This window comes from Nicotiana tabacum, chromosome 3, assembly GCF_000715075.1.
Source record: "Nicotiana tabacum cultivar K326 chromosome 3, ASM71507v2, whole genome shotgun sequence".
Classification (NCBI taxonomy): domain Eukaryota; kingdom Viridiplantae; phylum Streptophyta; class Magnoliopsida; order Solanales; family Solanaceae; genus Nicotiana; species Nicotiana tabacum.
In genome coordinates, this window is record NC_134082.1 from 34841875 (window position 1) to 34913963 (window position 72089).

Below are 72089 nucleotides of genomic sequence, written 5' to 3' on the forward strand. Positions count from 1 at the left end.
TTCTAAACATGTTTCGATTCAATTGCTTTCCCTCTCATCTTTGCTTTGTGATTTGCCCTAGCTAGGGTTTTTATTTCAAAAGATCCCTAATTCTTTCAGACTGACTTTGAGTCTCTGAACTGAGTTTGGACTTCCTTGTTTGCATATGATTCTGACTCTTTTGCTAAACTCTTCTACACTAAATTTTCTACTGATTTTACAATGGCATGACAATTTTCTTTCATGCTCACATGCTCCTTATATATGATGAACCTCCCTCTAAAGTGACTTTCAAATTTTGTGATTAGTTCATACTTCCCTATGATTTTGGTGTGATTGATTTCCTTCCATTGTTTGCTGATTTCCCTTGAGTTAAAACCTTCCCCATCTTTCTGACCCGGTTCATTCATAACAAAGTCTCAGACCCTCTGATTTACTGGTTGTTAATTGATCTTCTTACCTTATTTGCACAAACTGTTTATTATCAAAACCCTGTCCTTAAATGACTTTTATGTATTCACCCCTAATTGCCTACTTTGTACAAAGTGTTTGATTAATTCCTTTCCTTAAATGGTTTTACCCGTTTGAATCTGAATCCCTTAATTAAGGGAAGCCTTGTGTAATTGATTGACAATCAGTTCTTTAACTATTTTCTTACCTTATTTCTACCTGATTTCTACACTATAAAAGGCACAGCCCTCTTTCACACACTAGACATTGGAATCCTTCTGAAATCATACTCTCTCATAATAACATTCTCTTCTTGTCTGCATTGTGGCCTGTCTGCAAGACTTACTTCTTTTCTTTGTTTGTTTTCGTTGAAACTGGTATGTCCTAATTTAAGTTTCAGCATCATCACAATGTGTTTATTTATAGCTTTTCTATATCCATGTCTACTTTACTACTTCTGCAAAGTTGAATATTTAACTAGCATGTTAATTTCTTTTGCCTGTTTTTGCTGTGAATCCCTGCCCCTGTTTCCCTTTATATGCTTTAAGTTATAGTTTAAAACATGGCAATATGCAAGTTATTGTTCATGGTTTGAGCTTGATACCTTAGGGGATCCTAACCTCTAAAACAATGTGTTCTAACATGCTTGTAGGGTGTGCCAGTTTTCCCATTGCTGGGTATGCCCACTAGCCTGTCCTTGCCTCTTTGGCACTTCCCATTTCCCCTCTCTCAGAACTCTGCACTTGCACTCACTCTTAGCTTCTAAGTTCTGCCCCCTCCTGTGAGCCTTGCCTTGGGACCTTGAGTTCCCTCTGAACTTGGACACTTGAGGGCTGGCCCTTCCACACTGCACTATGACTTAATCCTGCAAGATTGGATCCTATCAGCGGGGTCGGTCAGGAGAGAGACCCCAGCAGCAACAGAGGTCCCCATGCCCCAAGTGCGGGAAGATGCATTCAGGGGTTTGCTACTTGGAGTTACCCGTGTGCTATGGATGCGGGATGAGGGGCCACATTCAAAGGTATTGTCATGCATCTCGCCAGGGAACAGTAGGGGCACAACACATTCATCCGGTTCAGCAGTTGCTACATCTTCAGCCCCCTCTCCAGCTCAAGGTACCCCAGCACCCACAGGGCGAGGTGCAGTTAGGGGTGGTACACAGAGTTCAGGAGGGTCCAGCCGGTTCTATGCTATGAGTGGATGCCAGACTATAGAGGCTTCCCCAGATGTTGTTACAGGTATTCTGACTGTCCAATCTCATGATGTGTATGCACTTATTGACCCCGGTTCCACCCTGTCATATGTTACCCCTTTTGTTGCTATGGAATTTGGGATAGAACCAGAGCAACTTCATGAACCTTTCTCAGTATCTACTCCGGTTGGTGAGTCAATTTTGGCTACTCGAGTTTATAGAAGTTGTTTGTCACGGTGCGTGGTAGGAATACCATGGCCGATCTTATTGAACTAGGGATGGTGGATTACGATGTAATAATGGGAATGGATTGGTTCTATTCATGTTTTGCCAAGCTTGATTGTCGAACTAGAGCTATGAGGCTTGAGTTTCCTAATGAGCTCGTGGTTGAATGGAAGGGAGATAATGTAGTGCCTAAAGGCCGGTTTATTTCTTACCTTAAGGCCGCGAAGATGATCAAGAAGGGGTGTATCTATCATTTAGTCCAGGTTACGAACACCGATGCCGAGGCACCTAGCCTCGAGTCCATACCTGTTGTGAATAAATTTTCGGATGTCTTTCTAGATGAGCTCCCTGGGGTTCCACTAGACAGGGAGATTGACTTTGGGATCGATGTGATGCCAGGCACGCAGCCTATATCAATTCCACCTTACAGAATGGCACCGGCAGAATTGAAAGAGCTAAAGGAACAATTGAAAGATTTGCTAGAAAAGGGTTTCATCCGGCCGAGTGTGTCACCGTGGGGTGCACCACTCTTGTTTGTAAAGAAGAAAGATGGTTCGCTACGGATGTGTATTGACTACCGGCAACTCAACAAAGTCACAATCAAAAATAAATATCCCCTTCCTAGAATAGATGAATTGTTTGATCAATTGCAGGGTGCTGTGTGTTTTTCAAAGGTTGACTTGCGGTCCGGGTATCATCAATTGAAGATAAGGGAGCAGGATATCCCAAAGACAGCTTTCAGGACTCGGTATGGGCACTTTGAATTTCTGGTAATGTCTTTTGGTCTAACAAATGCCCCGACAGCTTTCATGGATCTTATGAATCGAGTCTTCAAGTCATTTCTAGACTCCTTTGTGATAGTATTCATTGACGATATTCTCGTATATTCCCGAAGTCAAGAGGATCATGCTAACTATCTCAGGGCAGTTCTGCAGACCCTTTAGCAACATCAACTCTCTGCTAAGTTTTCGAAGTGTGAATTTTGGCTTGAATCCGTCACGTTCTTGGGTCATGTCGTCTCCAGGGAAGGAATTATGGTTGATCCTCAAAAGATTGCGGCAGTGAATAATTGGCCTAGGCCTACCACTCCAACAGAGATTCGCAGTTTCTTAGGTTTGGCTGGGTAGTACCGAAGATTTGTGGAGGGGTTTTCTACTCTTGCCTCTCTATTGACTAAATTTACCCAGAAAGCAGTTAAGTTCTAGTGGTCCGATGCTTGTGAAAGGAGATTCCAGGAATTGAAATCAAGACTGACTACAGCGCCGGTGTTAACCTTATCAGAGGGTACAAAGGGATTTGTGGTATATTGCGATGCTTCCAAGATCAGGCTTGGGTGTGTGTTAATGCAACACGGCAAGATTATAGCCTACGCTTCTAGGCAACTCAAGAATCATGAAAAGAACTATCCAACTCATGACTTAGAGCTTGCGGCAGTGGTGTTTGCGCTAAAGATTTGGCGACATTATTTGTATGGGGTCCATGTGGATATATTTACGTATCACAAGAGCCTCCAATATATTTTCAAACAGAAGGAGTTGAATCTGAGACAGAGAAGATGGCTAGAGTTACTCAAGGACTATGACATGGATATCCTCAATCACCCGGGAAAGGCTAATGTTGTAGCGGATGCTCTTAGTCAAAAATCCATGGGGCGTTTAGCTCATTTGGAGGCCTATCAGAGGCCGTTGGCTAGGGAGGTTCACCAGTTGGTTAGTTTGGGAGTTCGCCTTGCGGACTCAAATGAAGGAGGGGTAATCGTGCAGAATAGGGCCGAATCATTGCTTGTGGAAGAGGTGAAAGAGAAACAATTCGTGGATCCGTTGTTAGCACAACTGAGAAAGGGGATTCTCAAACACAAAACTACAGCTTTTTCCTTTGGCATGAATGATGGTACCCTACGGTACCAAGACCGCCTATATGTTCCTAATACCGACAGTCTTCGGGAAAGGATCATGGCAGAAGCTCACACTTCCAGGTATTCCGTGCACCCAAGTTCCACGAAAATGTATCATGATCTCAAAGAAATTTATTGGTGGAATAACATGAAGAAAGATATGGCGGACTTTGTGGCAAAATGTCCGAATTGTCAGTAAGTAAAGGCCGAACACCAAAGGCCCAGTAGATTGGCTCAAAGCATAGAAATTCCAATGTGGAAATGAGAGATGATCAACATAGATTTTGTTGTAGGGTTACCATGCACTCCGCGCAAGTTCGACTCAATTTGGGTGATTGTTGATTGACTTACAAAGTCAGCACACTTCCTTCCAGTCAAATCTACCAACACAGCGGAACGGTATGCTCAGTTGTATATCAAAGAAATAGTCAGGTTACATGGCACTCCAGTCTCAATCATTTCAGACCGAGGGGCTCAGTTCACAGCCAACTTTTGGAAGACGTTTCAGCAAGATTTGGGTACACAGGTAAATATTAGCACAACTTTTCATCCACAAACCGATGGTCAAGTAGAGCGGACTATTCAGACGCTTGAAAACATGTTGCGCGCTTGCACTCTTGATTTCAAGGGTAGTTGGGATGACCATTTGCCACTCATAGAATTTGCTGACAACAACAACTTCTACGCTAGTATCTAGATGGCACCATTCGAAGCACTGTATGGTAGGAGATGTAGGTCTCCCATTGGGTGGTTCGAAGTTAGAGAAGCGGAATTGATAGGGCCAGACCTCGTGCATCAGGCCATAGAGAAAGTCAAGATTATTAAGGGGAGATTGAAAACTGCTCAGAGTTGCCAAAAATCATATTCGGATGTGCATCGCAGAGATTTAGAATTCAAAGAAGATGATTGGGTATTTCTGAAGGTTTCCCCTATGAAGGGCATCATGCGGTTCAAAAAGAAGGGAAAATTGAGTCCGAGGTATGTCGGACCGTACAGAATCATTCAGAGGATTGGTCAGGTGGCATACGAGCTCGAGATGCCACCCGAGATGTCAATGGTACACCCGGCCTTTCATGTGTCCATGTTGAGAAAGGTAGTAGGAGATCCGTCCTCTATTGTGCCAGATGAAGACCATTGAGGTTAATGAAGAGCTGTCATATGAAGAAGTTCCAATTGCCATTCTTGATAGGCAAGTTCAGAGATTGAGGAATAAGGAAATTGCATCCATGAAAGTGCTATGACGAAACCAGCAAGTTGAGGAAGCCACTTGGGAAACCGAGGATGAGATGAAAAAGAAGTACCCACATTTGTTCGAATAGTCATGTAATAGCTTTTATGCACTTAACTCCTATGAACTCTTATCTTCTAATTTGATCTATGTAAAACTATCCTGCTTTGGATATATATATATACGTGTTGCCAATGTGGCCATGGTTAGTATTGTACGAGTTATGTCATGTATTATATCCATGGAATGTGTACCCGCTGCTAGGATATGTTTCTGGGGCTCTCTGACAGGTGGATAGGCCTAAATACAAAGGAAACTCTGGCGAAATTTTCGGAAATATAGGGAGTTAGCTAAATTTGGGGACTGGCAACATGTTTCAGGTTATAAAGAACAGAATATTGCACTAAGACTGTTAATAAGTGAACCTTGATCCTCATTCGAGGACGAATGATCTTAAGTGGGGGAGGATGTAAGGCCCCATGAATTTCCTACTCAGAACCCCGAATCCCGTGGTGCCAAGTTAGGAGCATGTGTTATGGTTCACAAAAAAATTCTTCAAGCTCACCGCGGTTCGGACCCCTTTGGATTGAAAAGTGCATTAAAAAGTCAAAGAATAATATTTTCCAGAGAAGTGCGATTTTGCGGTCGAGAATGAGGTCGCATATCAAGTATGCGGACCACATAGGGGGCATAGTCACCGCAAAGTGAGTTAGTGTGTTAGTCAAATTTAAGGATAAATATGCGGTTCATTATGCGATCACATAACCTATATGCGGACCGCATAGTCATCGCATAATTTCCTTGGAATTTTGTAAGGAGTAGTTCTGCGGTGCATTATGCGACCGTATAACGAGTATGCAGACCGCATTTTTGCTGCATACCCAGATAGAATGTTCAGATTTTGGGAGCACTTTTGCAGTCCATTCTGTGGGCCGCATTTCCACTTTGCGATCGCAAACCTGACTCGGGCTCCAATTTTCTAAATTTTTATAACCCGACCCCATTTTAATATATAGTCTTTGGGGCTTCATTTGGGTCATTTTTCTACTGATTTTAAAGAGAGTTGAGAGCATTTTAGAGAGAGAAGGAGGAACCCAATATTCAATCATCCAATCTTGCATCAATTTTCAAGAATCAAAGAACCCAATCACAAGTTCTTCATCTAAGAGGTAAGATTCTATACATTAGACTTTAATTTCGAGTTTGGGGTATAAGATGGGGTATTGAGGTATGATTCTTGGGTGTAATACTATTATGTATACATGCATGTACAAACTAATTTGTGTTCAATTTTGTTATGTCTCAAAGTAGATTGGGGTTGCTAGAATTTCCGGAATGCCGTAGTAACTTAAGGAAAGCTTAAACAAGGTATGTATGGCTAAAACCCCTTGCTCTTAGAAATTGAGCTCCCATGGTGCCCGTGTAAGTGCTGTAAGTTCGAAACGTGACTGACGCAATGCTTGTTATGTTAAGTGAATTGATGTTGTGAAAATTTATGTGGTAAGTACTTCTTTATGTGTTTAATGTGCTATTCTTGTAAATGGAAGATGTGTGGAGAACATGATTTATGTGCTAAATGCCTAACTGTCATGCCAAAGTTACTTTGGAACTAACATGCCAAACTTGATGAATTTCCTTCTATGCTTATGACTTAAATTGCTTTTGTATATGCCTATGACTTTAAGTGGCAAGGTGAATGTTGGAAATGGGAATAGTGTGAAACGTGAGTTATGAAACGTGGAAATTGTAGCCCCAAGCACTGGTAAACTAATACATGTGTAGCCGAAGATTGGTATGAGATGAATAATGGAAAATGGTAACGTCTCGGGGAGACGGTTTAGCCGATCGGGCCATGATCGGACGCCATGATATATATATATATATATACACATGGTGGTAATGTATTGATGATTAAAACTGGAAAGTGTGAATGAAATAATGGTAACGTCTCGGGGAGACGGTTTAGCCGATCGGGCCGTGATCGGACTCCGCTCACAGAAGCGGTGGTAATATGGATAATGATGCAACAGTGTGGGGTGCTCTAATCTAAAATTGCAAGAACCATGCAGAAATCATGTGAACCTCCTTATATTGTTGGCATGGTGCTTATTTGAAACTTTGTTGCCTTTACTATTTCCTCTTTACTCTTGAATGGTTGTTCTTTCTAACAGGATGGTGTTTAGTTATACATACTAGTACTATTCCATGGTACTAACGTCCCTTTTGCCGGGGCGCTACATTTTTTTAAATGAATGTAGGTGGCTCCATAGCAGATAGTGCCGATCGTGTGTAGCGAAGCATCCCTCTTCTCAAGATCTTGGTGAGCCCTTCCTCCTTCAAGGGGTTGTGTGGTACACCTTTTGTTATAGACATCCATTTTGAGGTATAGCCGGGGCCTTGTTGCTGACGTTGTTATCACTGTCTTTTGTATCCTTAAAGGCTCTGTAGACGTTTGTGTAGGTTATGTACGAGTATTGGATAGGACAATGAACTATGTTGTAACCTTGTAGTCGTACTTTCCTTTAAACTATAACTGTATGGAATCTTGGACACTTAACTACGATTTAATGTTATGATATAAAATGAACTAAAATGATTGATGTACTATCTTTCCTTGTCTAGATAAATGAAAGCATGGTTTCCCTATTCATATTGAGATGGATGGGTAGTGTTTTATGAGGCTTGCTCAGTTGGGTTCACTCGGCCGGTCACGCCTTCCGAGGTTGGGGCGTGACATCTGCGCTTCTGCATTTATACAGATACCCTGCCTATAGTTTCTGCACTTCTGCATTCATGTAGATGTTCTGCTCATAGGGTTTTCTGCACTTCTGCATTTATATGGATACCTTGCTTATAGTTTCTACACTTATGCATTCATGTAGATATCCTGCTCATAAATTTCTGATTTCTGCATTCACATAGATAACTTGCCTACAGGCTTATTAATTTCTACATTCACATAGATAACTTGTCTATAGGAATTTCTGCATTTCTGCATTCATGAAGATAACCTGTCTTTATGAATTTCTGTATTCATGTAGATAACTTGACTATAAGAACTTCTACATTCCCATTTAGATACCATGACTATAAGAATCTCTGAATTCGTATATAGATACCATATCTATAGGATGCACACGCATATAGATAATATGCCTATAAGTCTTTTCTGATTTTTGCATACTTGCCTCTCATTAGGCAAAACATGTTATAAATTTTAACAACCAGTGAAATCAAATATCACATTCGTAATAAAATGCAGCACCTAGATAACGTGTTTTAAGTTAACAAACACATAGAAAGCATGCCTATAAGGGTTCTAATCAAATCTGAATCGCTTCACTCGCTTGTAAGTTTAAACTGTCAGTAGTAATGCATTATCGATTGCAGAACTTGTTTTATTCTAACCTATCTATTATCCGTTTACCTCTTCATTTCTGAAATCAGTAGATAGCATGCCTACAAGTCTTCGTCTAACACTTAGGCAAACCATAAGATAAACTTGTCAGATTCTTATTAACTACAGCCAGCAGGTAGGCCTGATTCGGATTTATTATCTGAAATATGTAATAAATCAGTCTGCCTCAACCTTTTAAGTTTTAATCAGACCCTAAGCAGTATGAGCAAGACATGCTAAACTATGTGTTTTTCTTTGGTTTTAAGGAGGTCTGTTGAGCCTTATTTATTTATTTATGTTCTTTCTCCCCAAACTTGCCACATGTGTATTTTGTTTGTCGCGTTATAATTTTGCATTTGTAACAACAAAGACTAATACCCCTTCCCTTTAGGATTAGTAGTCCTAAGTACCTCCGGGACTGATAGGAATGGGACGGGTAATAGCATGCAATAAGTAACCGAGACCAATCCGCACTTTAATACCTTAATGGGGTGGGAATGGTAGATATGGATATGATGACCATGTGATAACATCTCGTGTAGCCCCTCATTGAGGAGTGATTACCGGATGTTGTGTGGGGTGATCCATATTATTTATAAACCTAGGACCCCCTTTTCCTTTATTTGTTTATTTCATTATTTACTTTCAAACTATTTTCTCAAAATTCAACTTTTCTTTTGTTTTCTTTTAATTTCACCTATTTGTAACCCTTATGTGCAAATCCCCTCTTATTTGAAGTCTTACTCGCCTTCATGTTATTTGTACTTAAAGTCACAACCGTAGCCTGGCCGGGAACGACATTAGTGGATCCTGAGGGGTGCCTAACACCTTCCCCTCGGGATAATTTCAAGACCTTACCCAATCTCTGGTTTCCTAAATCAAATTCTTCCTAGTGTCCTAATGCACTCAAATCATTATGTAGCGACTCTCCAATCCAAACCCAATTCCTGAAAGGGAACGAGTTGTCCTCCCAAATGTCATGAACCCGCTTCCACAAGGAAAAAATGGGCGCGACACTACCATTTGATGGGGGGTCCTCGAGGTCGGGTACCACCTCGGGACTGGAGAAGGTGTTACTGGCTTCTTGGAGCCTAACCTTGTTCTGATGGAGGTCCTCGAGGTCGGGTACCACCTCGGGACTGGAGAAGGTGTTATTGGCTTTTTGGAGCCTAACCTTGTTCTGATGGAGGTCCTTGAGGTTAGGTACCACCTTGGGACTTGATAAGGTGTTATTGGTCAGTGTTCTTAACCGGCTTTGCGGTAGGCGAATCGTCACTGTTTTCCCATATATAAATAGGGTTGTTTCTGCTTTTTCGAGGGTTCCACCATTTTAAGCAGTTGCCCTTCCTTTTTTGTGCCAGCCTTTCGGCACTTCAACACTAACGCGTCTGCATATATTCCTGCTTTTTAGTTCTCTAATTTCATCATCGCCACAGCTGCTATGTCGGGGTCTGCCTGACAGGGAGGGGAGAGCTCCGCCTCCGGCTTTCAGGACCAACGAGAGTATGCCTTGAAGACCACTTCATTGATAGGAGAAGAGCATCTTAAGTTAGTAAGAAAAGACTGTAGATGGGGGGAGAAAGTGATGTTACATGCATTTTCCCCAGTGAGGGCATCACGGATCATGCCGATGGGCTCTTGAATGTGTACACGTACCCTTTCACACTGGCCCCCCTTGATAGGGTTGTGCTCGACTTCTGCTTAGAGTATCGGGTTACCTTGGCGCAGGTCCATCCATTGTTTTGGCGAACAGTGTTGATGGTGAGTTTTTTCGCAGAGAAGGCGAGGCTTGAATTTTCGCTCAGTCATCTTATTAGGCTGTACCGGCCCTTTCACCATCGAGGTCTTCTAACCTTGCGATGTCGATCGACCATGCCCTTCGTTGTTGATGACGAGGAAGATGGAGATCGGGGATGGATGAGTCATTTCGTCCGGGTGCGGACCGCTGACATTATCCCCGTAGAGCTTATGCCATTCCCTAAGGAATGGAATTATACACGTAAGTGGTGCATTTCGCGCTTTCTGAGTTTTGCCTATAGCGAGAACTGGTTTCGTGACCGTGCCTTCCTTTCTTACTCTAGAGCGGTTTCATGGGCGCCGGGTGACATTCCTGATCTACCGAATTAGGTCCGAGAATTGGCGACCCACTCGACCTTTGAGGAGCGTAAGTGTCGAGCTTTATCCTGGGGTAGATGGGAAGCAAAATACCATGGTGAGTGATGTGTTATTCTTTCCTTTCCCTTCTTTCATGTGGAGAAGCATATCCCCTTTATGTGTATTAATCTTACTGTCGTAGGCATTGGAGAGCCTTTCGAGGCGAGGCCGAGTTCCCTCGGTGAGGGGGAAGGGTTGCCAACTTCCGGGCTGAAGAACGGTATCAATGAACGAGGGGTGCTTTCACATGGCGATAATGCTCAAAGTAAGGTGGAGCGGGACCGGGGCTTCGGAGTGGAAGCATCATCCAAGCTTGTCGTGTCCGCAGCTCCCGATTATGGAAAGAGGGTTTCTCTGTCGCTGTCGCCTTCATTTTCCATCGATAATACTTCGGGAGATACTAAAAATCCGGGATCGCATACACCGAGAGATCGTGCTTTGACCGGAGTCAACTCTTTTAGGGCTGAAGGAACTAGATTGGCAGGTGTTCGCTCGGCCTTCAAGGAAGCCTAGCGGCTTCACTTTATAGTGAGTTTCTGCATAGGTCTTTCGAGCTTCGCGCCTTTCCTTTCTTATTGGGGTTTCTTTTGCAGGCGTTTGACAAGCTTAAGTCCGGGTTGCTTCGTTGTGAAGCTATGCTACGGAAAGCTCTGGATGAGGAGAGATCCCTTAGGCTCCATTGTGAGGAAAAGGAAGTCGAGCTAGCACACTTGCAGTATGAGGTGGGTCGGAGCTTGAACTACGAAAACCACCTGAAAGAGTAGGTGATTTTCTGTCTTGGGTGAGCGTGCACCCCGCCTCCTGGTTCCTGAGGCTAATACTTAGTTTATTTTAGTTGCAGAAAAAGACGAAGGCCCTGGAGCGCCTTCGAGATGAAGTTGGTCGGGCCAGGCGTGAATATGATGAGCTGAGAGCTCGGGCGGAGGCTCAGGCTTTAGAGGGGAAGGACGCTTTGGCTAAAGTTCCTGATTTTGAAGCTCAACTCCGCTTAGCCAGTGATAATGCTTCGGTTCAGACAAACATGATTGTGAAGCTTGAGTTCGAGCTTTCAAAGGTCAGGCCTAAGATCGTCGATGCTCGGGTAGAAACTGCGATGAGCCGGACTAAGGCTAACAGGGAGATGGCGATCTATTCAAAGGACGTTGCCGATGCTCAAGCTGAGCTAAGAAGGATCCGCGACCGTGAAGGGAGGGTTAAAGAATATGCTCTCTACAAATCTCGAAGAAAGACCCTCGAAGAGATCTGTGCTAGGGGCTTCGCCCTCTCGGAGGATTTGGTGCTAGCAAGGGCGGACGAGCGTGATGCTCGATTGCCTTTGCCCGATGCCGAAGAAAGCAAAGATAAGGCCGGTAGGCCGTAGCCCTCGGGGGGGGGGGGGTATAGATTTTTCCATCTGTATGTAGCATTTTCGAAGCATGTTTATAGACGAAGATTGCTCTTTTTCGCACATGTGTATGAAAGAAAACTTTGTAGCTTTATTTCTTTTGTATCTTTTACTATCTTGAATTTGGCCATTGGACTGGTCTTCAAGTTAGTAGGAATCCTTAGAGTCATGATATGGCCCTAGGGCTCGTTGGACTGGCTCGGGGGACTCTTACGCGCTTGGTCGATGCGACCTTTAGAGTAAGCTGGCGCTTGAGCTCTTATTCTTTTGTTCAACCATTTTGGGTCTAGTCTCCGAGTCGGGTTTCGACTCGAGCTCATTTGACCCTCAGGCTTTTACGTTCACATGTGCTAGCGACAATGGCTCTTACGCCTTGGACCGAAGTGGCCATTTAATGTAAGCTAGCGATAATGGCTCTTACTCTTTAGGTCGAAACGACCTTTTAATGTAAGCTAGCAACAATGGCTCTTATGCTTTGCCTTTAGGAATATATAGTTAACTATTTTGGGTCTGGTCTCCAAATCGGGTTACAATTCGAGCTCATTTTGACCCTCAAGTTTTCAGATTTCAAGCTGGCGACAGTGGCTCTTATGCTTTATGTCGATGCGACCTTTTGTGTGTATGTCCCTGAGGGTCATTAGGCTTTATTTTCCTCTCGTTAAGGACTTTTGAAGTAATTTTTGCCTGACTCGTCGTCGGTTCGGGAAGAGCCTCGATTTCGAGTAACTTGCGACGATGTCCGAGCACCTCGACAGGTTTGGCTCGGAGGCTGAGTAGCTCGAAGCTTGTGATTTGGAGCTGACATGGTCGAAGCTCTTTTGCCTATGCCGAGAGTAGCCTATTTAACCAGTTCTTTACGAAGTAGATTCGGAGTAATTGAAGGCCTATGTGGGCTAGCGACAATGGCTCTTACGCCTTGTAGCGATGGTCGGGCGTCCCCGAGTCGTGTTAGTTCGGCTGGTACAGCCGTGTGACCGGAGTCACTTGTGTTTGGCCGAAGCCTTTGAGTCCCGAGTGAAGTAGTTTCGGCATCTATATTGAGGGTATGCCTTTTTTGGGGTCTTACAAGTTTGATATACAACCGAAACTTTGGGATCGGGTCTATGCCTTTAGTGAGGTCTTACAATTTTTGCATGCCATTGAGGTATTACAGGTTTTACATGCCGTTGAGTTCTTACAGGTTTTACATGCTGTTGAGATCTTACGGTTTTACATGCCGTTGAGGTCATACAGGTTTTACATACCATTGAGGTCTTACAGTTATGATTGCTACCTTATGTAGGTCTTACGAGACCGAGTCTGCCCGTTCGGGGTCTTATGGTGTCAGGTTTTGATAAGTCGATGGAGGTGGCACTTGACGGCAGTCCCCGAGTCGTCATGAGATTTTTTGACTCGGGAGCCATTTTTTGCAAACTTTGTATTGCCTCGTTGAGGGCAGTCCCCGACCCTGAGGTCGTACATTTTTTTTTTGAGATTTTGATGCCAGTCCCCGAGTATTTGGGGTACTTTCAACGTTGGAGATGTTTTGCGATTTCCGCATTGCCTTATCTGAGGGATTATGATTTTGGAGTCCCCACCCGGAGGTCATTTAGGTGTTGAATTGTTGACGCCAGTCCCCGAGTGTTTGAGACGTTTTCGGTGGAGGAGCTGTTTTTGCGAATGTGTTGAGCCTCTTTTGGAGAGTGAGATGCTTTGATAACAAATATTCTTCAATTATTTGGTATAAGCGTAAACATTTTCACCGTCGGGGGCCCGACTATACGGACACAGTTCGTTCGACCGTAGGGACCCGGTTCGGTGTCTCTTGGCTTTCCCGAGCGGATGACCTCCGGGGGAGGGGGGGGATGCCCCTCAATGTTCGAGGTTGATTGCAAAATAAGCCTCAGACACTTGTTGAGTCTCCCTCAAGCAGCATGCAGATGTTGCCTCGTTAAAAACCTTGTTGGTAAAACCCTTTTCGGGATAAAAACTCGGTCGAAGGAAAAGAGTGCAACAGATGCTTTAAAACCTTAAGGTCTTCGAGCTGGGTTAGCGCTCTAACAGCTTCGATCGGGCGCCTGCATAAGGGTCAGTCTGAAATATGAAACAAAAAGGGAGATGGTTATACCTTAGTATGGGATGTGCCGATGATGTTTCGAGGACCGATATGTCCTAATTACTCGAGATGAGGACGCGGTACGGTCCTTTACTTTGTTCGATCGGGTTTAATTGAAGGTGTGGTTTGATTACCCTTTAGCTCTTTTTGAGTAGAGGTATTGATGCCGGTGCCACATCGTGCACTGCGAACATTTCCCTTGCAGCATGTTGTTCCCCGTAGACGGTTTTAATTCCATTCTTTGTTGGGAATTTCATCATTTGGTGGAGAGTGGATGGTACTACTCTCATGCAGTGTATCCCTGGCTATCCGAGCAAGGCGTTGTTCCTTATGTCTCCTTCGATGACATGGAATTTAGCATTTTGGGTTGTGCCGGCCACGATGACTGGGAGGGTGATTTCTCCTTTCGTCGTTTCACTTGCCATGTTGAATCCATTGAGGACTCGAGTGGCGGGCACGATTTGGTCAAGCAGTCCAAGCTGCTCTATCACCCTCCACCCGATGATGTTGGCCAAGCTACCTGGATCCACAAGTACATGTTTTATTTGAAAACAATTTACAAGGAAAGAGATTACCAATGCGTCATTATGAGGCTGAGACAAGGTCTCGGTGTCCTCTTCGCTGAAGGTGAGGGTGTCCTCGGGAATATATCCCCGGGTTCGCTTTTTTTCTGGTGATGGATATTTTCGTCCTTCTTATTACGGGTTCCTGTTGGGCATCGATGCCTCCCAAGATCATGTGGATGACATGTTGTGGCTCATTTGCTTCATTCTTCTTGGCCGCCTCTCTTTCCCAGAACTGATATTTGGCTCGGTCGCTAAGGAATTCTCGGAGGTGGCCTTTGTTAAGTAGTCAAGCTACTTCTTCTCGGAGTTGGTGGCAATCCTCGGTCTTGTGGCCGTGCGTGTTGTGAAACTCGCACACTAAGTTATGATTCCTTTGTGAAGGGTCCGATTGTACGGGCCTGGGCCACCTGGCATCTCTGATTTTACTGATGGCGAACACAATGTCTGATACATCAACGTTGAAGTTATATTCTGATAAGTGAGGTGCCCCCGTTGGCCCCGCGTTTTTATCGAATCCGGCTCTGTTGATGAGTCCCCGAGGATTCTGTCCTCGGTATATCCTTCGATCATTGCGAGGTGGGTTGTGCCTCAGAGCGTTCCTTCTGTCTTCGGTGTATGGTTGGTATCTTTCTTTGTTTGGCTTTGGCTCCTTCGCCAAGAGCCTGCTTGGATATACTGAGCCCGAGGGGGATCCCAACTGGTCGTCTTCGACCCTGATCTTCGACTGGTATCGGTTATGGACGTCCGACCAGGTCACAACGGGATATTCGATCAAATTCTGTTTCAACTATTTTGAAGCCACTGATCTTCATTCGTTCATACCTTGAGTGAAAGCATGCACTGCCCAGTCGTCGAAGACTGGCGGTAGCTCAATCCGTTCCATTTAGAAACGAGATACGAACTCTCGTAGCATTTCGTTCTCTCTCTGCTTGATTTTAAACACGTCGGATTTCCTCGTTGCTACTTTGATGGCACCAGCATGTGCTTTTATGAAGGAGTCTACCAGCATGGCAAATGAATCTATGGAGTTAGGAGCTAGGTTGTGATACCACATCATGGCCCCCTTCGAGAGTGTCTCCCCGAACTTCTTTAGTAATACGGACTCTATATTGTTGTCCTTTATGTCGTTGCCCTTCACTGCGCAAGTGTAAGCAATAACATGCTCATTGGGGTTTGAGGTCCCGTTGTATTTTGGGAGGTCTGGCATTCTGAACTTCTTTGGAATGAGTTTCAGGGCCACTTCCTCGGGGAACGGCCTTTGTCGTTGACTTCTATCATTTTCTCGCCCGATTCAATCCTTTTGATGAGGTCCTTGAGCATTTTTGCGATGGCGGGATCGGTCATCGACCCGTTATTGCTTGATCTCTCCGATACCTGTTCAGCTAGGGGAGCTGCCCCCGGTGCTACCGTGCTGGGAGTTTTCTGGTGACTTTGCAGCTAAGCAATAGCTAGCTGTTGTGCCTACAACATTTCAAAAATAACGTGAAGGCTAACCTTACGTTCTTCCCTGGTTGGGATTTTCTGGGCTTCCTGCGGATCTTCCTAACGCACGCTCTTATCGGTATGCGAGCTTATATCGATGCGTTGGGCGTCGCATGAGACCGCGTCCATGGGGATTGTTCTCACGCATTCCCAGGGTTTTGTGGTGGCACACCAACACCCAGAACATCCACACCGTTCTCTCCGTGGTCCTCGAGATTGTTGTTTTCGCCTCCATTCACTGAGTTAGACATGTTGACCTAAAATCAAAGATCTTGGACAAGGAAAAATGTGAAAGATAACTTGCGTTGTGTGACGAAACCAGGAAGAAAATAATCATTATTACTTTTAGCCCAACGGTGGGCGCCAAACTGTTTACCGTGAAAATGGTAATAACAATTAAATTTATTGATGGGACTCTAAAAATACGTGATCTATTTTTATGCTAGTTTGTTGAGCACTTGATGCTAAGTATATGAAATTTAGAGATGAAGTAAAGTCAAGGAGGGAGTTATAACCAAACTGGTAGGCCAGTTACTTGGTACCTCGGGCTTGTCGATTCTGGGCCTCGAGGTCGATCGCAGAGCTCAGCTGTGAGCTATTGAGGGCAACCAGGGTAGGGATAACAGTTGTGGGATAACTGAGGGAAGCTCTTTATGACCAATGATAAACAATAAATGAAGAACAAGTATGAAGACAATAAATGAAAACAATAATATCAAGAGAGTGTGAGAGAGCAAAGAGTGTGTTCTTCTATATTTCTTATGGAGCAGCTGGAACAATAACCGAGCCTTACAAAGTGTCAAGGATCCCATTTTTATAGGAGAGAAATCCCAACATAGTACAAAATACATTAATGATAAAGAAATCGGGATGGGACAGCTGGCTAACTTCATGATGCAGGCTTAGACTAGCTTCAGACTAGCCTGACAGATTTTGCCGGTCCTGACTGCACTCTTTGGGAACTCCCCATATCTATTGGGTTCACGACCACGTTATCCTTAGGTCGGGTGTCGATGGACCTCGAGGGAGGGTACTCGATCCATGGTCTCAAGCCTTCGAAGCGATCTTCCGAGATGCCTTATCAACGAGAATCGGTTCCTCCGATTTCACCGTATACAAGGACTTTGTGCATCAAAAGGAATTTATATTTATGGGAAACACTTGTATGTTAATAGAAGGTTGAAGAGTTAAAAAAAAACAAGGAAACCCAAATCTAAATAGGAGGGGTTTTCCTTAACCGAAATATTCTATGTTTTGAAGCATTAATTGAAGAAGATTTTCAGTAAACCTTGCACCTGTAAAAGAAGACGTTTTTCCGTACTTCATGACTACTACTATTGAGGGAAGTCATTGATAATACTTCTGACGATAGCAAGCACAACAAAAAGGTACTTCTAAAGATTCAGCCAACCAACTGAAAAACCAGTTTTAGAAGATGAAGCTGTTTGAGTTCTTTAGTTGTTAGGTTGAGTCTAGTATTCTAAGTTGTATCCTATTTGCTTTTAAAGAAGTGTAAGTATAGATTATTGTTGAAACTTCATTTTTGTAAGCTTTCTAGGCTAGAGTTAGTTTGGGAAGGGGTTGCTACAATTGGGTTACGGGTTAGGGTACTAGAGTTAGTCCCCTTGGTTATAGAGTTGTAACCTAAAACTGCTCTTTGAAGTTTAGCAGAGATTAGAGAAAAATCCTACGGGGTAGGTAGTGGTTTTAATCCCTTGATCAAGGATGTTTTTCACATAAAATCTCTGTGTTGGTTACTTTCGACAATAATTTCTGTTTGTATCTATTAGAATAGTTCAAAGAACCATGTTCTTTGAAAATGCGAAAATCAAGTAAGACACAATTCACCCCCCTTCTTATATCTAGGTGTAATCTAAAATAACAACTACCGAGGCGAACGACCCGCTCCCATAATAATATTTCATAACACTGTCGAGGCGAACAATCCAATCCCACAAGAATAAAGAAACTTTCATTGGGCCACTAGCCCCACTCGTGAAGTTACGTGCAAGTCACGAAACCAAGGAACTACCGATCACATAAGTACAAAACAAGTATATGAATGCAAGATAAAGCATAATTTTTACCGACAATCAAGTATCCCGCCAAAACATAAAGTAAAGAGGCTCGGTCAAATACGTAGATTCTAGCCTCAAGCTTAGTTATGAATTTCAACTAATCCACGAGCAACTTTAATTCAAGTAGTACAGTTAAGGCATGATGTAGGTCTAAGTCTACCCAGACATAAACATAAATATAGCTTACTTACGAACGCTTGCCACCTCGTATATACGTAGAACCCATAACACGTAGCACATAACAGAAAAAATACATATGGGGATAATTATAAGATTAGGCAAAAGATTACCTTGCTTCCGAATCCATTACTCTACCCATACACCTCATTAACACCTCAAACGATGCTCAAAAACTCATAATTAACTATTAGAATCAATTTCTAACCCCATTCGAAAAGTCAAAAAAAGCCAACCTCGGACCCTCCCGCCCGAATAACGGAAATTTTCGAAGATAAATATTATCCATAGACTCATGAACTCAGATATATAATTTTTTTTCTAATTTCATGCCCAAACTAGTAGCCAAATACCATTTTTACCAATTCTAGTTTTTCCAACAAAAATCCCACAATTCTTCTAATTGTCATGTTAAAATGCACCCCAAATCTATTTATTTTGCTCACAGTAAGTAGATATCACTTACCTAGTGATGCTTGATGAAAATGTCACTTCAAAAACTTCCAAGTCGCCCAAGCGAAAAGAAAATTTGATAGAATAAGCTTAAGTCCCGAAATGAGATTTATAATCCGCCCCGACATCCTTCATCGCGATCGCGAAAGCACTCTCGCGATTGTGAAGGCCAATGCCGCCCCTGCCCAGGTCTTCTTCTTCTCGTTTGCGGTCACCTTGTCGCGTTCGTGAACATTTTTCCGCTAACCCTCCACGTTTGCGAACCCACTGCTGCGTTCGCGAAGGCCAAAGCCTACCAGCCCTTCCCTTCATCTTTCTTCTTCGCGTTTGTGTAGGCTCCTCCGCATTCGCGATATGTGGATAGTACTACAAGCACATGCTATTCATATAAATGATCTGGTTAACTAGCAACCATAGAGTTTTCCGATTAACAGGTGTAATTACAACTCAATAAGATTGATAAACCGCCCACAACCCTAAAATCTTAATTTCCATTGATTAAAACTCGATCATAAACATCTGCATTCTTATTAGTTTAGTTAATTACTTGTTTAATACTTGCAAAACTAGTTTTAGTAGAAAAATCATCATGTTTGAGTACCTTGAACAAATAATTGATTTAGTTTGCTTAATTAACAATTGATCTAAGTATTTGTGGGTTCGACATCTGACTCTCGAATTACTTTATTACTTGACGACCACGTATACATGTGTATACTTGGGGATCTAACACCTTTGAGAGTCAAAGAAGGCCATTTATTTGCGGAAAGGCGTTACTCCAAATCTGCGAGTAAATTAAGTTGCATTAAGATCAAGAAAAGGAAATGTTTTCTGTAAGAAATACATAAACCAAGGAGAAATATGTGCATTGGAACATGAAAATCTGCAATGGCTTTGGCCAGAAGAAATAGAAAGATCTTAACGTTATAACATCATATGAACTTATTATACACTTACTGCATTTGTTTTAGCACCAGGGCCATTTTGCATCCCTCCAAGTGAAGCAATGATGTTCTGAAGTTGAGTGAGCTGCAGGACCGGAACAGTGCTCTTCAGCCTGTTGATTGTTCTGTGTCTCACATACAAATGCTGGACAGCATTGAAGCTTTTCATCAAATAGTATGGCTTCTCCTCTGTATCTAGGGTTGTAATACCTTGGATGTTGCAAGAAAGGAACACCCTTCCACCAAAGCTTGAGAGCCTATGAATGTACCAATTGAAAAGGAAAAAGGTAATGAAAGTCATTTTGAGAAACACAATTTATCAGAGATTACTTCTGATTTGTGCATCAAGCATGCAGTGAGACAATTAAATGCTCTAAGAAACAGTTAAATTATGTAGGCTAAAGCAACTCAAGTTTTACAGGATCTTCTAATTAATTAGGAGGAGCAGAAAAAACCTAACATGAAACAGAAAATTTTGATTTAGGAGTAAAAAGAAGAGACAACATGACAACTAGATTCAACAACGAAACCCCTGCCCATTGAAACTGGCGCAATATATTTAGAGTATAATATCCTCACAACCTAATAGGAGTATCAAGTATAATTGAAAAGTGTGCATTTCCTTCCAGTCAAAAGGGCTACCTGCCAATATATCCATAGTGCAACCTTGTGAGGCATTAGCCAGAAGAATAAAGCAATATCAGTATGTGTGGAGGAAGATACTCTTTTGGCCATCAATGAAGCTGAGAAATAGTCACCATGTTTCGGGTGATTTACTGAAATTGTAACAAACAGATTATTGCCAGGGGTATTTGTTTTCATGCTCCAGTTACCTAGCATATCCTGCAATCAATTACGCAAAACTAGTAATGAATAAAAGCTAAAACCAGATAAATATATTATACATGATGAAGATAAAGAGTCTACATGTACAAAAAGCAGAACTATTAAACCAGAAAATTAATGTTGTCAAAACTGAGCACAAATCAGAAGAGTGCCTAGATACTAGGAATAGGTAGTAGGTAAATTTCAGGATAGTAGAGGCCATGTACAAAAAGTTAACGGGATAAAAGGTTGCTCAACCTAGGCAGATCACTACATTTGTATTCGACATCTTGCCACATAGTGATCGGTCTCATTTTTAGTACTCTGTCCTAACTTAAATGTCAACCTTTCCTTTTTGGCATGTCTCAAAGCAATGTTCAGTTTCTAAAACTTAATCTTTTCAACCTTATGATACTAATAAAAATCCCAAGACAATGTCCACTTCTCTTGAAAGGAAGGGTGAGACCCTTCATTTGGATTGGAAGGGAAATTCTTGAAAGGAAAATACAAGGAGCAGTTGGTGGTAGTTGGACAGGATACCATGAACCCTTTCTATCCCTTAACTTGGACTTTTGTTGATAAAGAAATCAGTAAAATACGAAATTGATTGTTGGTTGTGCTTCAGAGGTCATTGGATATCAAGAATGGTTAATGGCTTACATTTATCTCTGATAAATAAAAGTATGAAAACGCAAGACTTGACACCAAAAGCTATGCAAATGCCTAAAATGTCTTGGACTCAATAACAAACAATATAGCAAACTGATGTATGCATTTCTAAACTATTTCAACCTTTAGGCAACAATATGTTTGAGGTTTGTATAACTTAAAAACATAATCTTGAAAGGAGAAAGCAGCATAAAACAGCAGCGCTAAAGATGGAATAGAGAAATGAGCTCTGTGAACAATATGAGTTAACAAATGAAGAGCATACTATTTGTGTTATATATCACCATTGAAGGTTAGGAAATTCAAATTAAGCAAGAAATAAGATGCCAATGCGAAATAGTGATCCCTAAAGATGGCTTACCATGAAGGGACTAACGTGAAGGGCTTTGGCAACTACATCTGAGTTTGGATTGAACAAAAATGATACTCTTTCACTCCATGGGGTGTTAGTCACCTGAAAAAGAATTCAGTTAGCAAATAGACAGATTCTTGATTTATAACTAACTGTTTCATCTAAGATAAGAAATTTTCCGTGCAGCTGGTGGACATTACAGTAAAGTAGAACAGATTTGGGTACAATAAATCTTCCTTTTGAGTCGCTCTGGGTAAAAAGTGCGAGGAACCACTAACGCAAACAAACTTGGATTGCTGAAAATAGCTTATGGATAGACACGGTCACTAACTTTTTGTCCAGAACTAAGACCTAAATCTTTGGTTATGTACCAATTAGAATGACTCACCTCAGCAATGCATTTCGCCAACCTCTGCGAAGAGCCTTCAATATCATGGCAATAGTACAAACTCAACGGGTTTTGCACATATCCCACACTAGGTGGTATTGTCAACAAGAGACTGCCTTAACAAGACGAGTAATCAGTCCATCAAATTGAAAACACTAGAATATTATACTTGTTTACATCATCAGAAATCAGACTTGGCGTGCACAATCGATACTTTGTTTATGCCAAGCCTCAATATGACTTATTATCTCAACAAGATACCAACAGATGAACTTCATATATATTGATTTTGAAAATAAATCCTTATACAAGAAGCAATTAATAATGGAGAACACATGGTAATTCCAAATTATGGAAGACTATGCCAAACAACGTACATAAGAGATTTCCCATTAGAACTGGAAGCAAAATATGTCCAGCCTCAATCTTCCTAAAAAATGGCATACTTCCCATTTTTGTCTATTCCCGAAAGAATATGATATTTCCTTGTTTAGAAACAATTCAACTTTAAACTTGTCATTTTACTCTTAATGAAATGATTTATACCCACACAAATGTCAATGACTTGTTTTATATTATAGGTTTTAAAAGTCCTTTCTTTAGTAAACTATATGCAAGTCAAACAAGGCACATAAATTGGGAGGGGGGCAGTACCAAATATTTGCATTTCAGAAGTTAAACTGTACCGTGAAACAAAGTATGTACTGCCGCTACTAACTCAGAGCAATTCACTATTTTTCAAAAGGAGTACGCATTTTCTTATTAACTCAGAATATTTGTTAGGTATAATTATTTCCTTTTTCTTTTGTCCACCCCAGAAAAAATAATGACAGTTCTAATAGTAGTAGAAATTAACTATTTTGTTTCTCTTTTGCTGTTTACATGAATATGTTATTAGCCCACCAGGAGACACATAATGAATTGCTATGTAGAAATATTGTTTTGGCATTTTGTTCATATTTGACATTAGTTCTCTCTAACTATACCAACCAAATTGTAACAGCGGCAGGAAGAGAAAAAATAAATTTAAAGATGGCCAATAAATAGCAACACTTACACGGGGCCGTTGGTACCAGAAATGGAGCGAGCTTCGTGAGCTGAGAGGTGGTCAGGTGGATTATGAGGCGCATGGTCAAGGTCAATGAGTGCGTAGCGCACCGGGTACCGGAAGGAATGGTGAACGGGACTACGGCGTTCGTGCCAGACAGTGCCTTCGTAGAGAGAAACAGAGTCTGCTCCAGCGTCAAAACGGATGCCAAAGTGGCGGAGGAGAAGGCGGAAATGGAGGAGAACGGAGAGGAAGAAAGAAGTGATGGAAGTTGAAAGTAGGGAGCAGAGAAGATAGAGTAGTTCCATATCTCTGTCTTTGCTTTGGGAATCTTGTGACGTTTAATTTGAACGGTTGGTTTTGTAGTGAAGGGACGGACCAATTGTTCGAAGACAATGATTGACTAGATTCTGTTTTTTTCTAGGATAAAATGGACAAAATTGTTTTTATTTTTATTTTTTGATGATTGTCTTACATATAAAAAATTACATGTAAGCCCTTTTAGTTCTTTATGTTTGTTAAAATTGAACTTTCTGGGCTCTATTATATTTAAATCTAATTACAATAATTACTTTTACGTAAGAAACACAATTTTGTTCGCAATTCTCACCCTTATATCACTTCACGTTGGCACTGTACAGTCTTTAAACGGAGACATTAGGGAGGAGCTTTGTTTACCCTAAAATTGGATAACGATTGAAATTATACGCGATTTTAAGGACACACGATATAATTTGGTACAAATTAAGAAGAATAAATTAATATTGATATTAACGATAAAAGAAATAATGCAAACCACACGAATTGAACAGCTTTGGCCCGCGAGTTCAATCATCCTTGAACCAAATATGTTTCAACTTGCTTGTGAATAAAATAACAAGATAATGAAAGCTAGAAAATAACAGTATATTGCTTAATATTGCGTGAAAATGATGTATTTTACAAATGATCAGACCCCCTTTTACATAGTAGGGGAATCCTACACTAGATACAATTCTATTATGAGGTAAGAAATCCCATGATCGACTAATTAATCAGCCTCTTCTTGATACATACCGGGACTCGCGCAGCGATCTTCGCCCGATTGCGGATATTTTAACTTTTTGTTAATTGGCTCGGTAAGCTTCCTTCGATCTCTATCTTGTCCGGTCTCAGTTTTCGTCGATCTCGATCTTGACCGGTCTCAGGGCCAAGAGCTCGGAAACCTAACTTTGCATCATAGTTCGATATAACTCGAGGCTGAACCTCGAGCTATCGTGTTCCAGTTTCGATTAGTCATACAAAAGGGCAAACCCGACTTTGACCGTTGTTTACCTTGAAAATGGTAATTACAATTAGATTTGATTTTGTGGTTCTAAAAATACGTAATTTATTTTTATGCTAGTTGTTAGGCACTAGATGCTAAGCGTGAGTTAGGAAAATGAGATAAGAGATTAAGAATAGTAGGTTAAGCAAACCAAATAGCCGTAAATCGAGGCCTCGAGCTGGCCTACTATGGCCTCGAGGTCGAGCTAGAGTGCTTGACTGAGGCTGACCGATGAAGGACTAACAGTTCCAAGGGCCTCAATAATGGCTCTTGGCGATCAATGAATAGTAATAAATGAAGAATAATCAATGAAACACAATAAATGTAAGCAATAAATTAAAGAGGAGACAATGGAGAATGTTTAAATTAGAGACCAGAGAATGTTCTTGTTCTTGTATTGAATATCATGTGTGCAAGAAATAACAAGGGTCCCTTTTATATAGGAGGGAGAATACCAACATAGTACATATGCATTTATTACAAAGATAAACAGCTGGTACAACTATTTAATGTCACGGTACGGACTTGTACTATTCTTGTAGACCCGGTCAGCTATAGCCACGTGCCTTTTGGGAATTTCCCGCTTGTCTAAGATAGTCACCAATTTGCACTGCCCCGAGGTCGAGCATTGGGATCCCTTAGGGTCAAACCTTGAGCTGTGTTTCGAGGCTTCTGAAGACGGGCTGTGAAATTCCATAATGATCACAAAATTGGACTCTCTAATTTTAGTCGTATACAGATAGTCCCCATGTTTCTTAGAATGAAATAAAAAGGAACGATCTTGACCTCGATTCTCTCGAACATCTCGTGATGACGTCATACTCGTGACGTAAGCGTTCGTAGTGACCAAAACGTCCCATCGATCCGTCTCCCTAGAAGCGTTGTATGTACTGCCGGTTCGCTTTCCCAAAAGCAGTGATCGCGTAGCCAATCCATTTCCCCAAAAAGCATTGATTGCGCTGTTAAAACGTTTTCCAAGGGCATTGATTGCGCCGTTTATATGTTTTCCAAAAGCATTGATTGCGTTGTTGGTTACGCTACTGTCCCTTAATAAATGGGGAATTGCCTGAGCCAAGACTTTGCTCATACTTTCTTCAATAGCCTTTAACCCTTTTCTTCTCTTCATCCTCATCCAAACTCTAATTTCCATGGTTCAAATCTATGGTCATAAGGTCACACGACAGCAGTTTGCCAGTTATGCCATGGCTCTTTTCCAGAGCTTTTTTCTACTGAGTGGGATCATACTGGATTGTTGTTGTTGTTGTTGTTGTTGTTATTGTTGGCCCGAAATAATGAGAGAGAGGCCTCAAATTATCCCTTTATCAGAGGATATGTGGACTGTAAACTGCTGCTCATCTCTCTTAACTTCAACTCGGTGTGGCGCTTCACTCCTTTTGCTTTCCATGGAGTGAGGTGGCGCCATCTACTAACTTTTGCATCCTATACCGGTGCAATATCTCAAGAAGTGGCTTTATAATAGTAGTTCTGACGAGACCCATATTCGCCAAATTTTTCACCAAGCCACAATTTTCCTTGCCTGTTTAAAGCTCTTGCTCTTTGATAGGCTATAGCCTCTTCCTCATCTATTGCTGCTTCGGAGGAGATTCTCGAAGGCGTCGTTCTGAATATCGAAATGGGGTCCCCGAGGAAATGGTTCCCCCAGATATCGCTCCCGAGGATGTACCACCGAAAGTAGATTAGGCTTTTTAGCTGTTGTTTTTTGTTTCTTTGTTTCTGTGTAAAGACCCCTTGTGGGCTTTTGTAATCGTCTTTTATCAATACAAAAGTTCCTTCGATTTTCCTTTGGCTTATGCTGAACTTCCATTTTTCTTTCGATCGGTCTGAATGCTGGATCCAGACATCGTAATCCCATGGACTGAGTCTGGATCGATCTGATATAAACTTGGGTCGCCGGGACTTCTGAGCTTGAGTTAAGTGAGAGAAGGGTCCCGTTTTTCTTTGAAATAAAGCTTAGCCTTTTTAGGCTTCGTTGCTAGTCCTCGAGTGAGAGTTTGATTGATCACCTGAAAATAAAGATAGCCGTTAGGACTTTACAAATAGTCCCCGAGTGAGAGTTTGCTTGAACTCGGATGGCCTCCAATTGAGCGAAAATTTGCTTCAAACTTAAAGTGAAGATAGCCCTAAGGCTTTATGAATAGTCCCCGAGCGAGAGCTGGCTCAAACTCGGGTAGCCCGGGGGATAAATAATCGAGTGAGTGTTCACTCGAACTCGAGAAAAAAGATAACCCAAAGGTTTTTTACATAGTCCCCGAGCGAGAACTGGCTCGAACTCGGGTAGCCCGGGGGATAATTAATTGAGTGAATGACTACTTGCTCTATAGGCGAACTGTCGCCACTTGCTCTTTATATGTATTTGCTTTCATCTTATTCGAGGATTCTGCTACTTTGAGCAACTTATCCTTTTTATAGAGCTCTTCTTCCTGGCGTCAGTTCTTTCACCATTTTAATTCAAGGCTTTTCGCCTAAGTTTTTATTTCCCTTCCGTTGTTTCACCATAGTTATGGCTGCTACGCAAAAATTCGTTCACCAAGAAGAGGAAAGTTCCACCTCTGCTTCTCGCTTGGTCGGTGGCACACCGCTGGCGTCCGGTGAGCTGACCTCGAGGTGCTTTGTGATGTGAAACCCAAAGATCAAAAGATATATGACATAAATATGATAGGAAGTGACGTAGGATAACATATAAAATTATGAAACTTACAAGGAGATTAGACCTCAAGATTAGAAGCGCAAGCAACCATGGATATATTAAGTCCACAACATCAAGAGCAATAATCAAGTAACCTAATCTATCACCTAAGATAGAAGATTACTTACAAGGAGAAACTATCCTTGAAGCAATCAAGACAAGTTCTTGGTAGAACTTAAGGAGAACTCTCCTGAACTCTCAAAGAGATGAATATATTTCATATAACACTCAATAATCTGGTCTAAAAATGAAAGAATGATGGCTATTTATAGAGCCATTTCAACTACTCTTTACCAAACTACAAGTATGAAAACAAATACTAAAATGGTCTTCAATGGTGGCTACATGCAATCTTCAACAATGGAGGCCTTAAAGTCATCCAAGAAATCTTAAGGTGGCCTACAAATACTGCCATACCATCTAAGTACTTGCTACGCATTTTAAATGATTTCACAAGAGCAATTCAATTCAATGTTTTCCACCAAGTACGAATGATTGAATCTCTTGTATTGGAAATCTTGGCAGATTGGTGCTGTCTTGGTAGAAAGTCTATAATTTTGTCTAGGAGTATTGTAATTGCACAATTCTTGATTCTCTGAAAAGAAGACATATGAGGCTACACTTTTAGAAAGTTTCACAGGTAAATTCATTGTATTTTATTCCACAACTAATTTCGAAGTGGACTAGTGTGATTCTGTCCAGATTTGTACAACTGTAGCTTGTATGACCATAACTTGATGTAGAAAGCTTCAAATTAAGAACGGTTTGGCTCATTAGAATCTAGACTTCAATATCCTTAATCATGATGAATGTTATAGACCAATTTGATCTATACTTGAACAGATTAATATTTTAATTTGGGCCATTGTTCGGACCGTTTTGTGAATGTTGGATAGTATTAAGTATCACTCCTTTGCTCCAATTTTCCCAAAGTATTTACCAAATGTTGCATGCCTACAAAATAAAATACTAACACACTCAAAGTAATATATTCTAAAAAGAAAGTATTACAAAATATATTATTAAAAAAGATGCAAAAGAGTTAATCACAAGTTAGTTTATCACCATTTACTCATTAATATCTCCATTTAGGCTCACTTGAGATACGTATATAAATTTTAGATTCTCATCCACACCTATGACTTCTGATGTCATGTCAAGTAGCTTCTTTACCAACCCATTCATTACTTCTTGAGCTTTTCTAGCTTTATCTCTCGTGATTGGTCCAGATGGTAAATACACATCCATGATTGCAATTTCATCGAAGCGTGCTCGTATCATTCTCCCGGTCTTCAAAAGAATTCGTCCTCGAATCTTCACCTACATCAAAGGGAGAAAGATCAGAGATATTAAAAGTCGCACTTACTTGATACTCACCTAGCAAGTCGATTTTATATGCATTGTCATTGATTCTTTCCAAGACTTGGAATGGTCCATCTCCACGTGGATGTAGCTTGGTCTTTCTTTTAGTTGGAAATCTTTCTTTTCTCATGTGTACCCAAACCCAATCTCCTGGCTGAAATGTCACACGTTTTCTTCCTTGTTAGCTTTCAATGCATACTGTTCATTTTTTTTTCAATTTGTTGTTGTGCTTGTTCCTGGATTTTCTTCATCATCTCAACCTTCCTATTACCATCTAAGCTAACCAGCTCTTTTACAGGTAAAGGAACCAAATCTAATGGTGTCAAAGGATTAAAACCATACACAACTTCAACGGAGAAAAGCCTATAGAAGAATGCATTGTTCTATTATATACAAATTCAATAAGAGGTATACAATCTTCCCAATTTTTCAAGTTCCTTGTAATCACAACACGCAGTAAAGAACCTAATGTTCTATTAACTACTTCTGTTTGACCATCAATTTGGGGATGACAAGAACTAAAAAATAATAATTTAGTTCCCAACTTACCCCACAAAACCCTCCAAAAGTGGCTAAGAAACTTTGTATCTCTATCGCTCACAATAGTTTTAGGAATGCCATGCAACCTAACAACATCCCTAAAGAACAAAGTAGAAACATGAGTAGCATCATCAGTTTTGTGACATGGTATGAAATGAGCCCTTTTAGAGAATCTGTCAACAACAATAAATATGCTATCCATCCCCCTTTTTGACCTAGGTAGTCCTAACATGAAGTCCATAGACAAATCAACCCAAGGTCCACTAGGTACATGCAAAGGTGTGTACAACCCATGAGGCAAGAGTTTGGACTTTGCTTGCCGACATGATATGCATTGGATACAAATTATTTCGACGTCCCTATGCATATGAGGCCAAAAGAAATGTTCATGCAATATTTCCAAAGTCTTTTGAACACCAAAATGCTCCATCAAGCCTCCAGAATGAGCTTCTCTTACTAGTAACTCTCTTATAGAACACATAGGAATATATAGTTTACCTTCTCTGAATAAATAGCCTTCGTGTCTATAATATTTACCAAAAGAAGTATCTTCACATTCTTCAAATATTTGACAAAAATCATGATATTTAGCATACAATTCTTTAATATGTTCAAATCCCAACAACTTAGATGTAAGAGTTGACAGAAGGGCATACCTATGAGATAGTGCTTCAGCAACTATATTTTCCTTACCTTGCTTATATTGAATCACGTAAGGAAATATTTCTATAAATTTAACCCACTTGGCATGCCTTCAGTTGAGCTTTACTTGACCTTTCAAATGCTTCAAAGATTCATGGTCCGTCCGAAGAATGAATTCCTTAGGCTAAAAGGTAGTGTTGCCAGGTCTCTAATGATCTCACCAATGTATAAAGCTCCTTATCCTATGTTGAATAATTCAATGTAGCTCCTCCAAGATTTTCACTAAAGAATGCAATTGGCTTTTGATTCTGCATCAGCACAACACCTATCCCGATTCCTGATGCATCACACTCAACCTCAAAAGCTTTGTTAAAATCTGGTAATTGCAATAATGGAGCAGAACAAAGTTTTTCTTTCAACAAACTAAAGACATTCTCTTGTTCCTTTCTCCACGTAAAATCCCGATCCTTCTTTATGACCTCAGTCAATGGTGCTGCAATAGAGCTAAAGTCCCTAACAAACCTTCGATAGAAACTAGCTAAACTATGAAAACTTCGCACCTCGGTCACCGATTTTGGTGTTGGCCAATCCTTGATAGCCTTCACCTTTTGCTCATCTACCTCAATCCCTTTACTACTAACAACAAACCCAAGAAAGATTACCTTATCCATACAAAATGTGCACTTTTTCAAGTTAGCATACAATCTTTCTTTTCTAAGCACTTCCAAAATACATTTTAAATGCTTTACATGTTCATCAAGACACTTGCTATAAATAAGGATGTCATCAAAATAAACCACAACAAACTTTCCAATATAAGTACATAAAACATGATTCATTAAGCGCATGAAAGTGCTAGGTGCATTAGTTAATCCAAAAGGCATCACAATCCATTCATACAAACCATATTTAGTTTTGAATGCAGTCTTCCATTCGACACCAAGTTTCATACGAATTTGGTGATATCCACTTTTAAGATCAATTTTAGAGAATATGCATGAACCATGTAATTCTTCAAGCATATCATCTATTCTAGGTATGGGATGACGATACTTTACCGTTATCTTGTTAATGGCTCGGCAATCAACACACATTCACCAAGTTCCTTCCTTCTTTGGCACCAAAAGCACTGGCACTGCATATGGACTCATACTTTCACGGATGTATCCCTTTGCTAAAAGCTCCTCAGCTTGCCTTTGCAACTCTTTTGTCTCCTCGGGGTTGCTTCGATAAGCTAGCCTATTTGATATAGACTCTCTCGGGATGAGATCAATTTGATGTTCAATTCCTCAAATTGGTGGCAATCTATTTGGAATATCCTCAGGAAAGATATCCTTAAATTCCTGCAAAAGAGAAGAAGCAACACTAGGAAAAGGAATGGTTAGTTCATTAGCGCACAAATAAGATCCCTAATACAAAAGAACCACAAGGTGTGACCTAGATTTGTAAGCACTCATACACTCTCTGGATTTTGCATATATGCTTATTTTGCTCTCTTTTACCTCATCTTCTTTATCCTCATAAATGTTTTTAATTTTCACTTCCCTCTTTTTTTCTTGCTCATTGGGTCTCTCAATATTCACAAAATCATCTTTTCTTTCTCCCTCATTTATTTTTTTCCTCTTCTTTTTTCTTATTGCTCTTTTTTTTTTCTTTTTCCTTATTCCCATGAGAATATCTCAACTTCATTTGATCTTCAAAAACTTGCTTCGGTTTTAAAGGTGAAAGTGTCACCTTCCTTCCCTCTTTTTCAAATGAATATCTATTCTTGTAACCATCATGCATTGCTTTCCTATCAAACTGCCATGGTCGGTCGAGCAAAATATGACATGCTTGCATAGGCACAACGTCACACAATACTTCATCACTATACTTCCCGATGGAAAATGGCACCATCACTTGCTTACTCACCTTCACTTCTCCTCTATCATTTAATTAATGCAAGTTATAAGGAGTAGGATGTTTTAAGCAATGTAAACCCAATTTCTCAACCATAGTTGTACTTACTACATTAGTACAACTACCCCCATCAATTATCATGGAACAAATCTTTTCCCTTGCCTGGCACCTGGTGTGAAAGATATTTTCTCTTTGCACAAGAACATCATCTTCCTTTATCTGCAAACTCATGACTCTCCTCAGCACCATCAATTCACCAATTAGAGGTGACTCAACATCACTACCCTCCTCATAGTGAGGTGTACCAACCACATCTTCACTATCATCATCATCACTCTCCACATCCGGCTCAAAGCTCCCATCAACTTTTAAAATCATTGTCCTTCTATTAGGACATTCAGAAGCAATATGCTGAACCCCATGACATTTAAAACATTTAGTATCTCTATTTCTAGTATTAGTAGTGAATGAATTAGTACCTTGAGCTTTGTTTTCCTTGATTTTGTCTTCTTTAGGCCTTTGGATAGCTCTGTCTTCTCTTGGCTTACTCCAATTTCCCCTCCAAGAAGTGTTTGTATCCTTCAATTTTCCCCAACTTGGACTAGGAATAGGCTGCTTGTTTCAACCCTTCAACTTGAGCTGCCTTTCGACTTTTACAGCCATGTGCACAAGTTCCTCTATCTCCACATAATGTTGTAAGCCTACAACATTTGCAATTTCTCTATTCAATCCATTAATGAACCTTTGCATAGTTGCCTCGCGGTCTTCTTCAATGTTGGCTATAATCATAGACATCTCCATCTCTTGGTAATATTCCTCAACACCTTTTGTACCTTGGTATAAGGTTTGAAGCTTCCTATGAAGATCTCTATAGTAATGTGAGAGAACAAATTATTTCCTCATAATAGCCTTCATCTCTTCCCAAGAAGAAACATGTCTTTATAAATTTTTCCTCCTATTCACCACTATCTTTTCCCACCATGTTGAAGCATAATCAGTGAATTTAGTAATTGCTAATTTTACCTTCTTCTCCTCCGAGTAATTATGGCAATCAAACACCTTCTCAACCTTTCTTTCCCAGTCTAGATAGGCTTCCGGATCACTCTTCCCTTGAAAGGAAGGGATGCTCATCTTAATAATACCCAAATTCCTATCAACCCCTTCTTCATTCCTAAGTCCCCTTTGTGGTCTTCCTCTTCTACCCCATCTTTGACAATGTCTTCCCATATCAATATAGTCATTATAACTATCTTCTTCAATGCCATCGAAGTGTTCTTCACCAACCCGTAGTTGTGCACGTGGTTGTTCTTGCCTCCATTCGTTCCCTGGGACTCTTCTCCTATTTTCATTTTCTTCTACCATCTCTTGCATATTATCTAATCTCATGCTCATCATTGAAAAATTCTCGTTGTATCGCTTGAATGGAAACCAATATATCTGGATTGGCATTTACACTTCCTGTGCTTTCACCACCATTACCTGCATGTGACATGCTTATACAAAAAAAAGGGCCTCACAATACTCCCTCACGTGTTTACACTCGCTCAATTTCACACAACCCTCGTGTTTGTCCCTCAATAATATTTTTTTTTCACTCAAGCCTTTTACTACTATAGAGTTTTCCTTTGTAGTTCTACCAAGTAACTAAATCTGGATAACTTCAAAAGAAAGTTTCTATTGTAGAATTTTAATATAAAAAGTTCATGAGTTGACAAGAGAAGAAACAATTATGCTGAAAAATAATAAATAAAGAAAACAACAAAATTCAGCAAGAATAGCTGAATACAGAGGATTGACTATATGGATTTAATCATAACTGGAGATACACGAATAAAATGATTTGATTCAGAGAGGACAAAAAGGATCACAATAGGTAGTATTTATGTAAAATACTACTTGTTGAGTACGAAGAATAGATGACTAAAAGAAAATTCTAGAAACAAAAGAATGCTCTAGATTATAGTATTTTTGGATATATATTTTTTTGTTTTGTTTTTCTGTTTTAAATAAAGAGCTCAAAACTTGAACAAATATATAATACAATATAATCAACAAGGCTCTGATACGAAATGACGCGGAACCCAACAATCAAAAGATATATGACGTAAATATGATTGGAAGTGACATAGTATAAAAGATAAAATTATGAAACATACAAGGAGATTAAACCTCAAGATTAGAAGCGCAAGCAACCCTGGATGTATTAAATCCACAACTGCAAGAGCAATAATCAAGTAACCTAATCTATCATCTAAGAAAGAAGATTACTTACAAGGAGAAACTATCCTTGAAGCAATCAAGACAAGTTCTTGGTAAAACTTAAGGAGAATTCTCCTAAACTCTCAAAGAGATGAATATATTTCATATAACACTCAATTATCTGGTCTTACAATGAAAGAATGATGGCTATTTATAGAGCCATTTCAACTACTCTTTACCAAACTACAAGTATGAAAACAAATACTAAAATGGTCTCCATTCGTTCCCTGGGACTCTTCTCCTATTTTCATTTTCATCTACCCTCTCTTGCATATTATCTAATCTCATGCTCATCATTGAAAAATTCTCGTTGCATCGCTTGAATGGAAACCAATATATCTGGATTGGCATTTACACTTCCTGTGCTTTCACCACCATTACCTGCATGTGATATGCTTATACAAAAAAAAATAAGGCCTCACAATACTCCATCACATGTTTACACTCGCTAAATTTCACACAACCCTCGTGTTTGTCCCTCAATAATGTTTTTTTTTCACTCAAGCCTTTTACTACTATAGAGTTTTCCTTTGTAGTTCTAACAAGTAACTAAATCTGGATAACTTCAAAAGAAAGTTTCTATTGTAGAATTTTAATATAAAAAGCTCATGAGTTGACAAGAGAAGAAACAATGATGCTGAAAAATAATAAACAAAGGAAACAACAAAATTCAGCAAGAATAGCTGAATACAGAGGATTGACTATATGGATTTAATCATAACTGGAGATACACGAATAAAATTGATTTGATTTAGAGAGGACAAAATGATCACAATAGGTAGTATTTAAGTAAAATACTACTTGTTGAGTACGAAGAATAGATGACTAAAAAAAAATTCCAGAAACAAAAGAATGCTCTAGATTATAGTATTTTTGGATATATATTTTTTTTTGTTTTTTTGTTTTGTTTTTCTGTTTTAAATAAAGAGCTCAAAATTTGAACAAATATATAATACAATATAATCAACAAGGCTCTGATACGAAATAACGCGGAACCCAACGATCAAAAGATATATGACGTAAATATGATTAGAAGTGACATAGTATAAAAGATAAAATTATGAAACATACAAGGAGATTAAACCTCAAGATTAGAAGCGCAAGCAACCATGCATATATTAAATCTACAACCTCAAGAGCAATAATCAAGTAACCTAATCTATCATCTAAGAAAGAAGATTACTTACAAGGAGAAACTATCCTTGAAGCAATCAAGACCAGTTCTTGGTAGAACTTAAGGAGAATTCTCCTAAACTCTCAAAGAGATGAATATATTTCATATAACACTCAATTATCTGGTCTTACAATGAAAGAATGATGGCTATTTATAGAGCCATTTCAACTACTCTTTACCAAACTACAAGTATGAAAACAAATACTAAAATGGTCTTCAATGGTGGCTACATGCAATCTTCAACAATGGAGGCCTTAAAGTCATCCAACAAATCTTATGGTGGCCTACAAATATTTCCATACCATCTTACTAATTGCTTCACATTTTAAATGATTTCACACGAGCAATTCAATTCAATGTTTTCCACCAAGTATGAATGATTGAATCTCTTGTATTGGAAATCTCGGCAGATTGGTGCAGTCTTGGTAGAAAGTCTATAATTTTGTCTAGGAGTGTTGTAATTGCACAATTCTTGATTCTCTGAAAATAAAACATATGAGGCTACACGTTTGGTAAGTTTCACAGCTTAATTCAGTGTATTCTATTCCACAACTAATTTCGAAGTGGGCTAGTATGAATTTGTCCAGATTTGTACAACTGTAGCTTGTATGACCATAACTTGATGTAGGAAGCTTGAAATTAAGAAAGGTTTGGCTTATTAGAATCTAGAATTAAATATATTTAATCATGATGAATTTTGTAGCCCAACTTGATCTATACTTGAACAGATTAATATTTTAAGTTGGTCCATTGTTCGGACAGTTTTGTGAATGTTTGATAGTATTAAGTATCACACCTTTGGTCCAATTTTCCCAAAGTTTATACCAAATGTTGCATGGCTACAAAAGAAAATACAAACACACTCAAAGTAATATATTCTAAAAATAAAGTATTACAAAATATATTATTAAAAAAGATACAAAAGAGTTAATCACAAGTTAGTTTATCACCATTTACTCATGAGTATCTCCATTTAGGCTCACTTAAGATACATGTATAAATTTTAGATTTTCATCCACACGTATGACTTCCGATCTCATTTCAAGTAGCTTCTTTACCAACTCATGCATTACTTCTTGAGCTTTTCTAGCTTTAGCTCTCGTGATTGGTCCAGATAGTAAATATAGATCCATGTTTGCTATTTCATCGAGCGTGCTCGTATCACTTTGTCTCGAGGAGGGACTTTCTGTTAGAGAGACCTCCTAACATTCAGGTCCATTGGGAGCATGCATCGAGGTTCATATCATCAATAGGAGAGGAACACCTCGAGGCAGTTAGGAGAGACTGCAAATGGGGAGAAAGGTGATACTGTAGGTACCTTCACCAATCCGTGGTTGTGCATGTAGTTGTTCTTGCCTCCATTCGTTCCCTGGGACTCTTCTCCTATTTTCATTTTCTTCTACCCTCTCTTGCATATTATCTAATCTCATGCTCATCATTGAAAAATTCTCACTGCATCGTTTGAATGGAAACCAATATATCTGGATTGGCATTTACACTTCCTATGCTTTCACCACCATTACCTGCATGTGACATGCTTATACAAAAAAAAATAGGGCCTCACAATACTCCCTCACGTGTTTACACTCGCTCAATTTCACACAACCCTCGTGTTTGTCCCTCAATAATGTTTTATTTCACTCAAGCCTTTTACTACTATAGAGTTTTCCTTTGTAGTTCTACCAAGTAACTAAATCTGGATAACTTCAAAAGAAAGTTTCTATTGTAGAATTTTAATATAAAAAGCTCATGAGTTGACAAGAGAAGAAACAATGATGCTGAAAAATAATAAACAAAGGAAACAACAAAATTCAGCAAGAATAGCTGAATACAGAGGATTGACTATATGGATTTAATCATAACTGGAGATACACGAATAAAATAATTTGATTCAGAGAGGACAAAAAGGATCACAATAGGTAGTATTTAAGTAAAATACTACTTGTTGAGTACGAAGAATAGATGACTAAAAAAAATTCCAGAAACAAAAGAATTCTCTAGATTATAGTATTTTTGGATATATATAATTTTTTGTTTTTTTTTGTTTTGTTTTTTTGTTTTAAATAAAGAGCTCAAAACTTGAACAAATATATAAGACAATATAATCAACAAGGCTCTGATACGAAATGACGCGGAACCCAACGATCAAAAGATATATGACGTAAATATGATTGGAAGTGACATAGTATAAAAGATAAAATTATGAAACATACAAGGAGATTAAACCTCAAGATTAGAAGCGCAAGAAACAATGGATATATTAAATCCACAACCTCAAGAGCAATAATCAAGTAACCTAATCTATCATCTAAGAAAGAAGATTACTTACAAAGAGAAACTATCCTTGAAGCAATCAAGACAAGTTCATGGTAGAACTTAAGGAGAATTCTCCTAAACTCTCAAAAAGATGAATATATTTCATATAACACTAAATTATCTGGTCTTACAATTAAAGAATGATGGCTATTTATAGAGCCATTTCAACAACTCTTTACCAAACTACAAGTATGAAAACAACTACTAAAATGTTCTTCAATGGTGGCTACATGCAATCTTCAACAATAGAGGCATTAAAGTCATCCAACAAATCTTATGGTGGCCTACAAATATTGCCATACCAACTAACTAATTGCTGCACATTTTAAATGATTTCACAAGACCAATTCAATTCAATGTTTTCCACCAAGTATGAATGATTGAATCTCTTGTATTGGAAATCTCGGCAGATTGGTGCAGTCTTGGTAGAAAGTCTATAATTTTGTCTAGGAGTGTTGTAATTGCACAATTCTTGATTCTCTGAAAATAAGACATATGAGGCTACCCGCTTGGTAAGATTCACAGCTAAATTCAGTGTATTCTATTCTACAACTAATTTCGAAGTGGACTAGTGTGATTCGGTCCAGATTTGTACAACTGTAGCTTGTATGACCATAACTTGATGTAGGAAGCTTCAAATTAAGAAAGGTTTGGTTCATTAGAATCTAGACTTAAATATCTTTAATCATAATGAATTTGGTAGCCCAATTTGATCTATACTTGAACAGATTAATATTTTAATTTGGGTCACTGTTCGGACAGTTTTGTGAATGTTGGATAGTATTAAGTATCACTCCTTTGCTCCAATTTTCCCAAAGTTTATACCAAATGTTGAAAGCCTACAAAAGAAAATACAAACACACTCAAAGTAACATATTCTAAAAATAAAGTATTACAAAATATATTATTAAGAGAGATGCAAAAGAGTTAATCACAAGTTAGTTTATCACCATTTACTCATGAGTATCTCTATTTAGGCTCACTTAAGATACGTGTATAAATTTTAGATTTTCATCCACACGTATGACTTCCGATCTCATGTCAAGTAGCTTCTTTACCAACCCATGCATTACTTCTTGAGCTTTTCTAGCTTTAGCTCTCGTGATTGGTCCAAATGGTAAATATTGATCCATGATTGCTATTTCATCGAGCTTACTGGTATCACTTTGTCTCAAGGAGGGACTTTCTGTTAGAGTGACCTCCTAACATTCTGGTCCATTAGGAGCATGCATCGAGGTTCATATCATCAATAGGAGAGGAACACCTTGAGGCAGTTAGGAGAGACTGAAAATGGGGAGAAAGGTGATACTGCAGGTACCTTCCCTGGAAGAGAACATCATGGCTCATGTAGAGGGTTTTTTGAACGTATACACGTACCCCTTTACGTTGGGCCCTCTCGATATAGTCACGCTTGAGTTTTGCAGCAGATATCAGGTTACCCTGGCACAGGTTCACCCATCATTTGGAAGTATTGTGTTGATGATAAGGTACTTTGCAGATAAAGTCGGGCTTGAGTTCACCCTCAGCCATCTTGTTAGATTGTACCGGCCCTTGCATTATTGAGGCCTGATTACTCTACGACGTCGATCCACCCGACCCTTTGTTCCCAATAATGAAGATGACAAGGACGAGGGTGGATGAGTCAATTTGTCTGAGTGCAAACTGTCGATATCATCCCCGCAGAGTTCCTATAATTTCATGAGAAATGGAATTTCACACGTAAGTGGCACACTTGTGTTTTTATCATTTTTGTTCATAGTGGAGGCAGACTCCGTAAAGACGTGTTCCTTTTCTTTTCTATAGCAATCCCGTGGCTACCATATGAGGTCCCTGACCTAGCGGATTAGACTCGAAAACTAGCTGCTTGCTCGACTTATGATGAGCAAAAGTGGCGAGATCTGTCCAAGGGTAGATGGGAGGCAAAATACCACAGTACGTGCTGTGTTGTTTATTTTCATTGAAAGATACTTTCTTTTATGTGTATTAACTCAGTCACCACATGTATTAGAGAGTTTTCTGAGATGAGACCGTCCTCCCTTAGAGAGGAGGAAGGATCGTTGACTTCGTGCCGAGGAATGATAACAAACAGAAGGAATCCCTAAAGGACAAGGGTGCTCATAGCGAGGCAAGCCTTACTTGGAGGCTCAAAGAAGATGTATCAGCTGATGTTGCAGCACCCGAGGCTTCTAGCCTCGGGAAAATGGTTCCTTCTTTGCCGCCGTCTTCTTTTCCCGTCAAAGGTACTTCGAGGGATAAATATTTTCTGCCGCCATCTTCTTCCCTGGTCGAAGGTAATTTGGGGGATACAAATTTTCTGCTGCCATATTCGTCTCCCGTCGAAGGTACTTCGAGGGATGTTCGAGCCAAGGGCCGCCTAAATCAAGCGGGGTACCGAGTGATCATATCCTCACCAAGAGTGGTTCAACTGCGGCCGATGAGACTAGGCCAGTAGATGCACGCTCAACTTTTAAGGAGGATCAACGACTCTATTTTGTGGTAAGTTTTGACTTTGTTGGTTTTTTGGTTTTGCATTTTTATTTTCTCACGGAGCTTATTTTTCATAGGCCTTTGACAATCTCAAGTTTGAGCTGCTCCACCGTGAAGCTAGGTTGCGGAAAGTCTTGGACGGGGAAAAATCCCTCAAGCTTCTTTGCGATAAAAGGGGAAAGAAGTCGAGACACCTTTGGTACGAGATGAATCGAAGCTTGAACTACGAAGGCCGCCTAGAGAAATAGGTAACCTTTATTTCGAGGGAATGCATTTGTCTTCTTCTATCCTCGGAGATTAATATTCAGATACTTCAGTTGCAGAGTAAGACGGAGGATCTGGAACGCCTTTGGGGCGAAGTTGATCAGGCCAGGTATGAGTGTAATAAGTTAAAGGCTCAGATAAATGCCCAAGTTGCAGCCAAGAAGAATGCTTTGGCTAAGTATTTTACCCTCGAGGTGCAACTCCGAAATGCTCGTGAAAATAGCTTGTTCTAGACGAGCAGGATTGTAAGGCTCGAGTCTAACCTTTTGAAGATGAAGGCCAAGGTCGTGGACGCCCGGGCTGAAGCTGAAGAGGTTTGAGCTTAGGCTAATAAAAAAGTGGCCGTTTATTTAAAAGATGCTACTAACGCTCGAGCTGAGTTGAGAGGGGCTTCCGATCGGGAGAGCAAAAGCAATAAATATGCCTAGTGCAAATCCTGAAGGGAAACCATCGAGGAGATCCACACTAGGGGCTACGATCTCTCAGAAGAGATAGAACAGGCCAAGGCGGATGAATACGACACCAAGTTCCTTGCATCCGATGCCGAAGATAATGATGAAGGGGCCGATGGGGCCGCAGTCCCTGAGGGGAAAGTAGACTAGGCCTTTTCTTTTTGATTTTGCGTATAATGCTCTTAGAGAACATTGTAAACAAAGACTTGTTCTATTTCACACACACACACATGCACACACACACACACTCACACACACACACACACACACACACACACACACATATATATATATATATATATATATAAAGAAGCATTTCGGTTTTCTCCTTTCATGATTTCTCTTTGCTTGAGTATATCTTTCTGTGTCTTGAATTTTGACGTTTGTCAATGATTATCCAGATGAATTGGCCTTCGAGGTAAAACCCTTATGATTACAAAACGGCAATGAGGCTTGATAGGCTGGCCCGTAGGCTCTTACGCATTTGCCCTTAGGCTCTTTTTAGTTGATCGTTTCGGGCTCAGTTTTCGAGTCGGGCTCATCGACCCTTAGGTTTTTGAATTTTAAGCTAGCTCTTAGGCTCTTATGCATTAGGTCGGCACGACCTCTAATATGGGCTAGCGCTTAGGCTCTTACGCGGTGGGTCAGTACAACCTCTAATATAGGCTGGCGCTTAGGCTCTTATGCGGTGGGTCGGTACGACCTCTATATAGGCTTTATTTTTTCCTCATTAAAGACTTTTTTGAAGTTTTGTGTTCATCTGGCTCTTCGACGGTTCGATGAGAACCTCGATTGTGAGCCATTATGTGATGATAATCGAGCACCTCGGGAGGTTTCGCTCGTTGGCTGAATTTTCTCGAAGCCTTTTTATTGTCTGGAGCTGACATGATCAAAGCTCTTTTACTTATGCCGAGGGTAGCCTGATTAACCAGTTCTTTTTGAAGTAATTATTAAAGGCCTGTGATTTTGTGGCGACGGTTAGGCATCCCCGAGTTGTGTTAGTTTGACCATAGCCTTATGACTTTAGTCATTGTGTTTGGCCATAGCCTTTTAGTCCCTGAGTGAGGTAGCCTTGGCGTCTATATCGAGGGTATGCCTTTTTAGGGGTATTACCAGTTCGAAAATATAGCCTTGACTTTAAGATTGGGATTTATGCCTTTTGTAAGGTCTTACGAATTTGAACATGCCTTACTTGAGGTCTTACAGATAGGCTACTTAGCACAAGTATAATTCATGCCTTGCTTGAGGCTACTTGGCACAAGTATAATTCATACCTTGCTTGAGGTCTTACAAATTCATGCCTGATTATGGAGGCTCTTATGAGCTCAAGGCTGCCTCATGAAGGTCTTATGGGCTAGAGGTTGCCTCATGGAGGTCTTATGAGCTCGAGGTTGCCTCATGGAGGTCTTACACCTTTTACTATTGCCACATGGAAGGCTTTCAGGCTCGAGGTTGCCTGCTTGGGGTCTTTGAAGCGCGAAGTGTTTTGATGGTAAAAGATACTCCTTTTATTACTTGGTACAAGTATACATGTTCTCATCGTCGAGGGTTCAATTATTCTATGCGGACATGGTTCATTTGACCGTTTGGCCGGATACATCATTTTTCTATCGAGACCCTTTTTGGCTTATCTTGATTTCTCCGGGGAGGTGATTTCCCTGGGGGATGCCCCCCCGGTATTCGAGGTTGATTGAAGAGAAGCCTGAAGTACTTGTTAATTTCTCCTTAGGTAGCATATAGATGTTGCCTGGTTAAAAACCTTACCGATAAAAACCTTACCGATAAAAACCTTCTTGGGATAAAATCCGATCGAAGGAAAAGAGTGCAACGCATGCTTTAAAACTTAAGGTCTTCAAGCTGGAAGGTGCTTCGATTTTTCTAATCGGACACCTGCACACAGGTTAGTGTAAGATGTAAATAAAAAGGGAGACAGTTATACCTTAGTAGTGATGACAGTTCGAGCCTCGATATGCTTCCACTGCTTGCTCCGGGGATGCGGTACGGTTCTTTGTTCATTCACTCGGGTGAAGCCGAGAATGTAGCTTGTGATTACTACTTTTCTATTTTCTTATCTTTTGGCTCCTTCGATGATGAAGGTGTTGATGCCGGTGCTACGTCGTGCATCACGAACATCTCTCTTGCTGCATACTTCTCCCCGTATACCGTTTTTATTCCGTCCTTTGTTGGAAACTTCATCATTTGATGAAGGGTTGATGGTACTGCTCTTATGCAGTGTATCCACTGTCTTTTGAGCAAGGCATTGTACCTCATGTCTCCTTCAATGACATGAAACTTGGAATTTTGGGTTGTGCTGGCCACGTTGACCGGGAGGGTGATTTCCCCTTTCATCGTCTCGCTCACCATGATGAATCCATTGAGGACTTGAGAGGTGGGTACGATCTGGTCGAGCAGTCCGAGCTGCTCCACCACTCTTGACCTGATAATGTTGGCCGAACTAGCTGGATCCACAAGTACGCGTTTAAGTTGAAATGTATTCACAAGAAAAGAAATTTCCAATGCATCGTTATGAGGCTAAGACTGGGCCTCGATGACCTCTTCTCTGAATGTGAGAGCATACTCGGGTACGTAACCTTGAGTTTGCTTATCCCTGGTGATGGATATTTTCATTCATTTGATAATGGGTTCCTACAGGATGTCGATTCCTCCAACTATCATGTGAATGACATGTTGTGGCTCTTCTGTTTCATTTTTCCTATTCGCCTCTCTCTCCCTAAATTGATTTTTTGCTCGGTTACTGAGGAACTCTTAGAGGTTCCCTTTGTTAATTAATCAGGCTACTTCTTCTCTAAGTTGTCTGCAATCTTCGGTCCTATGACCGTGTGTGCCGTGAAATTCACACATCAAGTTAGGGTTCCTTTGTGACGGATCTACTACTATGGGTTTTGGCCACCTGGTGTCTTTGATTTTACCTATGGTTGATGCGATGTCTGAAACATTAATGTTGAAGTTGTACTCAGATACTCAGGGTGCCTCCGTCGGTCCTGCGTGTCTGTCGAATCTAGCTCTGCTCATAAGTCCCTGAGGATTCTAACCTCGGTCTGCCCTTTGGTCATTTCGGGGTATCTTACGCCTTGGGGCGTTTCTTCGATCTTCAATTTACGGTTGATACGTTTCCTTGTTTGCATTTGGTTCCTTTGCCAGGAGCCTGCTGGGATATACTAAGCCCGAGGGGGCTCCTAGTTGGTCGTCCTCGGCCCTAACTATTGATTGATACCGGTTGTGGATATCCACCAAAGTCACGGCGGGATATTCAACCAAGTTCTACTTTAGCCGCTTAGAAGCTATAGAGCTTCGTTTGTTCAAACCTTGGGTGAAGGCCTGTACTACCCAGTCATTAGAGACTGGTGGTAATTCCATTCACTCTATTTGAAAGCAAGATACAAACTACCGTAGCATCTCATTTTCTCTCTGTTTGATTTTGAAGACGTCGAATTTCCTTGTAGCAACCTTGATGGCACCGGCATGTGCCTTTATAAAAGAATCTGCCAACATGGCAAATTACTCTATCAAATTTGGGGATAGGTTGTGATACCACATCATGGCCGCTTTTGAAAGTGTTTCTCCGAATTTTATTAATAGGAAGGATTTAATCTCGTCGTCTTTCAGGTCATTTCCCTTTACAACACAAGTGTAAGCAGTAATGTGCTCGTTAGGGTCTCAAAGTTCTATCGGGCATTCTAAATTTCTTTGGGATGGGCTTAGGAGCTGCGCTCGATGGGAATGGCTTTTGTACGAATTTCTTTGAATCTACACCCTTCAGAATCGGGGGTGCGCCCGGGATCTGGTCGACCCTTGAATTGTAGGTCTTCACCTTTTTGTCATTAGCTTCTATCATCTTTTCGCCCGATTCAATCCTCTTTGTGAGGTCCTCGAGCATCTTCATAGTAGCAGGATCGACTGCTGACCCGTTGTTGCTTGATCTTTCCGGTACCTATTCGACTTGAGAAGCCGTTTCCGGTGCTGCTGTGCTTAGAGTTTTTTTATGGCTGTGCAGTTGAGCAATCGCCAGCTGTTGTGCCTGCAACATCTCAAAAATGACGTGAACGCTAACCTCTTGTTCCTCCCGAGCTGGGGTTTTTTGAGCTTCTTGTTGGTTTTCTTGGCGTATACTCCAATTAGTGTGGGAGCTTATATCGACATGTTGGGCATTGCATGAGAACACATCCACGAGGATTGTCTATGGTGCATCCTCAGGGTTTCGCAGTGGTACTCTGATGCCTGGAACAACTATACCATTCTCTCTATGGTCCTCAGGACCATTGTTTTCATGTGCATTCACTGAGTTAGATATTTTGACCTGAAATCAAAGATTCTTGGGCAAGAAAAAGTGTAAAGAATAACTTGTGTTTTCAGTAAACCAGCACCAAAACAATCACTATTATTTTTATCCCCACGATAGGCGCCAAACTGTTTACCTTGAAAATGGTAATTACAATTAGATTTGATTTTGTGGTTCTAAAAATACATAATTTATTTTTATGCTAGTTGTTAGGCAGTAGATGTGAGTCAGGAAAATAAGATAATAACTTAAGAATAGTAGGTTAATCAAACAAAATAACCGTAAATCGGGGCCTCGAGTTGGCCTACTCTGGCCTCAAAGTCGAGCTTGAGTGCTTGACTGAGGCTGACCGATGAAGGACTAATAGTTCCAAGGGCCTCAATAATGGCTCTTTGTGATCAATGAAGAGTAATAAATGAAGAACAATCAATGAAATATAATAAATGTAAACATTAAATCAAAGGGAAGACAATGGAGAATGATTAAATTAGAGACCAGAGAATGTTCTTGTTCTTGTATTGAATATCATGTGTGCAAGAAATAACAAAGGTCCCCTTTATATAGAAGGGGAATCCCAACATAGTACATATAAATTTATTACAAGGATAAACAGTTGATACAACTATTTAATGTCACGGTACGGACTTGTGCTATTCTTGTAGACCTAGTCAGCTTTATCCACGTGCCTTTTAGGAATTTTCCGCTTGTCTAAGATATTCACCAATTTGCACTACCCCGAGGTCGAGTATTTGGAGCCCTTGGGGTAAAACCTCGAGCTGTGTTTCGAGGTTTCTAAAGACGGGCTGTGAGATGCCATAATGATCACAAAATCGGACTCTCCGATTTTAGCCATACAACCGTGTACAGATAGTCCTCTTGTTTCTCGGAGCAAAGATGACGAGAAACGATATGAACTTTTCCAATCCCTTCTTGATGTGTCACGACGTAAGTGACGAGCCCGACTATTATGTCAGCGATAAGTGGATACTGAAACGCCCTGGCAATTCGGTTATCGAGGCATTAAATGCCTATTAGTTACTGGTTGGCCACCACTGGTTCTGTACCGCCACTAGCAAGCTATAAATACCGCAACCTTCTTCCACTCAACTTTATGCTCAAAATTTCCCTCATTGTTGCTTCTCTTCAAAAACCTTTGTGTATTGCAACCCTTGCTCCCAAATCTCTTGAATCTTTAGCAAACTGTATATCATCCTAATTCCCTTCTCTTCTACCTTAGATTGGCAAAGACTTCTAAAATCGTACCGTAAAAGGAGGTCACCTCTTCTTTATGGCCCGCCAATGACAGAGCTACAATGGAACCTCACCTTGAGGATTTCGTTCTAGGAGGGTGTCCTACTGTCGCAAATTTTAGGATTGGAAAAACCTCCTCAGTACCTGGTCAATATGAACTGGTCTAGAGGTACATATGTACGATAACCGACGATCTCCTTGACAAAGTTAAAGAGGAGTACCACTGAGTCGATAAACATGTCGTGGTACCTTCGCCCAAGGAGTTGATCACTACCGATATGGAGGGTTTCCTAAGTGTTTACACTTACTCTTTCACGTTAGGTCCCTTAGACCCTATCATCGTCGCCTTATGCAAGAGTTATGATATGAACCTCGGCCATATCCATCCTTCCTTTTGGAGAATAGTGATCCTCCTCCGATTCTTTGTAAGAATAAATCGAAAGATGTCCTTTCACCCTCGATCATCTTATGTGCCTTTACAGTCCCCGACTTTATCGAGGAGGGCTGATAAAGCTTGTTCGTTGTGCCATTAAGGCCCTGTTCTTAAGCATAGACAAAGCTCGCGATTGAGGTTGGATGGGCTGATTTGTCAGAATAAGGACTTCAGACCTAATCCCTGCTGAAGACATGTCATTTCCTCAGAAATGGAACATGAACCGTGAGAAGTACTTTGCCTTTTTAATTTTGCTATTTTACTTCTTATCTTCTTTCCTCATCTATATTTTATGGTGTTGCAGGTGTGTCCAGGCGCCAGAGGTAATCCCCGATCTCAAGCAATGGGTCAAGAGCCTAGTATCGCAGAGACCATACTCCGAGTGTGCTTAGATAGAATTATCAAAGGGTCGATGGGAGGCCCGCAATCATGGTAAGCTTTTTTCTTACGGTTATCATTTGGGCTACTTCTCAAGCTTACTCGGCTTTTTTCCTTTGTAGGCCTTAGGAAGGATGTGGTAATGAGGCCCCCATCTGAAGAAGTCCTTACCCAACCACCTGCTCCAAAGCAGGACATATAGAATAAGATAAAAGGGGCTCCGAGCTCCCCAAACTTGGAAAAGAAAGATCGAAAGAAAAGGCAAGCTCATAAACATAAGGGAGCACCATCGGTCTATTTTTGGACTCAGTTCGTCGGCTAAGGGACGAGTCCAAAGAAGAAGAAGAATAAGAAGGAGTAGGATCCAATCTGGTAGCCCGTGTGCAGGCTGGTGCTTCGATACAAAAGCCCTCCGAACCGGAGGAGGTTGACGAGGGAGCTTTGGCCAAGGTTCCCGAGCCAGGAGTAGTTGATGCCACTCCATCGCAGGCTGAGATGGTCGAGAGAGAGAGAGATTGGGGGCGAGGCTTCCCGAGTGGCGGAAGATGTTCTAAGGGAAGATCTCGGTGTAATTGATATTTCTATGTCCCCTCAGATTTCGAACGCCACGATCCGTGAGGCCAATATGTTGGAAGGTCACTTTTGCGAGGGTTCTCACGAGGCGGTCAGTATCCACGACTTCTTGGATGGGGTTGAGTTTGATGCTTTGGAAGATGTCACCGGGCTTGGTGACTTACTGGTGCCAAAGAAAATAATATCCCCGGGTGCTACCGGGTCTTCGTCGAGCCCAAAACTGGTGGACCGATTCCCGACCCTAAGTATTAACCCCGACTGTATGCGGAATATAGTGTTTTTTATACCGGAGGACGACTGGGTCTTCTCTCCCCCCTCTGGGTATTGCTAGCTTCCTCAGATGCTTGGTGATCAAGGAAGATCAAGCTGTGATGAATGAGGTGGGAGCCTCTTGCCTGTTCAACGAGGCCCAACATGCTCTGAATCGGGTAACTTCGAGGGCCATTCCCTTATCTCTTTTAAACTTGGAGTTGTAGGTAATTCTAACATCTTGCTTGTAGGCTTTGGTGTTGCATCACGAGGCTTTCCTTTGGATGTAAGAGGAGCTCGAGGCTGAGGTTCGGTACCTCACTGAGAGAAGTGACACCTACAAGATTCTTAGTGAGAAACTTCAGGTAGATTTAGTGACAGCTCGGTGTGAGCATGCTGAGATGGACGAATATGTATTCTGAGTGCTTCATGATAGTGAAGATGAATTGGAGATAATGACTAACAATCCGATTCTGTAAGTCCGATAGAGGCTTGATCATATTAGGGATCTTATGAATCGGACGACCTCGAGATGAATTGCCCCATGGCTTCAATGCGCTCGATTAGCCATTGTACAACCTTCACATTTCCACTACCATAATATCATCGATAGCTTTGATATTGATCCCCCGATTAGATGCCATGAATCCGAGAAACTTACCGGACTTGACCCCGAATGCACATTTTTTGGATTCAGCTTCATGTTGTACTTATTCAATATACTGAAGGTTTCCTGCAAATGCTTTAAATGGTCCTTTGCTTTCAGGGACTTACCTAGCATATCATCAATACAAACTTTCATGGTGTTTCATATTTGTTCTTTGAACATTTGGTTTACTAGTCGTTGGTAAGTAGCATCAATATTTTTTTATATCAAATGGCATTACATTGTAGTAGTATGTTCCATATTTAATGAGAGTCTCGTGGCCAGCCGTGGCATCGATCATGTGATCGATGTTAGGCAAAGGGAAATAATTTTGGGGCATGCTTTATTTAAATCTTTATAATCTACATATATTCTTAGTTTGTTCCCTTTTCATAGGGACTATGTCACGACCCCAACCCCGGTCGTGATGGCGCCCAACACACTGCTAGGCAAGCCTGACCAACTAACAAACCTTTCTATTTTCTTATGAAAATCATTATCAGTTAACACAGTTAAATTGCTAAATTACTCCAATAAGAGTTTAAGACAACGAGTTAAATATGCTGAAAGTCAGATGATAATACCACTACATAGCCCATACAGATCTGGTGTCGCAAGTCTCGAGCCTCTAGTACAAGTTTAACAACCTAATACATGTCCATCTAGGGAATACTAATTAATAACAAGGATAGAAGGGAGAGATCAGGGTTGCGAACGCCATGCAGCTACCTCGATACTCCCGGATATGCGCTACTCAACTGAAATAATCCTCACTCAGCCTCAGATGCACCTGGATCTGCACGCAAGGTGCAGTGAGTAATGTGAGTACTTCGACCCAGTGAGTAATAAGCATAAATAATGACTGAGAATAAGAAATCACAGAGTAATCTACACTACGGCAGTTTAAAAACAAGTAATATGAGAGTAATAAACCAATGGAAGTGAAATGTAGAAATACTACAACAAATAAGCAGTTAAGTGACAGACATATAAAGAGAAATCAACACATAGAACGGTACCCTATAGTACCCGCTGCGGCGTGAAGCCTGCTCCATTTATTTATCGTCGACGGCGCTCACTGGGGGTGTGCAGACTCCGGGAGGGGCCCCTTGCGGCCTAAGCGCAATATCAAGCCATCTCGTGGCATCAAATCTAGGCCCTCAGCCTCATATCAATATCAGTATAACATTGCTGCAGCGCGCAGCCCGATCCCATAGTATCCTTACATCTGGCCCTTGGCCGTACTCAGTCCAGAAATCATATAAGCTCCCCGGGCAACGGTAAAATAGTAGTTCTCAGCCCAAAACATCATTTAATATATCTTTTAGTTTCAAAAATCAAGTAAAAGTGGCTGAGCTGTAAGACAGTAGAAAACTGTACGACTGAGTTCAAGTAGTAAGTCAAACAGTGAGGAAATAGTAAATAAACTCCCCGGAGGGTTCAAAGAATTGGCAAGAAGCCCAAATATGACAATCAGTCCAAAAAATTTGATAACAAATAAGCTTTAATCAAATATGCAGTAGAAGCATCACTCGGGACGGACCAAGTCACAATCCCCAATAGTAAACGACCCGCGCTCATCTTCAAGCACGTGTCTCACCTCAATATAGCACTACGATGTGCAAATCCGGGGTTTCAAACCCTCAGGACATCATTTACATTCATTACTCACCTCAAGTAGGCCAAAATCCTAGCTCGCTACTCCCTTGCCTCGCAAATCAACCTCCTCGAGCGTCGAATCTGATCAAAACCACAAGTAATAAGTTACAATAGGCTAAGGGAATACAATCCAATCGAAAAGACTCGAAAAATATCGAAAATCACGAAGTTGGCAAAACCCGAGCCCCGGACCCACTTCTCGAAAAATCAGAAAATTGACATCACCGGATTTCTTATCTCACCACGAGTCTATACATATCAAATTTACCAAAATCCAAGCTCAAATGCTCCCTCAAACCCCTAAATTTCTATTTCAAAAGTCAAGCCCTAATCCTTCCTTTTTTAATCAAGTTTCCATGAATTTAGATGTTGAATCTACAATTAAATGACGTTTCTAGGCCATAGGACTCACCTCCAATCGATTCCCAGTCAAAACCCTCTTTAATACTCGTCAAAAGCTCCCAAGGTTTCTCAACAATAGAGGAAATGGGACTTGGTTCGCGGGTGAAATGTTTATTAAAACCCTTTTGTCAGCCCAAATTTTACTCTATTAGATCGCATCCAAGCCTCTGCGATCGCATAGCTCAACTTTCCCAGGCCTCCAAAATGTCCTATGCGAACGCGACCCCTTAACTGCGATCGCACTGCTTCACCAATCAAACCTACGCGATCGCATACACTACTCCGCGATCGCATTGAACAAAGTACCCCTCAAAACCTCAGGTCCATTTAACACTACGCGATCGCATTACTCCTCATGCGATCGCAATGGACAACCTCCTCAACCTATGAGATCGCATACCCTATTCCGCGATCGCATTGAGAAATCAGAATGGCCTTCCCCAAACCTTCTATGCGATCGCAATTGCACTCCTGCGATCGCAGAGAACAAAAATGTTCTGCAACACTCAGCTGAAATCTACAACTTCAAAAACCAAGATTGGTCCGATTGACCATCCGAAATCACCCCGAGGCCCCGGGACCTCAACCAAAAGTGCCAACCCATCCTAAAACGTCATTCAAACTTGTTCCAATCATCCAAACACCACAAACAACACCAAAACCATTAAATTACATCAGATTTAAGCCTAAATTTCTTAAAAACTTCTGAGATACGCATTTGATCAAAAACCCGACCAAAACACCTCCGAATGATCTGAAATTTTGCACACACATCCAAAATCACCTAACGAAGCTACTGCAAATCTTGGAATTCCATTACGACCCCCGTATAAAAATCTCACCTACCAACCGGAATTTGCCAAAATACTAACTTCGCCAATTCAAGCCTAATTCCATCCCGGACCTCCAAAACCAATTCCGATCACACTGCTAAGACACATATCAACCCCCGAAGCTAAATGAATCACCAAAAATCACATCCGAGCCCTCTAACTCAATAGTCAACATCCGGTTGACTTTTCCAAAACAAGCCTTCCTTAAAGAGACTAAGTGTCTCATTTCCTATCAAAACCAATCTGATTTAACTCTACACACCGAATACCGATAACGAAACATGAAGAAGCATAAAATGGGGGAAACGGGCCAGTAACTCACGTGACGACGGGACGGGTCATCACATCCTCCCCAACTAAAACAAATGCTCATCCTCGAGCGGGTCAAGAAACATAGCTGGAGCCTCAAACAGATGAGGATATCTGCTCTGTATCTCCCGCTCGGTCTCCCAGGTGTCCTCCTCCATGGGCCGACCTCTCCACTGCACTTTCACGGAAGTTATATCCTTTGACCTCAACTTCCGAACCTGGCGACCCAAAATAGCTACTGGCTCCACATCAAAGGTCAAACCATCATCCAACTGAACCGTGCTAAAGTCCAAAACATGAGACGGATCCCCAATATACTTCTGGAGCATAGAAATATGAAATACCGGATGCACACTCGACAGGATGGGTGGCAAAGCAAGCTCATAAGCCACCTCCCCAATCCTCCGAAGCACCTCAAAAGGCCCAATGAACCGCAGACTCAACTTACCTTTCTTCCCAAACCTCATAACACACTTCATGGGAGAAACCTTCAGCAAGACCTTCTCACCAATCATGTAGGATACATCTCGAACCTTCCGGTCCGCATAGCTCTTCTGACACGACTGTGCTATATGAAACCTCTCCTGAATCACCTTCACCTTCTCTAAGGCGTCCTTAACCAAATCTGTCCCCAATAGCCTAGCCTCGCCGGGCTCGAACCAACCAACGGGAGATCTACACCGCCTCCCATACAAAGCCTCATACGGAGCTATCTGAATACTCGACTGGTAGTTGTTGTTGTAAGCAAACTCTGCAAGTGGCAATAACTCATCCCATGAACCTCCAATATCAATAACACAAGCACACAACATGTCCTCCAATATCTGGATAGTACGCTCGGACTGTCCGTCCGTCTAAGGATGAAATGCTGTGCTCAACTCCACCTGAGTACCCAACTCCCTCTGCATGCCCCTCAAATTTTTTGAAGTAAACTGAGTACCTCTATCTGAGATGATGGAAACCGGAATACCATGCAATCGAACAATCTCCCGGATATAAATCCCTGCCAACTGCTCTGAAGAATAGGTAGTACACACAGGAATAAAGTGCGCAGACTTGGTCAGCTGATCCATAATCACCCAAATCGCATCAAACCTCTTCAAAGTCCGTGGAAATCCAACAACAAAGTCCATAGTAATCTTCTCCCACTTTCACTCGGGAATAACCATCTGCTGAAGCAAGCCACCCGGTCTCTGATGCTCATATTTCACCTGCTGACAATTGAGGCACCGAGCTACAGATCCCACGATATCTTTCTTCATTCTTCTCCACCAATAGTGCTACCTCAAATCCTGATACATCTTCGCGGCACCCGGATGAATGGAATACTGCAAGCTATGTGCCTCCTCCAGAATCAACTCTCTAAGCCCATCCACATTGGGCACACAAATCCAGCCCTGCATCTTCAACACACCATCATCACCGGTCACATCTCTGGCGTCATTATGCTGAACTCTGTCCTTAAGGACAAGCTAATGTGGATCATCATACTAGCGCTCTCTGATGCGATCATATAAGGAAGACCAAGAAACCACACAAGCCAACACCCGACTAGGCTCCGAAATATCTAGTCTTACAAACCGATTGGCCAAGGCCTGAACATCAACTGCATGGGGTCTCTCCCCAACTGGAATATATGCCAAACTCCCCATACTCACTGTCTTTCGGCTTAAGGCATCAGCCACCACATTGGCCTTCCCCGGGTGATACAATATGGTAATATCATAATCTTTAAGCAACTCTAACCATCTTCACTACCTCAAATTAAGATCCTTTTGATTGAACAAATGCTGAAGACTGCGATGATCAGTGAACACCTCACAAGATATGTCATACAAGTAATGCCTTCAAATCTTCAATGCATGAACTATGGTAGCCAACTCCAAATCATGAACGAGGTAGTTCTTCTCACGGGGCTTCAACTGACGAGAAACATAAGCAATAACTCTACCCTCCTGCATCAACACACAACCAATCCCAACTCTCGAAGCATCACAATATACAGTATATGAACCTGAAGTTGATGGCAAAACCAACACTGGAGTTGTGGTCAAGGCTGTCTTGAGCTTCTGAAAGCTCTCCTCACACTCGTCCGACCATACAAATGGAGCACCCTTCTGAGTCAACTTGGTCAAGGGCGATGCAATGGATGAAAATCCCTGAACAAACCGGCGATAATAGCCTGCTAACCCAAGAAAGCTACGAATCTCTGTGATTGAGGACGGTCTATGCCAACTCTTAACCGCCTCTATCTTCTTTGGATCAACCTGAATACCCTCGCTAGACACCACGTGCCCCAAGAAAGCCACTAAATTGAGCCAAAACTCACACTTGGAGAATTTTGCATAAAGTTTCTCCTCTCTCAACCTCTGCAACACAACTCTCAAATGCTCTGCGTGCTCCTCCTAACTACGCGAATACACCAGAATATCGTCAATGAAGACTATGACGAATGAATCGAGATAAGGCCTGGAACACGCTGTTCATCAAATGCATGAATGTTGCTGGGGCATTGGTTAGTCCGAAAGACATAACAAGAAACTCATAATGACCATATCTGGTCCTGAAAGCAGTCTTAAGAATATCTGAATCCCTGATCTTCAACTGGTGATAGCCCGAACGGAGATCAATCTTGGAGAACACTCTCGCTCCCTGAAGCTGATCAAATAAATCATCAATGCGAGGCAAAGGATACTTGTTCTTAATTGTTACTTTGTTCAATTGCCTATCCCTCACAAACTAGGAGTCTCGGCTCCAACATCCCTCACAAACGCTAGATATGAAAGGCAACCCTTCCCAACCATACGTTGGGCCTTCAAGAAGGATATCACTCTACTAGGAACATAATCAGTCACACCACGCCACTCGATCCGCGGTACACCCAGCATAGCCAAAGTGACTGTCTTAGCATGATAGTCTAGAATAGCACGACATGGGGATAGCCAATCCATGCCCAAAATGACATCAAAATCCACCATGCTCAATAGTAATAGATCTACTCGGGTCTCCAAACCCCCAATAGTCACCACACATGACCGGTACACACGGTCTACAACAACAGTATCGCCCACCGGGGTAGATACATGAATAGGTAAAGCAAGAAACTCACGGGGCGTACCCAAATAATGAGCAAAGTATGATGATACATACAAAGTATGATGAGCTGGGGCAACTAAAGGATCCACAGGTGCTGCCCCTGCTGCTCTTCCTCTACCACGACCATGACCACGTCCACGGCCTCTAGTAGCCTCAGTAGGTGGTACTGGTGGTCGTCCAACACGTCCGGTAGCTCGAGTCCTCACCATTTGTGAGAGAATGGAATAAAGAGAAATTTAGTATTCAGAGCAACAAGTTTGCATGATAAGAATTTCAAGAATGTGGAATTTTCCAAACAGGTTCTGCAGCCTCCCGAGGATAAGTACAGATGTCTCCGTACCGATCCGCGAGACTCTACTAAACCGGCTCCAGACTCGCGAGACCTAGTAGCCTAGGCTCTGATACTAATTTATGTCACGACCCCAACCCCGGTCGTGATGGCGCCCAACACACTGCTAGGCAAGCCTGACCAACTAACAACCCTTTCTGTTTTCTTATGAAAATCATTATCAGTTAACACAGTTAAATTGCTAAATTACTCCAATAAGAGTTTAAGACAACGAGTTAAATATGCGGAAAGTCAGATGATAATACCACTACATAGCCCATACAGATCTAGTGTCACAAGTCTCGAGCCTCTAGTACAAGTTTAATAACCTAATACATGTCCATCTAGGGAATACTAATTAATAACAAGGATAGAAGGGAGAGATCAGGGCTGCAGACGCCATGCAGCTACCTCGATGCTCCCGGATATGCGCTATTCAACTGAAATAATCCTCACTCAGCCTCAGATGCACCTGGATCTGCACGCAAGGTGCAGTGAGTAATGTGAGTACTCCGACCCAGTGAGTAATAAGCATAAATAATGACTGAGAATAAGAAATCACAGAAAACACAGAGTAATCTACACTGCGGCAGTTTAAAAACAAGTAATATGAGAGTAATATACCAATGGAAGCGAAATGTAGAAATACTACAACAAATAAGCAGTTAAGTGACAGACATATAAAGAGAAATCAACACATAGAACGGTACCCTATAGTACCCGCTACGGCATGAAGCCTTCTCCATTTGTTTATCGTCGACATTGCTCACTGGGGGTGTGCAGACTCCGGGAGGGGCCCCTTGCGGCCCAAGCGCAATATCAAGCCATCTCGTGGCATCAAATCTAGGCCCTCAACCTCATATCAATATCAGTATAACACTGCTGCGGCGCGCAACCCGATCCCATAGTATCCTTACATCTGGCCCTTGGCCGTACTCAGTCCAGAAATCATATAAGCTCCTCGGGCAATGGTAAAATAGTAGTTCTCAGCCCAAAACATCATTTAATATATCTTTTAGTTTCAAAAATCAAGTAAAAGTGGCTGAGCTATAAGACAGTAGAAAACGATACGACTGAGTTCAAGTAGTAAGTCAAACAGTGAGGAAATAGTAAATAAACTCCCCAGAGGGTTCAAATAATTGGCAAGAAGCCCAAATATGAGAATCAGTCCAAATAATGATGATAACAAATAAGCTTTAATCAAATACGCAGTAGAAGCATCACTCGGGATAGACCAAGTCACAATCTCCAATAGTAAACGACCCGCGCTCATCTTCAAGCGCGTGTCTCACCTCAATATAGCACTACGATGTGCAAATCCGGGGTTTCAAACCCTCAGGACATCATTTACATTCATTACTCAACTCAAGCAGGCCGAAATCCTAGCTCGCTACTCCCTTGCCTCGCAAATCAACCTCCTCGAGCGTCGAATCTGATCAAAACCACAAGTAATACGTTACAATAGGCTAAGAGAATACAACCCAATCGAAAAGACTCGAAAAATATCGAAAATCACGAAGTTGGCAAAACCCGAGCCCCGGTCCCACTTCTCGAAAAATCAAAAAATTGACATCGTCGGATTCCTTATCTCGCCACGAGTCTTTACATATCAAATTTACCGAAATTCGAGCTCAAATGCTCCCTCAAACCCCCAAATTTCTATTTGAAAAGTCAAGCTCTAATCCTTCCCTTTTTTAATCAAATTTCCATGAATTTAGATGTTGAATCTACAATTAAATGACGTTTCTAGGCCATAGGACTCACCTCCAATCGATTCCTAGTCAAAACCCTCTTTAATACTCGTCAAAAGCTCCCAAGGTTACTCAACAATGGAGGAAATGGTACTTGGTTCGCGGGTGAAATGTTTATTAAAACCCTTCTGTCAGCCCAGATTTTACTCTATGCGATCGCATCCAAGCCTCTGCTATCGCATAGCTCAACTTTCCCAGGCCTCCAAAATGTCCTATGCGAACGCGACCCCTTAATTGCGATCGCACTGCTTCACCAATCAAACCTATACGATCGCATACATTACTCCGCGATCGCATTGAACAGAGTACCCCTCAGAACCTCAGGTCCATTTAACACTACGCGATCGCATTACTCCTCATGCGATCGCAATGAACAACCTCCTCAACCTATGCGATCGCATACCCTATTCCGCGATCGCATTGAGAAATCAGAACGGCCTTCCCCAAACCTTCTATGAGATCGCAATTGCACTCCTGCGATCGCAGAGAACAAAAATGTTCTGCAACACTTAGCTGAAATCTGCAACTTCAAAAACCAAGATTGGTCCGATTGACCATCCGAAATCACCCCGAGGCCCCCAGGACCTCAACCAAAAGTGCCAACCCATTCTAAAACAACATTCAAACTTGTTCCAATCATCCAAACACCACAAAAACCACCAAAACCATCAAATAACATCGGATTCAAGCCTAAATTTCTTAAAAACTTCCGAGATACGCATTTGATCAAAAACCCGACCAAAACACCTTCGAATGATCTGAAATTTTGCACACACATCCAAAATCACCTAACGAAGCTACTGCAACTCTCGGAATTCCATTCCGACCCCCGTATCAAAATCTCACCTACCAACCGGAATTTGCCAAAATACTAACTTCGCCAATTCAAGCCTAATTCCACTCCGGACCTACAAAATCAATTCCGATCCATCAAATTACATCGGATTCAAGCCTAAATTTCTTAAAAACTTCCGAGATACGCATTTGATCAAAAACCCGACCAAAACACCTCCAAATGATCTGAAATTTTTCACACACATCCAAAATCACTTAACGAAGCTACTGCAACTCTCGAAATTCCATTCCGACCCCCGTATCAAAATCTCACCTACCAACCGAAATTCGCCAAAATACTAACTTCGCTAATTCAAGCCAAATTCCACTCCGGACCTCTAAAATCAATTCCGATCACACTCCTAAGCCACATATCAACCCCCAAAGCTAACCGAATCACCGAAAATCACATCCAAGCCCTCTAACTCAATAGTCAACATCCAATTGACTTTTCCAAAACAAGCCTTCCTTAAAGAGACTATGTGTCTCATTTACTATCAAAACCAATCCGATTTAACTCTACACACCGAATACCGATAACGAAACATGAAGAAGCATAAAATGGGGGAAACGGGGCAGTAACTCATGTGACGACGGGCCGGGTCATCACAGACTACTACTATGTTTGGTAACCGTTCAGAGTATTTGACTTCTCGGATGGACCCTATTTTAAAGAGTTTAGTTACCTCGTCCTTGATGAAGGCATGCTTGATCTCGGACTGGGGTTTCCTTTTTTGTTTTACCGGGAAAAACTTCGGGTCCAAGCTTAGTTTGTGAGTAGTGATCTCAGGTGGGATCCCTATCATATCGAGATAGGACTAGGAAAAATAATCCATATTAGCTATAAGAAATTGAATGAGTTTTTCCTTAATCTAGGGAGTTAACCCCGTGCCCAGGTATACCTTCCGATCTGGCAGATGTTCGATCAGCACGACCTACTCCAGCTCTTTGACCGTTGATTTAGTAGCATCAGAATCATCGGGGGTAATTGTCACACCTCCTTTTTACCGCCACGCGAGGGGGCGTAGGGAGTTTTTCCAATTAAAGGACAATCGAAACGGGATTTATTTATTTATTTCAGAGTCGCCACTTGGGAGATTTAGGGTGTCCCAAGTCACCAATTTAATCCCGAATCAAGGAAAAGAATGACTCTGTATTACAGTTCGCGAACCAGAAATCTGGATAAGTAATTCTGTTAATTTGGCGAATCTTGCATTTAACGGTTTTCTTTATGTTTTACTTGTCCCAGTTCCACATGACTCGGGCTTCAAATAATCTCAAACCGTTCTAATTTCCTTTAGATGCTTTGATCACCTTCCGAGGGTTTTATGATTAACTTTTAAGATTAGGCCCAAACTATGTGCGCATGTCATGTCACGAGAATCGGCGCTGAACAAAAATGATAAAAGGACTAAACAAAAAGATGACTGGAAACAATAAAAGACCGGTTTTTGTATTAGACTACCGGAGAAATGGTTTGAATAATAAAATAAACAAAACAAACAGAATAAAATCCTAACATAGCCTTGACAAAACTTAAACAAACTGATATGACAAACTGGAAAGATAAGAAGGTTTGACACAAGACAATATTCGGATTACAACCCTAAGAATAATCCGGACAACAGAAATGACAACAAAATAAGCCACCAAAAACTTCTCTCTTGCTAACCAAGGAACATAGCGTCCTCCTATTTTATGAAAACTGGCATCTCAGCCACTGAGCTTCGCATCAGTATTGCCTAGACCATTGCCAACTTCAATATCATCAACTTTAGTCAATAAGTCCCAATAAGATTCGAGTGCTTCTGTTATCAGGCCTGATCCCTGCAAAGTGTGCTTCTGGGTCTTGTATTTCCGGCTTACCACAAACCAACCACCTTAACTTTCTTTGTGATTCAAAGCGAAACAGGTTAGAATGGACTCCGTCGGTCCCCCTTATTAATAACATCTTTTCCTTTTTTTTTCATTTTCTTTTTTTTTCATTTTTTTTTTCGATTTTTTTTCTTCATTTTTTTTTAAATTACAATAAAAACCGGGTGTTGCAAGCACGACCCTTTAGCGCCTCGGGGATGAAGATTTTTTAAGGCTGTGTGGGTCAACTAGACCAAAAATCCTAAACATGACCCAAAAGGTGGCTGTTTATGCAAAGTCAGCCTTCCGGCGTCCCTTTCGGGAACATTCGGCTATGTCTTGATAAAAGAGCGTCACCCGACTTCTTTATGACAAAATTAAAATTTGACATATTTTTTTTTGGCTACTTTTTAGCAAAAAGGGGAGGTTGGACACCACCCGACTTATTTATGACAAAATTAAAATTTTGACACATTATTTATTTTTTTTTTGGCTATTTTTTTTTTAGCAAAAGGGGAGGCTAGACACCGCCCGACTTATTTATGACAAAATTAAAATTTTGACACGTTTTTTATTTATTTATTGGTTTTTGGCTATTTTAGCAAAAAAGGGGGTTGGACCCGATGAGGGTTGCCTACGTATCTCACATCCGGTGAGAATCAAACCCGCATAGTTCGGGCCAATTAACCGAACTATTTTAAAACATGATTTTTTTCTTTTTCAGCAACAAATAACAAAACCACTTTCAAAGCACGACTCTTTTCATTTTCATTTTGGCAATTTCAGAAACGAATAAGAAAACTATTTTTAAAGTAAGACTCTTTTTTCATTGTCATTTTCAGGGGAAGACAAACTATTTTCCTTTTTATTTTATTTTATTTTTTTTATTATTTTTTTTAAAAAATAAGACAGAACAACGACTTTTTTTTTCTTCTATTCTTTCTTTACTTTTAGTAAAACAAACTAATAAAACATTTTTTTTTCATTTTCTCAAAATTTCGGCAGAGTTTTAACAGTATTTGGGCATTGGTTGTTTTTTCAAAAATAAACAATCAATTCCCTAACCGTTATTTCTTTTTTTTTTCAATTTCAAAATATTATTCCTGATATTCAAAAGTCAGTCAACACACAAATCCGGATCAAATAGATGCGCAAGTAGCAGCAAGTAAGATGCATCAGGATGGTCATTTTCATTTTTGGTACACCTGTCCTAGACAGACCCAACCCCTGTGTTGAGCCTCCAAAGTCAAATGCACGTGATGCAAACAAACGTTCCTACTAGGGATCCGGCATGAAGCTGAGTTATTCTAAGTGAAAAACCTGAGGCATATTGTTCTAGCCCTGGCTTACCCAAGTGGACAGCTTGAGCCGAAGTGGGGGCAACGTACCGGGAGCACGAAAGTCTACCCGGCCTAGTTACTTGTCCCAACTTCGTTTTATTTGGTATGACTTCTAACATAAAGGTGGGCCACGCGCACGTGTACACCATAAATTTAGAAGACTCAGAAAGAAGAAGGGTTTCGTAGCAGTTTTATATACACAATTCAAATAATATTAAAGTGGTAAAAGCATCATTTAGCACATTAAGCATATAGCATGTAAAAATCAGATAATAAATAAAGCCAACTATAGCAGTTATTTTAAGCTCGAATTCTTGAACCCTGAACCAGTGGTTCTGGGTCTTTCCCCAGCAGAGTCGCCAGAGCTGTCACACCTCCTTTTTCCGCCCCCGCGGGGGGTGCAAGGGAGTTTTTCCAATTAAAGGACAATCGAAACGAGATTTATTTATTTATTTCAGAGTCGCCACTTGGGAGATTTAGGGTGTCCCAAGTCACCAATTTAATCCCGAATCGAGGAAAAGAATGACTCTGTATTACAGTCCGCGAATCAGAAATCTGGATAAGGAATTCTGTTAACCCGGGAGAAGGTGTTAGGCATTCCCGAGTTCCGTGGTTCTAGCACGGTCGCTCAACTGTCATATTTGGCTTAAATATCTGATTTTTATACAATTATGAGCTCATGTGCAAATTTTATCTTTTTACCGCTTTTATTATTGTTATTATTATTTTTACAAGAATGTGAACATTGTTTAAAACATGTTTTTGGATTACGTCACATGAAATGCTCCCGCAATCCGGAACACATTTTTATTCAATGTTTTGGGATTTGGATTTGGGTTGCATGAAATACGCACCCGAGCTTAAGAAGATAATATTATTAAATACGCGCCTAAAGCGACTAGCGTATCATTATTTTGGGTAGGGCCGAGAAATTTGCTAAACGGCTCCTCCCGAATTCTAAGCAATTAAATGTACATTTATTGAGGGCCCCGCAATCTATACATTTTATTAAGCGAGGCTCGTCTCATTTATTTTAAATGGACAAATCTTAAAGCGACTACATTTTTCTATGAAAATTAGTCTCTAAAATAAAGAAAGAAAATCCTAATTAATCACTAGCTTTTATTTTATTTATTTAAGAAAGCATGACATACTAATTGCTAGATTAATACAAATATTGATGAAAAGGAATTTTATTAAAAAAAATTCGAAATTATAAATAAAATAAAAATTTGACAACTAATATTCAAACGAATCAAATACAGCTAGATTAAAACTCAGCATTGTTATAAAAAAAACTATTGAGATTAATTATTCACAACCATTTGAAACTAGATTTTAACCATAATTACTAAATTTTTTTAGAAAGTCTTTTAGACTTAAACGAAGTTTCTAATCTTGCCTGAACTCAAATGCCTTAATGCCTAATTTTCGAAAATTAATTCAAATTCATGCCTTAACTAAATTTAGCTACTTATTCATGATTAACCTACTGTTGATAATTTTGAAACCTTCATAACTAGTGAATTAACCCGTTTTGCCAAACCGATTCATTAAAGACTAACTTATGTTATTTTTTTCTTATTTCAATTATTATTCAGTAATACATGAAATAGTTTAAATACAATCGATAAAAGGAAATAAAAATGATATTAAAACTTCAAAATTTCATTCTTCATATGTATTCATGCTTCCACATTATTAGCTTTGCAATAGCTAGTATTACAGTCGTGTACCTGGTATTGGAAACAAAAGAAGATGAGAATCAGCAGCAGTAATAACAATACAGCACAGCAACAACAGTCCAGCAGCAGTAACAACCCAGGAACAGAGTTTGCAAACCAGTGGAGCAGTAATCCCAAAAAACAAAAGCTTCAAGCTTTGATGAAACAACAATTAATTCTAATTTCAAACAATGAAAGAAAGCAGAAGATTTTTTTTTAGTTTTTTTTTTATTTTGAAAGTTTAAATATTTTTCGGATTTTCTCTCTCTTAAATGTTCAGCCCTTTTTTCTCTCTCTTATTTTCTTTTTGTTCTTCTTCTCTTCTCAGATTCGTTCCTTTTTCTTATCTGTGTTTTCTCTCTGTGTCTCCTTAATTTTCAGATTCAAGACTTCTATATATATCCCATCCCATAAATCTTTTAATCAATTAAAATCAACCCATTTTCTCTACCAAACCCATTATCTTCCCACTCATCCTCATTACACTAAATAAATATATCATCCCCACCCCATTATATTTTGTCCCCCATGCTTCACTAAACAAATACAAGATTCCTCCCCACTAAATTTTGTCTTGTCCCCCCTTTATATTAAACAACTATATCACAACTCACCCCAATACATTTTGTCCCTCATGCTTCATATAAAAAATTACAAAATGTACAATTCCTAAACTACCCCTCCGACCTTATTGCAATTACTATTTTACCCCCAAACGTACTGCGATTTACCAAATTACCCCATCAGCTATAACAAATCAATTAATCAAACTCAACCAAAATATAATCAATATGACCAATTTCTACATAAATTCAAACAACAAATCTCATGAACATGATTTCTTCAACATTTCAACAACAAATCTCATGAACATGATTGAACAACAAAGAACAACTAAAATTTGATTGAACAATATTTTAGCAACAAACAAACCTATTTTCGGATTCAACAACAACAACAAGAAACAAGTATATTCAGATTTCTAAATTCAATAATATTGAACTTAAAATCAACTATAACAACATTACAACAAACAATTCCTATATTAAACTTAAACAAGATTATGAGACAAATTCAAGAAATAATCATAAATGATAAACAAGAAATCAAACTATACAAATTTCGGATTCAAGATCAACCAAATAAAGTATAAACATGAATGAAAATATTCAATAACAATAACAAACAAACTTTGTTCAAACTTTGAATTAAACTTAAACAAAATAAATAAACATATTCAAATCACTAATCTTCAAATAATAAATTTAACTTCAACTTAAAACAAACATCATAACAAAAATGAACGATTCACACTAAAATAAACACTCGAGATTAAATTACTTGATGAAGAACTAACAAACTTCAAACATAACAAACATAAATCTGTCACCTTCATGAATTTATCAACAAATCCAAACAAATCGGGGGTGCAACAAGGCTGTCATTTCTATGTAAAGCATTTACAAATTAACAACAGGTATTAAGAATGGAGAAACAGAACCTTTCATTGAACGACCAACTCGAGTCGACGTACAAAAGACTCGACGGACCAAAGCTCGATGTTGAGGCGCCGTAATGGCAGCCATGGCTGCCTATATCAATGAGACGGAAGCTGGACGAGGCAGCTGAAGCAGAAACCTGACCAGCAGCAACAATGGTGAAGCTGAAAACGCAGCGACGCAGCAACACGACGCAACAACGGTGGAGCTTGTTTTTGGGCTGGTTTCGAGCAGCTCTCATTGCTGCATTTTGGAGAACGGAGCAGCTTGGTCGTTTGGACTTGAGGTTGAGAAGATGGAAGCAGAAGGGCCTCCATGGATGACGAAGGAACAACAGTAGCAGCTGCAACGATCGGAAGAAAACGCAACAACAGTGGTGGACGTGAGGCTACTCCAATGGTCGTTTGGTTTTGACAACGGGAAACGGGGGGAAAGCAGCCATGGCTGCTCGTGTTGGGGGTCGATGGGATGATGGAGAATGTCATGTGTGTGTGTGTGTGTTGAGGTGTGAGGAAGGGCAACCATTGATGCTAGGGAGGGGAGCTTGAGGAAGAAGAAGAAGATAGGAGGGGGGCGGATGACTTAGCCTTTTTAGGGTTTTCTTCTCCTTTTTTTTGTTTTGTGTTGTTTGTAAGATAATAGGGGTGTTGGGTTATGGACTGGGTCGACCCAGTTCGAAATGGACTGGGTCGTTTTGGAAGATTGGGTATTTTTTGGGCTTGTGGCTTGAATTTGAAGAAGAAGCCCAATTCCGATTTTTTGTATTTTTGTTTTCTTTTTTTCTTCTTTTATTTTTCTAAAACTAAATTATAAAGATACTTAAATTATTATTAAGAACTAAATTAAGTTATAAAAGCGCAAATTAACTCCCAATAACAATTAAAGCACAATTAAGTAATAATTAAGCATAAAATTGTATATTCGGACATTAAATGCTAAAAATGCAAACGATGCCTATTTTTTGTAAATTTTTATTTTTTGTAAACAAACTTAATTACTAACAAATTGTAGAATTAAATCCTAAATGCAATATGCGACATATTTTTGTATTTTTTATTAATTTAGCAAATAAACATGCACAGACAAATACAAATAATTATTCAAAATATCACAAAATATCACAAAATTGCACACCAAAAAAAATTACTTTATTTTTTGAATTTGTTTGGGAGTAATTCTCATATAGGGCAAAAATCACGTGCTTACAGTAATAAATGATCAAGGAACCCCGAAGTCATCATCTTCGTCAATCCCTTGCTTGTCCGATTGGGTCGAAGCTAGCATCGATGATTGCTATTTGGCTTCCTTTTTCGCTTTCGAACCTGAGTCCTTTGTCGATAAGAGTGTTGATATCGGAATTACTTCATCAACGACAAACATCTCCTTCGTGGCGAGTTATTCCCGTAAACTGTCTTTATCCCCTTTGGTGTTGGAAATTTTAATACCTTGGTGAAGGGTTAACGGTACGACCCTCAAGTTATGGATCCATGGTCTCCCGAACAGGGCGTTGTATCACATGTCCCCTTCGATTATATAGAATTTGGTTTCCTGGGTGGTACCGACAACGTTATTTCTCCCTTAGTAGTTTTGCAAGCCATGTTGAACCCATTTAACACTCAGGCTGCGGGTACGATATAGTCCTATAGGCTGAGTTATTCTACGACCCTCGACCGAATGATGTTGGTCGAGCTACATGTATCAGTAAGCAGACATTTAACTCAAAATTTATAAGTACAAAAATTACCAATGCATCAGTATGAGGTTGCATGATTCCTTCTGCGTCCTCGTTGTTGAAAGATAGAGTCCCTTCTAGTAAGTAATCCCGAGTCCGTTTTTCTCTTGTGATTGAAACTCTGATACGTTTCATCATCGGACCTTGAGGAACATTGAACCCTCCAATGATATTATAGATGATGTGCTGGGGTTCGTGTTGTTCATTTTGTTTGTTGGAGTCCCTGTTTCAGAAGTGGTTCTTAGCTCGGTCACTAGGAATTTCTCGAAGATGAACGTTGTTGAACAATTAGGCTACTTCTTCCCTCAATTGTCAATGGTCCTCTGTCCTGTGGATGTGCGTGCCATGGTATTTGCATATTTGGTTGGGATCCCTTTGTGTTGGATTAGTTTGCAAAGGTCGAGGCCACTTGGTTTCCTTGATGCGCCCGATAGCTGAAACGATGGTAGTCGCATCAACATTAAAGTTATACTTTGAAAATCGTGGTGCCTCTTTTGGTCCCATAGATCTATCGAAGTTGTTTTTGCTCATGAGTCCTCGTAAGATTGAACCTCGATCATTTATTCTTTCATTTCATGTAGAGTTTCGCCCAGATTCACTTTCTGCATTATTTAGTTGATATCTATCTCTATTCGGCCTTAGTTCTCAGTCGATATCCCCCTTGGTTCTATTGCCAGGTCTGATAGGATAAACTGACCCAGAAGGAGCCTCCAATTGATCATCCTTGACCTTGATCTTCGACTGATACCGATTGTGCACATCGGCCTAAGTGACAGTTGGGTATTCGATCAAATTTTGCTTCAACTGCTGTGAAGCCACTGATCTTCGAACGTTGAGACCTTGAGTGAAATCTTAAACAGCCCAATCATCGGTGATAGGTGGCAAGGCCATCCATTCCATTTGGAATCGAGGCACGAATTCTCTGAGCATCTCTTGTCCTTCTGTCGTACCTTGAAAAGGTTCGACTTCCTGGTTTCGACCTTCATGGCCTCGGCGTGTGCCTTTATGAAAGAATCTGCAAGCATAGCAAATGAGTCAATAGAATTAGGTGGTACATTATGATACCATATCATAGCACCCTTTGATAGAGACTCCCATAATTTATTCAATAATACAGATTCGATCTCGTCATCTTCCAAAGCATTTCCTTTGATAGCACACGTGCAGGAGGTGGCATGTTCATTTGGATCAGTCATCCCATTATACTTAGGGACCTCAGGCATGCAAAACTTCTTGGGGGTTGTCTTCGGAGCTTCACTCGGGGGTAATGTTTTTGTACGAACTTTTTGGAATCCAGTCCTTTCAATATTGGTGGTGCCCACGGGATTTTGTCGACCATGGAGTTATAGGTTTCCACCTTCTTATCATTTTCCTCGATATTCTTTTCCCCTATATCGATTCGCTTTGTAGGTTCTTCGAGCATCTTTATGATAGCAGGATTGGTCTCCAATTCCTTCTCGTTCGATTTACTCGAAACCGATTCGACCCTATGTACGATTTCCTAAGATGGCTCGAGTTCTACCCTGCTTGGTGTGTTGCTATGGTTTTCGAGCTAGGCGATTACTACATGTTGATCCTGCAACATTTCAAAGATCACCTGCAGGCTGATCCCACCATCTTCACAACTACATGTGCTTTGAGTAGCTGATCGGGCATCCCTACAGACGCTGCTTTCGGGATCAACGACCAAATTTCCAACTGACATTGATTGGATCTACAGCTGGAGTTCCATGAGGCCAACAGGGGGCACAAATTTCCTGGTGTAATATTCTCATTTACGCCATGGTGTCCATGATCATTGTTAATGTGTTGAGGTGCTGATTGAGAGTTTGACATTTTTTGATCCTCTAATCAAAGATAATTCAAAAAACATGTGTAAAAAAGTGTGTTACGAAAGTTTGTACTAGGTAACCACTATTATCCTTGTCCCCATGATGGGCACCAAACTATTTACCCTAAAATTAGACAATAGTTCAATTTATACACAATTTTAAGGACACGTGATATAACTTGGTACAAATTAAGAATAATTAATTAATATTGATATTGATGATGAAAGAAATAATGCAAACCACACGAATTGAACAGCCTTAGCCCTTGAGTTCAGTCACCCTTGAACTAAATATGTTTCAAGTTGCTTGTTAATAGAATAACAAGATAATAAAAGCTAGAAAGACAGTATATTGCTTAATATTGCATGAATATAACGTGTTTTACAAATGATCAGACCCCCTTTATATAGTAGGGGAGTCCTACTCTAGATACAATTCTATATGAGGTAAGAAATCCCATGATTGACTAATTAATTAGCCTCTTCTTGATACGTGCCAGGATTCGCACTGTGATCCTCGTTCGATTGTAGATATTTTGACTTTCCTTTATTTGGCTCGGTATGCTTTCTTCGATATCTATCTTGTCCGGTCTCAGTTTTGGTCGACCTCGATCTTGATCAGTCTCAGGGCCATGAGCTCGGCAACCTAACTTTGCATCATGATTCGATATAACTCAAGACTGAACCTCTGGCTATCATGTTCCGATCTCGATTAGTCAAAGGGCAAAGCCAATTTTGACTGTGTAGAAACTTCTAGTCAATATGAATTGACCAAAAAAGCATTAAATTTAGTTTATTTCTATTTTGCCCCTAATAGCCTTTATAAGAGTGCTTCAAAAATTAGGAAAACTCCCCGGGGCTTCCCGTGCTTACAAAATTAGACACGTGCTACCCCCTTTTTTTCCCAATTTGATGCTTGCATGCTCAACAAATTTCTCCCCTGCATGCGCTGTTTTATGTAAAGTCATCTTCATCTTACACCGCTTCCTCTATTTTTGTTTGACTTCCTTCTCTGTTTTCTTCATCTATTCTCTATCCTTTGTACATGTGTTTTATCTTTAGGTTTTAATGATAGATTCCGAACTTCTGCATTTGTTCTATCTATCCATAGTTTTTTGGATATTTCTGCTTCCTCCTTAAAAGGGTAAGTCTTATATTTTCCTGCTTATCTTGTTTTCTTACGTTATCTCACCTAGAAGTTGTTTATATTGTATAAAAGTTGATCTTTTTTTCTATATTTTATAATCTTATTCCTATCCTTTGCTCAATTTTGTAATTTACCGATATAATTATGTGGTATGGTGATGCTGTATTGGAATATATATAGGAGATTTATCCATCAATTTTGAAGATCCATATTATAGTTTATCTGATGTAAAATTGGGGTTAAAATTCTTTGCTCGAATCCTTCTCCAACTTTCTCTTGCAATTAAAAGGCAAATCTTGTTATTTATATTGCTTGTTATTGCAAACTTTCCGATCGATAGTGAGCACCAGGCTCGCAATTGCAAAGGTGACAGTGAGGGCTTAGATGTTGCAATTGCAACTACCCCTTCACATGTGCAAAGTCACCGGGAGTATAGCTAGGTTCGTATTTGCGAACAATGGTTCGCTTTTGCGATTATGGCCAGCTTCGCAATTGCGAAGCCTCTTGTCCCAATTGCAATGATGCATGAGGCTGTCAAGGTTCGCTAATGCGAGCCCTGGTCCACAATTTTGATGCAAACCCTCTGTCGCAAAAGCGACATTTGGAAGGATATATAACCAAGGTGACACACATCTATAGAGAGGGGAATAAACTGGCTGACAACCTTGCAAACTATGCCTTTGAAGTTGGTATGATTGAATGCCATAAATTTTGGCAATTAGATTCACATGGTAGAAGGTTAGTTAAAGAGGATTAGTTGCAATGTCCATATTTAATAGTGAGGGTGGCAAAATATTAGGAGTAGAGAAGGAAACAAGGGAGAGTACAAAGCTGGAGGCAGATGGAGTATTTCCAAATATATGGGTGATGCAGCTTGGAATCAAAATGTGAATTGGAGGTCATATGGTCTGATGTGATCGAATCCTTAGGGAGGAGATCATAATATACTGGTTTTTAACTGTCAGATTGTTCTTTTTTGTAGGGAATATTACTGCCAACATGCCTCACTTAGAGACTAAACTTCTTTGGGTAGTATTAGCACCATGCTCTCATTCCCAGGAAGAGAGGTCACTGGTGTACATAAGAATGGAAGCATGGAGTTGTTCCAATATAAAAAGAAGTGAAATCAAAACTCAATACCATAGTGTGACAGGACATCTAGCTGAGTACACAAAGGTTTCATCAAGGCAACGCTGGAGATCACATGATTTTCACATCAATCAATGCATGTGTGTGCACATTTGTAGGTGTTTCTGGAAAACTAATCTGGATACAAAGGAGGTGTTTTAAGATGGTGTCCAAATACCTATCAACACATCAATGATACAGGAAGTGAGGCACATAGTTATTCATTCAGTTCAACAGTGGAAAAAACACGCAAATCATAACAATATGTATTGGCTAAACTATGTACGTATCTGGTGCATAGTTGGAACTAGTAAGCATGCATGTGAAAGCCTTACCATGAGGATCAACACAATGTCCTCTGTTAGTTTAACAACTCATAGAGGGAGTCAGGCAAATATCAAGGCTGAAAACATTGGTTCAGTGGGAGTTCACACAACAAACAACTATGATCAAATCCTTAGGGAGGAGATCGTGGTGAATTTTTTTACACTAACATAATTTTCTTTTTTTTGTAGGAGAAGCTATTGTATCTATGCCCTACTCTTTGAGGAACTTTTAGTTGGTGGTGTTAGTATAATGTACTCATTCCACTGGAAGGGAATTGAGGGTAGGCACAAGCATGTAACAAAGTCACACTTTGACGGCACTAAGGAGTGTCATTGCTGCAAGGACTTGGTATCACAAGTCTGAACTTTACATTAGCTATTATAGTGCCCCAAGATCTAGTTTGAAGACCAATAGCCTTTTACTTCAAAGAGGCACACAAAAATGGATCTGCAACATTGGACTGCCCAGAATATTCTGCAGGGCAACAAGGACAGGTACTGCAATTTGCTTAACAAAAAGAGGTTCAAGGGAGGTGTTGTGGGATAAAATCCAAGTACAATTCCTAAGTTCAATATCCCAGGAATAGTTTTACACAAAAATAATAGTAGAGTATGCCTAGAAATCACACGACAACCTCATTATAACAGGCACGTTAGCACTGGTGCTCAGTTTCAAATGGTCGAGGCAATACGTTTTAGTTGATTTTGTGGAAGAATTTAGTAGTGCCAAATGGAGGAGCTCAACAATTTCATCAAGCAGGATATACAAGGAATAAATGCTGGGCAAAATTGCACATTTTTAGACAAGGATCAAGCCCGAAATACGGATGCCAAAATGCACAATCATCAGGCGCAACTGTTGCTGGGTGGTGGTGGATGCAGAAAACAACCACCTTTTGGCACTTTCTTTTGCAACTTTAAAGGAATGCAAATCTTATATGCAAAAGAGGCGGTTACATGCATTGGAGTTGGAATTCACAAGTATGGAGCCGTACATTTTGATGTGTCACTTTGGCAATCAAATGTATGCAATTATAGATAGTGGCTATGTCTGCAATAGGCTAGTTTCTATACATGTTTTAGACGTTTTATTGCATATTCTTATTAGACCATTTTGTAATATCAGTTTTGGGTATGACAAACCCAAAATTGCTAATAGGACCTATGTAGTAGACATCTTTTATGGTCTTACTCTTCGTAAGACATCATGCTACTTTATTTTATTGTTTTATTATATATATAAAAGCTAGCCATAGGCACATCGCCTAGTGGATTTGCTTAAAAAATGCGACAATTGCAGGCACAAAGGGTTGGGAGATGGGATTTTTAATATTCTCTCATTTTTAGAATCCTTGAGTCGGCAAGAGGCGATTTGGAGAGGGGATTTTCATCTACTAACTTGGGGTAAGTGATTCTAATCTAATCATACTCTATCAATACATTTTAGATTTTAACATCAAAATCATGTGAATCAAAGTAAAAATTTGTGAGACCTTATCAAGTTTTTGAAAAATAGGAATTTGAGTTTTGAGGGTCAATTTGGACTCAGATTTTGAAACTAATTATATATATATGAACTCATGAGGTCATGGATAGTCGGAATCTACTATTTGACCCGAGTTGATTTTTGTTGACTTTTTGAATAAAGTATAAAGATCATGGCTTTATCTATTGTAATTGATTTCCCTTGAATTATTTGATGATATTAAGTCGATTTTGGTAGGATTTGAGCCGCGTGGAGGTGAATTTTTGGGGAAAAGCTATTTCCGAGAGTTGAATTGGTCTAGTTGAGGTAAGTATCTTGCCTAACTTTGTGTGGGAGAACTATCCCTTAGGATTGGTATTGATTGATTCATTTATGCTATGTAAAAGCCGTGTACGCAAGGTGGAAAGTGGGTACACGAGTTATACGTGGTATTTGATCGGTTTAGGCTATTTTGTCTCATTCTATGCTTTAATTGAAATTTCATATCATGTTCTAAATTCTCATAGTCAATCTATTCTTACTTGTGTTAGCCCAACCTTACATGCCTTAAATGACTTGTTTAACACTTGTTCTACATCCTACTTGATAAATT

The 72089-nt window shown here is 40.4% G+C and overlaps 1 protein-coding gene, 1 long non-coding RNA gene and 1 pseudogene across 2 annotated transcripts in view; 1 reads left to right on the forward strand and 2 right to left on the reverse strand.

Moving 5' to 3' along the window:
- Positions 1-19324: 19324 nt before the first annotated feature.
- Positions 19325-23331, reverse strand: LOC107801808 (uncharacterized). Its single transcript, XM_016625199.2, has 6 exons — positions 22990-23331; positions 21933-22044; positions 21554-21646; positions 20341-20541; positions 19712-19955; positions 19325-19538 (listed from the first exon to the last, which is right to left on the reverse strand). Exons 1-5 carry the CDS (start codon positions 23286-23288, stop codon positions 19722-19724), a joined length of 939 nt encoding a protein of 312 aa, XP_016480685.1. The 5' UTR covers positions 23289-23331; the 3' UTR covers positions 19325-19538; positions 19712-19721.
- Positions 23332-28061: 4730 nt separating this feature from the next.
- LOC107801806 (uncharacterized) lies at positions 28062-32885 on the reverse strand (annotated as a pseudogene).
- A 35457-nt stretch (positions 32886-68342) lies between these two features.
- LOC142179413 (uncharacterized) overlaps positions 68343-72089 on the forward strand; it is a 3803-nt gene continuing 56 nt past the window's right edge. The window contains exons 1-3 of the long non-coding RNA XR_012707470.1: positions 68343-68554; positions 70201-71415; positions 71735-72089. The exon at positions 71735-72089 is cut by the window's right edge and continues 56 nt beyond it. This is a non-coding gene — a long non-coding RNA (uncharacterized LOC142179413). The remainder of the gene's footprint in view (positions 68555-70200; positions 71416-71734) is intronic.

What these genes read in the sequence shown, in the direction of transcription:
- LOC107801808 (XM_016625199.2), bottom strand. Translation starts at nt 23,288, where the DNA reads ATGGAACTACTCTATCTTCTCTGCTCCCTACTTTCAACTTCCATCACT. An exon ending in TTCACGTTAGTCCCTTCATG is followed by an intron (nt 20,542 to 21,553) that starts GTAAGCCATCTT and finishes AATTGATTGCAG; the next exon opens with GATATGCTAGGTAACTGGAG. An exon ending in CACTATGGATATATTGGCAG is followed by an intron (nt 19,956 to 20,340) that starts GTAGCCCTTTTG and finishes GTACATTCATAG; the next exon opens with GCTCTCAAGCTTTGGTGGAA.